General features: G+C 33.9%; 3 protein-coding genes and 1 non-coding gene across 6 annotated transcripts; all 4 read right to left on the reverse strand.

Annotated features, from left to right (window-relative positions):
• Nucleotides 1-21,468: 21,468 nt before the first annotated feature.
• Nucleotides 21,469-23,636, reverse strand: LOC110786688 (cytochrome P450 78A6). The gene is made up of 2 exons (XM_021991257.2): nt 22,642-23,636; nt 21,469-22,274 (listed from the first exon to the last, which is right to left on the reverse strand). Exons 1-2 carry the CDS (start codon nt 23,587-23,589, stop codon nt 21,648-21,650), a joined length of 1,575 nt encoding a protein of 524 aa, XP_021846949.1. The 5' UTR covers nt 23,590-23,636; the 3' UTR covers nt 21,469-21,647.
• Nucleotides 23,637-35,853: 12,217 nt separating this feature from the next.
• LOC110785087 (uncharacterized membrane protein At1g16860) lies at nt 35,854-39,070 on the reverse strand. 3 transcript variants are annotated; one of them, XM_056837712.1, is made up of 5 exons: nt 38,597-39,054; nt 38,287-38,439; nt 36,539-36,747; nt 36,256-36,444; nt 35,854-36,170 (listed from the first exon to the last, which is right to left on the reverse strand). In XM_056837712.1, the coding sequence occupies exons 1-4, from the start codon at nt 39,002-39,004 to the stop codon at nt 36,279-36,281; spliced, it is 936 nt and encodes a 311-aa protein (XP_056693690.1). In that variant the 5' UTR covers nt 39,005-39,054; the 3' UTR covers nt 35,854-36,170; nt 36,256-36,278. The 3 variants fall into 3 exon arrangements, with proteins under 3 accessions (XP_056693690.1, XP_021845228.2, XP_056693691.1); XM_021989536.2 differs by having other exon boundaries at nt 35,854-36,444; nt 38,597-39,042; XM_056837713.1 differs by lacking the exon at nt 35,854-36,170 and having other exon boundaries at nt 36,271-36,409; nt 38,597-39,070.
• Nucleotides 39,071-40,162: 1,092 nt separating this feature from the next.
• TRNAL-UAG (transfer RNA leucine (anticodon UAG)) lies at nt 40,163-40,242 on the reverse strand. The gene has a single exon. It is a non-coding gene; the product is annotated as a tRNA-Leu (tRNA).
• A 3,343-nt stretch (nt 40,243-43,585) lies between these two features.
• On the reverse strand, nt 43,586-45,247 carry LOC110786696 (homeobox-leucine zipper protein ATHB-12). Its single transcript, XM_021991269.2, has 2 exons — nt 44,744-45,247; nt 43,586-44,302 (listed from the first exon to the last, which is right to left on the reverse strand). Exons 1-2 carry the CDS (start codon nt 45,098-45,100, stop codon nt 43,943-43,945), a joined length of 717 nt encoding a protein of 238 aa, XP_021846961.2. The 5' UTR covers nt 45,101-45,247; the 3' UTR covers nt 43,586-43,942.
• Between the last annotated feature and the right edge of the window lie 15,701 nt (nt 45,248-60,948).

A 60,948-nucleotide genomic window follows, 5' to 3' on the forward strand; every position in this document is an offset into this window, starting at 1 on the left:
TGTCCTTTTTCCAGCACCAAGTATCTTGGAATTAGAGGGGTCCTGGAAAATGTATCCAGTTTTGGTAAATGTCACTAGGATTCCAGTATGTTCAATCAATCTCCCAACAGACAGTAAATTATGCCTAAAACCTTTCACTAGTAGCACATTATGTAAGACCAAATCATCACTGAGGACAGTATCACCAATTTTCTCAACTGTCATCTGAGTTCCATCAGGCAAACCAACTTTGATAGGCTGAATAAGAACTCTTATGTTGGTCAAAATATTTTCATCAAAGGTCATATGATCACAAGCACCAGAATCAACAATCCATAAATGATCATGACTTAATTCAGTTGTAGTGCAGTTAAAAGAATGAGAAATAGTACCTGCATAGTTAGCATAAGAGCAACTTGCTGTAGAAGTATTTGCATTCTGAGATTGTTGTCCTTTCATCACCTTCATGACTTCTTGACAAATGGCATTAAGCATTGCACTGTTAACCAAACCATTGTCTGCAGCTGTATTATCAAGAGGATCATCACCAGCATCAGTTGCAGAATTTACATTAGCAGCAAATCTAGTGTTGCTTGAGTTACTTCCTTTAGAAGCCTTGATAGAATTGTACCAATCAGGATAACCAATTATCTTGAAACATTGTTCTGCAGTATGACCTTTCCCTTTGCAATGAGTACAAAACCTATTCAACTTCTCTTTCTTAAGCTCTTTCCAATCTTTCTTTCCATGATTTCCATCATTCTTCTGGACCTGATTGCCTTTGTAAAACTGTGCAGCCATGACACTGCAATTTAGAATGTTATGCTCAACAACACATTACTCACTTCCTTCTGTTTTTCAATCTGCTGAGTAATTGAAAACACTCTATTCAAATTAGGCATAGGATCCATAGCTAACACATTAGTGATGGTACTGTCAAAACCTCCATTCAAACCAAGCAAGAACTTCATCATTTTGTCCTCTTCTTCGAACTCAGCCACTTTCTTTAAAAATTGACAACTACATGTCAACATAACACCACAAGTACAAGTAGGAAAGGCTCTTAGAGTCTGCATCTCATCCCACAACTTCTTCAGTTTACTGTAATATGACACTATAGTCATATTTTCTTGAGTCAAATTCTCTATCTCCTTCTTTAATTGATAAATCAATGGACCATTAGACTGTCCAAATCTTTCAGCCAATTCAAGCCATAGGTCAGCAGCATTATCAATGTAGCCAAAATCATCAGCTAAATCATGACTCATAGAGCTTAAAATCCAGCTTACTACCATAAAATCAGCTCGTTTCCACTTCAAGTAATCCTTATGATTAACAGTAGGTTTAAGCAATTCACCATTAATGAAACCTTCCTTATTCTTAGCTATTAGAGCTCTTTTAACATTCCTACTCCATCGAACAAAATTCGCACCAGTAAAAGGAACATCAACTAAACTAGAAGTAGGATTGTCTGAGTTTGCTATGAAATAAGGATCAAAATTATTGTTGTTACCTTCAGAATTTGATTGAGAACCTTCACTTTCAGTGTTTCCAATCGCCATTGCAGAAGATAGTTTTAGTAAGAATCAATTTCTTCAGATTTTGTGCAAGAAATTTCGCAACAATCGCAAGAAATTTCGCAGCAAAAAATTCCAGCAAGAACTTCAGTGATCAAACACTATTAATTCTGAGAAGATCGAAGAATAAATCTCAAATTGAGAAACCTCAATCTCTTTATCAGAGATTATTGCTCTGATACCATGAATAATTTGAGCAAAATATCAGAGGGAGAAGAAGAGAATTGTATTCAGAATATTGTGAATGAAAACAGAATTCATCACTTGAGAAGCAAGTAGACTAGGGAATATATACAAAGACCCTAACCAACTAATAACAGAAATCAGTTATAGAAAAATAGATAAAATAATAATATAAATTATATATTTCCTATATTTTTTCTATAAGTCAGATTAATTCATTGATTAAAAAAAAAAAAAAAAAGTCGTCATTGAAATGATCGACATCATAACATGCATATATGGCTTCACAATCTCTATAATGCTAAATTACCTTTATAAATGAAATAATTGAGTTATCAATCCTTGAAGCCACAACTTCTCAATTCATATGAAGTTTTCTGAACCACTATTCACCTATTGTTAAAGAGAATCAAATTCATACGCATTCGGTGATCCATGTATTATCAACATGCAACAACGAGATTTGTGTGATGGAGATTCATAACAGATGACACACTTTCAAAACATAAACAATATGGCATGCATGGTATTTAACCGAGTTATACTTAACTAAATACAACTAGTTTTTTACCGTTCTACACACGAGCTATATTTTAGGAAACTCAATTAAAGAGATGGTAAATTGGCATACCAAAATGATAAATGTATAAATGTATAATTCTTCACTAAAACATTTCACTAATAATTTTGATAGTACCTATAGGAAAATAGTTAAATTCTTCATAATGAAATTTTTTAGCAAAATAAGTCAGGTAGGAATGTCGGTCTTAAAAAATGGTAAACATGCAGGTTTAATACATAGTCATATTCATTAACGCGAGAATTATAACCATCTGAAACGTTTCTCATTCTTGATTCACCATAACCGCCAGTGTATTAATCAATGTCTCTAATTAAATTGTTCTAAACGGTTAAACTAAAATTGGAAACAGAAGGATGAAATGTTGAGGCAATTTATTATGGCTTAAATGGAGAATTGATTATTTATTCTTGGCCACGTGTCTTCTAAGTGGTGATGATTATGTGTCCGCCACGTGTCTTCAAAACGGTATTGCTTACGTGTTCTTAAATGCAGTTAGTTTTTTTTAAAAAAAATACTAGGTATTGAATAGTAACTAGCTTTTAAGTTCGTTTAATGAACGGGAAATTATATAATGATTGTTAAGCCATCTTTTAAAGTACTAATTCTATTGAGGGGTTGTGATTCTATTGGTAATATATGATTTATATAGGATTGAAATTTAAAAGTTGAAAAAATATATAAAATAGATGGTTAATTAATTTTGAGTGTTGAAGAGGGAGATGAAGTGAAAAAGGTTAAATGAATACATAAACTAAATGGTGAATTGGTATTGAATGAGGAAGATGAAGTGAGGGAAGTATAAAAACTGTAAATTGGTTCGTATAACAACCAACAAATTGACAAATTGAAAAAAAAAAAAAATTGTGGATGATAGTTGGGGTGACACGTGTCATCTAATCGTTTGTGGTTTTTCTTTTTAAATACTACGGAGTACTAGGTATATAGGTACAGATTATGTTTTCTAAAACAAATACCTCCATATTTAAGGCTACACATACCCCGGGGGTATGTGGGCCCTTACATACCCTATTATTTGATTGGTTTATTATTGGTCCAACCCCAAATAAAATCTATCTTCCTCCAAATTGAAATTTCTTTAAGTTGATTTGAACCAATAAAAAACCAGGGTATGTGGGTCCTGCATACCCCGGGGTATGTGTATCATCTCCCAAATTTAAACAAAATAAATATATTGCACATCCCGTATTATTTCAGACTTGACTTTTTTTTCAAACTAGACAACACATAAATATTACAATTTTAGATAAAATAAGCTAGTTCACATATATTCTTACAAAATATAAGTTCATATAATTTTAGATAACATAATTTCAAAAAATATCGGTTTAATCAAGCAGAACCTACAATTTAACATGAATATTGTGGACTGGCGAATTAGTCCCATTAAGTCGTGCATTGGGTTCAAGATAGCGGGTTTTGATAACACAAAATTGATCTGTTATCTGGCCCGTCCTGAACCGGGTCTACATATGAGATAAAAAAAAATGGTACAACTCGACCTAACTCAGCCCGTCATTTAATCAAGTCTAATATTATCCAAGAAAAAATCGACTAGACCCATTATGAGTCCTTGATTAGACCTTGTAAAATTGATCCACTCTGAATGACCGAGCTTGAATTCCAACCTTACCGAAACTGGATGACCCAAAACTGATCCTAACAATCGATCCGACTTGTACTCGAAACTGGGTGATATGAAATGGACATGGTTCAAAGTGACGCTATCTGAATGGCCCTAACGGAAACCAAAATGAGTTGAAATAAATTAATTTTAGATAATATCCAATTAATGAGTTAACTTTTAATAGACCCGAAATTAATTACACCATAATGTATCGTACTTGACCCAATTCTCCTCTTTCTCGATACAGACCCGATCCAAAAGTTTTCTAACCCAAATTCGTCTAACCCGACCCAAATGTACCGTACTCAACTCCGTTTACCACCTCTATAATTCCTAGGTGAAGGTACGGGAAGGTGGCCGTGGGCCGGACCGGCCCGAGGCCTAACCCGCCACGACAAGAACACGAAGTCGTGGGTCGTAGGTCGGGCTTGTGCAGCATTTTTGGGGGGAAAGCATGACAAAGCTCGATCCGACACGACAAAACACGCTAAATTTAGTAAAAAATAAGCTTAGGCTCGACGGTCCGACCCGACTGGACACAATAGCCCGTGAAATAAACCCTTATTTTATACTTTTCGATCCGACCCGACACGATAAGGAGTGGGCCCATTTAGGCCTATATCATATTATTCTACACGAAGCCCGACCCAACCCAGCCCAAGCCATCTTCAACGGGACCAAGAGGGATTTTGTTGTTGGGACAGAGAGGGTAAGGGTGCACATGAAGGATGTGGCTTTCATGCGCTAACTCTTTTGCAGCCGCAAATGGCCTTGTACTTTGGGATTTGAAGGCCCCGATATAACAGTATTTGTCAGATTTTTTTTGGGCAAAACAAATCTTGTACTCGTAAAAAATCGAAAAGGATGATCAGAATTCAGAAAATCAGGTGACTAGAGCCACGTGTAACAATCCTGCAGCATTTTTGGTCTCTGATGTGTGACAAGTCAGTTTGACCCGAAGCTCCTGACCCGCTTCTCTCATTTATTTGGCTCCTACCCATAAACGCGGTTTCACATCCCTCCAAACTAAAGTTGGGTAGAGCTCGGGCCGACAGCCGGGCTCTCTAAATTTGGCATGAAAAGTATGAGCCCGTTGTAAACCGAGTATTCCACGAGAGGCACGTTGATGGATGCATATGGGCATCATTTAATGAATTTGGTACGAACTTAAAAAGATCGAGTATGACAGATCAACCTACACACCATCCTGCAAGCTTATTTTAAACAACAAACCTGTAAATTAGTAAATGATCAGTTTGACACGACACGATCAACCTACAACAATATGTTAGACGGATTGTGTAATGTGCATGAGCCTTTTCTATAAAAGGTAAACGCATGTAAATGTGTAATAAATGAGACAGATTGTGCTTGAACCTTTTCTATAGAAGATAAACACATGCCCATTTTTAGACGTAGTCCATTAGGGCACGAAGCACACATGACACATGTCTACATAGTCACATATACCTGCTCTTGCTCATCTCGACTCTAAATATTGTTAACTACACTAACTTGGTAAGTTTATCGATCAATTTAATTTTTTCTCTTTTGTTTTTTTTTTGATAAGTTGGGTTTTATTATTATTTCAAAGCCCAATGGCTACGATTACAACTGTGAGCAATTCGTACTGCTTAGGAGTTGCTCTATCAATACAGGGGCATCAATATGAGATTTTACAACCATGCAATGAAGTCATCGTGCCTCGTGAGCCCTCTTTTCGCCATTAAATCTGCCACCATATTCGTCTCGCGGCCTTTGTGAACAATATCCACCCCTGACCCTTCGTCATAGAGTGTCTGATGTAATTGATGATGAAATTAAGGTTCCACGGGCCACTGCTATCTCCGTTGCACCAACGAACAGCATTTGCCGAGTCTGACTCAATAATGAGCTTGCCATGGTGACTCCTTTCGAAGTCCAGGGATATTTTTAATGCTCTATATATGGCATAAGTCTCAGCGTGGTTAATCTCCATGAAGGGGATTGGGCATGAAAAGAGGCATTTGAACACTCCATCATGATTTCGCAAGACTCCACCCACTGCAGACTTGGACTCGGATATTTTCATGGAGGCATCTACATTCCATTTGTAGGAGGATGAAGGGGGTGGAGCCCATATTTGCATGGGCAGTGCAGTAGGTTTATGGAGGTGTTTTGCCTTACCAGGATCCCATTTGAGGCACAATGGTTGTCGTATGATGTCAATGGAGCTGTAAGGGAAGTCGTCATTCCACCCTTTGATCCACCAGCTAATTCGTGACAGCACAAGGTTTTGGAGTTGAGAGATGGAACAAGAGACGTTCTCAAAGCATCGACCATTCCGCTCCCTCCATATGGTCCATAGTATGATGAAGAAGCTTGCTTTCCACACCTTCTTGAAGAAAGCCCCATGGTTAGGGTGAAACCATTGCTCGAATACTTCGTGGGTGGTTGATGGCATGCACCAACAAAGCTGCCATAGTTCGAGCCACCATGACCAGATTTTTTGAGACAGTGTGCAGTGGATAAAAATGTGATCACTTGTTTCTGGAGCTAAGTTGCACAGTACGCAATTTGTTGATGAAGCATCTATTATACCGAGTCGCAACAATTTATCCTTGGTGTTTAACTTCCCTTGGAGGGCGATCCAGATGAAGATCTCCACTCGGTATGGAACTAGGCCTCTCCATACCCCAGCGTAGGTTTGTTTTGGGCCACTTAAGTCACATTTTGCAAGTTCGTAGCTGAATGATTTTACTGAGAAGTCACCCTTCTTGTTAGGTATCCAAGAAAAGGAGTCAGGGTCCCCAGGTGAGAGACTGACAATATGTAGAAGCTGCTGAAGATTACAAAGCTCATGGTTGTCCTGAGGTCTGAGATTTCTTGCCCAATTTAATGTCCACTTCCATTCCAGGCCATCCCAAAAACACATGGAGGCCACCTTCGCACTTTTGGTTGTGCTTATTAGGAAAAGCCTTGGGAAGAGGGCTTTGAGGGGGGCGTTACCAAGCCACACGTCGTGCCAAAAGAGTGTCTCCTGTCCATCTCCGACTTTTTTACAGATCAGCGATTTCAGCATCGCTCTCGACTGTGGGTGGTTCAGTAGTGAGTGGCATATGTGTCTCCAAGTCCCCCCCTGTTTTGGGATCTGCAGGTCGAGGATAGAAAATAGAGGTCCATATCCGTATTTTTCCTGTATCAGTTTGCGCCAAAACGTGTGAGGCTCATTTAGTAGCCTCCATATCCATTTGGCCAATAAAGCCAAGTTTTTGTGCTGAATGTTTCCAAGGTTAAGCCCGCCCAAACTTCTTGGGGCTTCGACAATGTTCCAGGCAATAAGGGAAAGCTTTTTTCTGCCATGATCGCTGCCCCAAAGGAATTGTCGTTGAATCTTTCGTATCTTTTCGATCACCCCCATGGGGGCTGGATATAATGACATATAATACAAGGGTAAGCTAGATAGGCATGCTTTTATCAGGGTTGCACGCCCACCTATAGATAGCAGACCTCCCTTCCATGAGGCGAGTTTCTTCCCCATTCGGTCCAAGATAGGATCCCACATATTGATGCGGTTCATGTTGCCCCCTATTGGAAGGCCCAAGTATTTGAACGGCAAGTATTCGACTTTGCAAAGTAATGAGTTCGCTGCTTCTTGAAGCCACTGGTTTTCCACATTAACTCCAAAAATCGAGCTTTTATGGAAGTTAATTTGCAAGCCGGATGATAGTTGAAACAATATGAGAGTCTTCTTTATGTTCATCAGTGATTGGATATTTGGGGGACAAAAAATTAAGGTGTCGTCCGCATACTGAAGATGCGACACCTTCGAACCATTCCTACACATTCCAATGCCCTCCCATAAATTTAGTGATATGGCCTTCTGTATTAGCAGATTAAGCGGTTTCACAGCAAGGTTGAAAAGGAAGGGTGAGAGAGGATCGCCTTGGCGAAGTCCCTTTTGGAGTTTGAAAGTGTCTGTGGGTGAGCCGTTGACAAGGATAGATGCCGATGCCGTCATAACACAAGACCTGATCCACGCGCACCATTGAGGGGGAAATTTCATTCTTTCTAATACCCAATCTAGGTATGTCCACGAGATGCTGTCAAATGCTTTATGGAAGTCAAGTTTCAGTAGAGTTGCTTTGGTTTTGTTTCTTTTACATGAATCAATTACTTCAGTGGCGATCAAGGCTCCTTCGAGAATTTGTCTACCCTTAATAAAGGAGGATTGTTGAGGGCCAATGAGGATGTTGATGACTTTCTGTAGACGGCGAGCCAGCAGCTTTGAAATTATCTTATACATACTCCCGACCATGCTAATGGGCCGATAATCTTTGAGGCTATTTGGATTATTAGTTTTCGGGATAAGGGCTATGAAGGCGGAATTACACCCTCGCGGAAGTCTGGCAGTCTTCCAGAATTCGTAGACTTGCTCGTACACATCTGCTTTTATCACGTCCCACGAACTTTTAATGAATGCGAAGTTAAACCCGTCAGGGCCCGGAGCCTTTGATGAATCGCAGGAAGCTACTGCCTGGTCAATCTCTTCCTGTGTGAATTTTTCAGTAAGAGTTGAGGCTTGTGTGTGGTTTAAAGTTCTGAAGTGGAGGCCATGGAAGAGTGGCCTTTGGTTGTGATCTTCCTTAAATATATTTTTGAAGAAGTTCACTGCCTCCTGCTTTATTTCTGATGGATTTTCAATGGTGTCTCCCCCAACTGCAATGCTCTCAATTCTGTTTTTTCTTTTTCTCATTGTGGCGATTGTATGAAAATATCTCGTATTTCTATCGCCTTCTTTGACCCATCTTGCTCGAGAGTTTTGAGCCCAATACGACTCCTTCCTTCTTAGCCAGCACCACAACTCCATTTGGGCCGTTTTCCTATCAAGAACTTCAGTGTTGGTAAGGTCTCTCTCATTAGCATCATTGTCGATTTTTTGAATTTTGTCCTCAAGTATTCTGATTTGTTCATCAATTTTGCCAAATTCTTCTTTATTCCAGGTGCGAAGGTTGTTTTTGACTAGTTTCAGTTTCTCCATCATTGGGAGAGTGGGTGAGATCCCCCATGATTCTTTAATAATCTTCGAGCATCCAGGGTGAGACAACCAGCAGTTGAGGAATCTAAATGGTCTTGGCCCCCAATTTTTTTCACTTGACTGAACGAGCATTGGGCAGTGGTCAGAGATCGATCTCTTGAGTAAAGAGACCTTTGTTGCTGGGAATTTTGTGAGCCATATGGGAGTCATGAAGAGACGGTCCAGCTTGCTCTTTGAGTGCCCTCGGAACCAGGTATATTTCCCATTTGATGGAGGAATTTCTATAACCTGCAAATCCTGTAGGAACATGTTAAATTGTTGAGACCCAGTGATTGACATATGATGACTCCCCCTATCGTTTTGTTCTAAGACTTCATTGAAGTCCCCAATCAAAAGACATGGCAGATTAGATGAGAGCTGAAAATCTCGGATACTTTGCCACACCGCTTCCCTGTCTGAAACGGAGCAAGGATTATATATGTTGATGAGGGTGCATTTGAGTTGAATGTCGCTGATGTTGCCGGATATTGCAATCCAGTGTTTCTCACAGGTTGTTGACTCAGCCTTAAAAACATCAGAGTTCCACAGGGAGATTAATCCCCCCGAATTTCCGTGAGAAGGGCTAGAAACCCATTGGACACCCGAATTCTTCCAGAAGGAGTTTATAATCCGTGGGTTGAAAGTTTCAATCTTTGTTTCCTGAACGAAAACAAAGTGAGGGGAGTGTTGGTTTATTAAGCTCCGGATTGTGCTTCTCTTAATCCTGCCACTGATTCCGCGTATATTCCAAGACAAAATTATCATGGTTCATGTTGTGGTGAGAGATGAGAATATGAAGGTGCTTATTGTTGGCCTGAGTTCCAATCTTCCTGTTGCCTTTTTAAAATCGTGTTGATTCGATCTCGCAGAACTGATGTTGGCCCATCGAATGTGAGGCCCAACTGATTTGCAAGTGTTAGCAATTTTTTTTTTTTTTTTTTTTTTTTTTTTTTTTTTTTTTTACCATTAGACCTTTTCTTCCAGCAAGCTAAGGCTACAATTGATCTTCATATGAAGTCTTTTTGTTGGTGATAAAAATAGTTAAATAAAAAGAGGAAATAGTAGGTTTATAGGTGACAATTTTTTTTCAAAAATATTTATTAGGTTTACGTTTGAGCCACTTTCAAACATTTTGTAGTTTATGGGGCTCGACTACGTGATCTCCATGATGAGTTTCCCACCAATTTCACCAACTTGTGTTAGTTACGAAATACGAAGTAGTCAATTGACATTATACATACTACGTACTACCCCCGTTTCAGAAAGTTCTTTACAATTAATATTTGCACGGTCTCCAATGCAATATTTAACTACTAATATAACCAATTTCGTACGTGGAAAAATTATAAAAAGTTGATATTATGAAAATACATACCGAGATCAATCTAACAAGATCTTACATGTAACGTTTTAATGTATATAATAGTGGGAATTTACAGTCAAAGTTTTCATATTTTGGACACATATTCCAAAGCGTAAAGAACTTTCAGAAACGGAGGAAGTATATAAGAGTACAACGATTGTGAATTTCTACTCCCTCCATCTAACAAAATGTTGGTAGATCAAAACTCGATTATACGTAGAATACTGATCTCGTATGTAGCCAATAAAGCATTGGAGAGAGTCATCTTAAATTCTAACAACACTCCAAATCTCAAATAGTAATCTCGAATGGTACAGCCCCCCACCTAAATTGTTACACTGTATCTCAAAGCAATGCCATACACTCGTACTAACTTCCAAACTCACTCAAACAGCAAGTCACCGACACACTATATTGTACTTCCTTCGTTCGCTTTTACTTATAACATTTTAACTTGTTAATGCATAATTTTAATCATATAATTTTTCAAAAACTAAGAAAAACTACAAGAGAAAATATGATATTTTAAAAATATACTCTGTATATTATTGACGCAAATTTAACATCCCATAATACTACATAAAGAGGAAATAAGAATTGTAATTAGGTAAATAAGCGACATTAAGGAAAAATGAAGGGCAAAGAAAAACATAAAGATATATAGTGTGAGGAAGAAGACGAATCTGGTTGAAAGACAGAGAAAAAAGGAAAAGTGACGTAGAAAAGGGGTAGGGAGACAAGTATAGTGGTACTAAGATTGAGTTTGACGGCTGAAATATTATCTGTTCACCCCGTCCGTTTGATCATGAAAATGCAAATGGGCCGACAATCAAATAAATATCTCTTTTTAATTCAATTCAGTGCATTGTTTAGAGCCTTAGAGGTACGTCCTGTGTTCTTTGCTCTTGAATTGTCTCTTCACTTCACTGTTCAATTGTTCATCTTCACTCATTATTACTCCCTTTGTCCCTTAATACTCGCATCGTTTTAACTTTTTGCACTATTCACATAATTTACTTTAACGCTATTTTATTTCTAGTATATAAAAACAAATGTTAGTATATAATATATTTTTGGAATCATCTTAATATATATTTCAAAATATTAAATTTTTTACAAGTTTTTATAATATGTAATTAAAGATATTGGTGGTCAAAGTTGTGCATTGGCAAGCTTGTCCAGTCAAAACAGTGCGAGTATTAAGGGACGGAAGGAGTATTATTATTATGAGTAAAATAATTCAACAACTTTATTTTATTTTAATTTGATTTTATGATGCATGCATGTTTCTGTCATCAAATCAAATTGGCTTTAATTCCGGTTGCGGCTCACCGCATTTATGTTTTGATCATGTTGTACGGTGTGCCTGGACACTAACCAAGTTTTGCGACTCCACATCACATGTGAATTTCTTTTACTTTGAAGTTTGAAGCTTGTGCACAACTGTTCTTAATGTATATCGCCCATCTACAATGGAAACCAATTGAAATTCCCATTTCTGAGAGATATATCACTGAATTACTAAATACGAAATATGCCACTGGACGGCCCGGCTCGAACGCGAAATAGTATATATATGAAGATGTGGCATAGGCTATGCTTATGCAGTACTTTCGTTCCTAAATAAGTTTCTTGTTTGGAGAAAAATACGTTTATTTAGAAAACTGATAAGTGTGAAAGAAAAAAAAAACGATTGAGAGTGTTTTTACATAGAAAGGGAAAAGTAGCACCCGGTTCACCCTTAGGGCTAATCCGGATTCGGGGCGAGTTCTGGGTGAATAGGTTCCATTCCCCTCCCAATTATTGTTGCGGGGGATCGAACACGGGTTCTTCCTTCTAAGTTCAACCCCAATCACCACTAAACCAACAAACAGTTGGTAAAAGGGGAAAAGTAGATTATTGTTTATTACTCCCTCCGTATTTATTTAAGGGATACACTTGCTTTTTCGATCCGGCCGTATTTATTTAAGAGATACACTTGCTATTTTTAGTAACTTACCAACTCCACCATCTAATTAAATAATTTATCTACACCCCACCCCCACCCCCCATCCCCTAAAATGACATGTTCCCCACTTGTTTTACTTATTAAAATATCTATCCAACCCCACTTGTTTTATTACTTATTTCATTCAATTATTTTTCTTAATACCCGTGTCCGATCAAGTGTATCTCTTAAATAAATACGGAGAGAGTATAACGTACAAATAAAAGTGGATATGAAGATGTAAAAATGGAAAAAATTAAGAATGTGTAAAAGAAAAATCAATATTTATAGAAAACTGGGAAAAGTGTATTTACGGCAAAGGACATCCGGATTTAGGCCCTTTGTGGAGTAGTTATCTATCACTTTAACTAATTAACTTCCTCGTTCTTTCTTTCTTTCTCCTCCACAGTCAAACTTCCTTGAAAAACTATAACTTTTATTAACCATATAACCGACTAAAAAGCTCAATTTTTTTACTTTTTTTTTTTTACCATTTGCTCACGAAGTACAGTCGCGTAGACAAACCAAAAACATGAATTTACTATTCACAAATCACAATATACAACTAGTTATACATCATTATTGATTTACACTCACATATTCACACAGTAACACCCACCCTTCCACTCACCTATATTTGTTCTTTCTGTTCCAAATCATACGCCCTTTAAATTTATTATATGGTTGGCTAACATGTAAAACAACTAATTAGGGTAGGGTGATAATCAGTAAAAAAAAAAGCGAAGACTAGTGACGAGATCAACAAGGAATTTGAATAATTCAAGCTCTATTTGACCAACTATCTTTGATTGAACAATTCAGAGAAATCACAAAAACAAAAACTTCTATTGTCAAACAAGGTTTTGACGTTGTTTGATCGAGATTTGACAAGATTGTTTGATTCTTTTAATTCAAAAGGATCATCGATCTGATTCTTTTGGTTGAAAACCAATAAGTATTCAACTCTATTAATTTACTTTATCAACTATTCCTAAATATTTTGCCATTATTTTGCCTTTCTTTCATAAACTCATTCTAGCAAAATCACAACACAATTTCATGTCATTGTACGTTTTTTTTTTTTATTGAATCATGAAGGTATCCACCGTCGATAGTGGTGATTAATCCCCTCGTACCACATGCTCCAATTAGCTAGGGTAAATGATTCGACCCAAATGGTTTAATCCAGCTACCTAAGCCCGAATCACACCCAAAATAAGATGACCCGAACTGAAATGACCCGATTAAAATCAAATACTTTTGGTTTGTATTCACTTTTATCAAAAATCTGACATTGGGAAAATGAGAAATATTTAATGTCCAATGAATTTAATTGGTTAAAATAATATTTAGGCACAAATTTTGATAGAATATTAATACATTATGTGATAATATAAAAGGAAATGTAAAGAACAAAATAAAACACCCAAAATAGAATACGTAAAAAACAAAAAGAGACGGAGGAAGTAGATTTTTTTCGGACAAGGACGTGTTATAGATATTGCGCATAATTAGAATGAATTTTGAACTCCGAACTTATTGTTATTTTCCACGTTCTTTTAAATATTAAATAGCTACTTTTGTTGGTGCAATTTCAATTGATGTTAAACATTAAGCCGGCTAGGGAAAATGAGGAAATGATAATTTTTCCACCAAATTAATTATTCTAGAAGGTAGGTCGTTAATAGGTTTAAAGGGTGTATGATATTGCAACCGGACCTGCCTGAACTTTTATTTCCTTTTCTTACTTTTCGTATGTGTTTCTTGTTGTTAGCCTATGTCAAAAAAAGTTAATTAATTTAATATTTATTGACTACTTAATTTGGTTGTCCAAAGATGGACTCTCGTAGGGGGACACCACATTTGCAGGGACTTGCAAGTTTCTTTGTTACATGAAGATTGATGACTATATATGATTCTGTGTGGTTGGAAAAAAATTTAAAAAATATCATGACTAGGGCAATTGAGTCAAACTGACCCTTCCTACCTACATGTACATGTCCTCCCTTGTCAATTAATGAAAGACAAATTATGTCTCTCACCCTCTCATACATAATCCCAACAAAATCAAGGTGGACCTGCTTCATTTTCCCTCACCATTTTTTCAGTGTAGAAAGAATCGATGGATGAGTAAAAGGTCAAGGTATCCTAAATCGATTATACTACAAGAATTTGTATCTTTAACGACAACCTAATTACGACGGGTCAAAAATCTCGTCGCAAAAGCCTTTTGCGACGGGGAAAACAACCAAACAATGACGGGAATAACCGTCGCAAATATCTTTTACGACGGATTTACGGCGGGATTTCTATTAACGACGACCCCCTTTTATGACGGGTTCGCGACAGGAAATCCCTTCGTTAATCAACGATTATTGGCCTTTCGCGACGGGATTTCCCGTCGTCAATAGTACAATTTCTTGTAGTGTTAGGAACTTGTTAAAAACCGGCGATAATAAAATTGGCGGTTTTTAATTTCTAAGCCAAACTATAAAACATTCAAAGATCAATCTATTTTTTTTTAAATAAAAATGGGTAATAATTTATGATAATTTTTAAATGTCAGGGTAGTTGAATTGATGGCTGTAATAGATTCCGATTCCAATTCTTACACTATAAGTAATTATATTGTTTACGACGGGAAATCTCGTCGCGAAAGGTCAATAATCGTTGATTAACGATGGGATTTCATGTCGCGAACCCATCATAAAAGTGGGCCGTCGTTAATAGAAAATCCCGTCGTTAATCCGTCATAAAAAGACATTTACGACGGTTGTTCCCGTCTTTGTTTGGTTGTTAGCCCCGTCGTAAAAGGCTTTTGCGACGGGATTTTTGACCCGTCGTGATTAGGTTGTCGTTAAAGATACAAATTCTTATAGTGTTAAAATTTTAACAGGTAACCTGTTGTGTTCAACCTGAAAAGAACCGCAAATAGCATTGTCATTTGTCACGGACAATATTTATTGTTATATTAGTCGACATCCATATTTTGTGACTTAATTAATTAAAATGATTACTACGCATATTATATGGAGTGTGTTATGCGCCTATGTCTTTGTCAATCTTGACTAATGGGCGGGTTCGATAGTAATTGTTGATTGGATAGTAGGCCCGAATATTATCCCATGATCCAAATACTCCGTATTCTTGATGGTGAACCCTATTACAGATGATGTAATGAATTAGGGTGAAATAGCAGAAGTCAAATAGCAGCAGAAAAATGAAGTCAAATACTTAATTTGTAAATCTACATGAATTAGGGAAAGTACATTGACTAAATCGGAGGAAGATATGCAATTAGTCTTGAGAATCTTTGTGAAAGCCCCGTTAATTCATAACATTAACAACCGAGTCTTCTCTTAACAAAAACTTGTTCACAAATTGACTTTTGTATTTGTGTCTCACATTTCAGTTTTTTCTTAAATAATTATTATGAACTCAAATTCAATTAGCCGGCTCATGATACACATAACAAAATGTTTGACATTTCAGAAAATCTTTGTCAAGATATCAATAATGCTAATTATGTCTCACGTAGTTTCTCAAATTTTATCATTAATTATAAGTCTTGTTTACACCTCCACGAATCAATTTTATCCCAGAGAAATAATAACACTAATAATAATAATTAAAAAGAGGGCTTTGGATTTAACAAATTGTATTTGTGAAATTCATCATAGAGACGAGACGAGACAACACTCTAAAATAAGTGAAAAGGGCTTACATACATAAGTACAGGTTGTACAACACACCATGTTTGGACTTCCATTTTAAATTTTGGCACGATTTAGTAAGTCGAACCTAGATAGCTCCAAGAAAGACAGACTCGACACAAGATACGGTTTTACACAACCGCCCGACTATCTACTTTCTCCTTCTTTTAATACCTGTACCGTTTTTCTTTTCGGGCCGTCTCTTGATATTTGCACTGGTCCTATAAATGAATTTTTTTACTAATATTATATTATTCTTCACACTTACCTACTAACCCACTCCCTACAAAAAATCATTTAAAAATTTACACACCCACTACTCCTTTACACATTTCTCACTAACTATATTAAAAAATACTCTACTATCAACTACCACCTATTTAATTAATAAGTCAATTCAAGTACCTTAATCTCTGCACCAATTATATCAGTGCGAATATTAAAGCACGGAGGGAGTATATCGTTACTTGGTAAACATTTGAGAAAATAACAACGACATGGGATTGAATATATCGTGTGGATCTGCATGATATAGCTGCTTTTACACGTGTTATGAAAGCTACGAAGGGAATTCTTGATGAAGCGCATTAAGCTTTTAACAACCAATTAACCAAAACACCTGACACGTCGGCGAATACATTGTCTTAATTAATTTTTTTTTTTTTTTTTTTTTTTACGGGTCTTAATTAAGTTAAGTTACTTTGATCAATGCAAGTGGCAACTATATCCGCTTCGATCTTACTCTCTCAATTTCTTTTTTTTCTTTATGTTGACATTTTGTACGATTGTTAACGTCTAATTAATATATATTTAGATTTCTCATTTTTTTTAAATTTAAACAAGAAAAATTACGTTTATTTATAATGTTTTAACTTTTATAAAAAATCTGATACTTGAAAAATGAGAAAAAATTAATGTGTCAATAGAAAACTGTGAGAGATTAAATGACTCAATGAATTTAATTGGTTAAAATAATTATTGGATACAAATTTTGATAGAATTTAATATTAAAGCATTTATGAGATAATATAAAAGGAAATGTAAAGAACATTTTGAAAAGTCCAAAAAGGAAAATGTAAAGAACAAAAAGAAACGACCTGTTACGGGTCAAGAAAATTAAATAATTATTTTTCCTAATTAAAAAAGCAAATAATTTGATAAATAAGCTAATAACAATTCGTAAAGGCTAAGTTAATTTTGGGATACTAGGAGTTCAAAAACAAACAAATCACATAACCAATCCTATATAGATAATACTTCTAAAATAGCCGCTTAGTCCCCTCTCTCCCTTTTTTTTCTCTCTTTTTAGGGTTTATAAAAATTAGGGTTTTCTAGGGCGGAAATAGCCAATTTTCTTCGGAAATTTGGTTATTTCCGCCCCTTCTCTTTCAATTTCGTTGTGTTTTTGCGTTAGGTCTCAATAAAACTACATAGTTTCGGTGTGGTAAGTATCCCTATGGTGGGTTTGATTGTTTCGGTGTAGTAAGTACCCCTATGGTGGGTTTGTTTTTAGTTAAGTTTTGTGTGTTTAGTTTAGTTCAGGTTGTTTCTTTGGTAAAGATTTATGCGGGATCGAAGAGGATGTCAATCTTTCGACTACATTCAGACGAATCAGACGGAAATCATATTTGTCACGGCTACAACAGATCTATAGACCCCCTCGTTAATGAAGGCTGTAAATCACAGCGATATAAAAGAGGGTATACAAAATGTTTGATATACTACGATCTTAGCTATGGTGAAAGGAAGTTTTTATTTGATTCGATTGTTATGTATTTGTTAGATTTATATCTTTAGGTAGATGTCGTATAACTTTTTATCAATGAATTAATTTGTTTATCAAAAAAAAAAAAGTTAATTTTGGGACGGTAAAAAAAAACTAAATTAAAATAATTATTTTAGTAAATAAGTTACTACTTCCGTTTCATAAATTTTTTTACATTTAATATTTTTGCACAAATATTTAGAAAAAAATGGAAAAATTGGTTGAATACAACAAAATATAGATAAAGTAAGATAAATGTGTACAAAAGTGGGTAGATGTAAGAAAATAAATTAATAAAGTAAGAAAAAGTAAGTGAAAAATATAAATATTTTAGGGTAAGAAAAGTAAAGTAGTAAATTTTTATGTTCAACGATAGAAAAAGCAAAGTGTAAAGAACATTATAAAAAACTAAAACCGAAAGTGTCAAGATTATTTTGGAATGGAGATAATAAATATTAAAAGTTAACTTACATAAAATTGTCTTTTAGTGCTTTTATTTTAGTTTTCTTTTTTATTTAATATACTTAATTAACAGAAAATCTAACATCGTTACCAGAATACCAGCTTATAGCGGTTTCCATCCAAAATGAGGGACCAAACTAACACTTTTGAAACTATAAGGACCACTAAAATTGTTGTTTTACGTTGTCTAAAGCCCGCATTTTTTTAATAAAGTTCCGGTCGGGCATGGCCTAAAAATCGGGCCAAAATATTTTACCCAAAACCCAACATTTTCGTGTCGGGCTGGCCCAGCGAACCGGGCCCATGTTGATCAGCTCTAGACTTTGTCTAATTTGGTCATTGAGGACACATCGGTAAAATTGCTTAACTTGTTCGACAAATAAACTCCCTGCGTTATACTCCGTACATATGGTTGGCTAACCGTAAGCACCAGATTACTTTGATCATGTTTGGATCAAAGTAATATAATAACAGTTGAAAGGACAATCAAAGTTTAGAGAAGAGCATATGCCAAATATATATCCCACCTAGAAACCTAATTAAGTAATTTGATTAAAAAAATAGAATATGGTTAGTTATGGAATATATCTGTTTAAGAGACAATCCTAGATTAACATTGTTGGAATGTGCTCTTTATTTTATTCATTTATTTGTGTCATTGGCTTCTAACCAAATCTTTTCCCTGTTTTGATGCTAATCACTCATTTATATTATCTAATTAGGAATCTATGGTGAAAAGCGTGCAAGGTGTACCCTTACATAGTGTTTGTCTTGCTTAATTTTGGATTCAGTCAAATTTTTTCTGTTTGAAATTTGGATTATATCTGGTTCTTCTAAGCTTAAGAAGATCTTCTTTGAGATTTACAAGCATAATTAAAGGATATGTCAAGCAGGTACGTGCAACTCCAATTAATAGGACAATCGATTATGTTATTATTAAAAATTGACAAAAAAATATATATATAATGGGTGTTATATTCAATTTATTTTGACCTATATGAACTTATATGAGGTAATCTCTTATGAATTTTAAGTAAAGTAATCTCCTTCATAAGCTATCTTAACAAATATTCTCAAATAAATCACTTAAGGGGAATACAGCTGGCATACTGCCACATGAATACGTCCTTTACTTGTAGGCAGGGCCGGCTCCGAGAATTTGGTGGCCCTGTGCTAAGCTTATTAAGAAGCTCATATGAGGCCCCTAAACAAATTTTGAGCGCAATTATTAACTATAAACATATTATTTATTAATTTGTTTTGGTAAATAAGATTTTTTTTTTACTGCACCATCAACAAATTAACAAAACTTAATTTTTTGTGTGTACTCACTGCAGTCAGGCAGCATGTACACCACTATACCATCAACAAATTAAAAGCACAAGCACGCAGCAGAGCAAGCATCACTGCAGTAGTAGAGCACAGCAACAACACACCATCAACAAATATACAATGCAACATTAACGAACAAATTAATCTAAGTTCAAAACAAACAAATTAAAATAAAAACTAATCTCTTTCAAACGGTGAACAAAAACGTGAAAAATGAAATTTCGGAGACAAAAATATCTAACAATTTTACCCCAAATTAGATGAACAAATAAAATCCCCACTGCATCGTATTTTTTTAATCAAATAAAATATCTAACTTCTTTCATACTTCAAACTTCAAACTTCAAACTACGGTCTTTGGTGTATTTGTGGTAGTGGAGTACTAGTCCACAGATGCATGCCTGTTTAGGGATATTAAATCGTATATGTCCCAAAATATTAATATGAGAATCCAAAATCAATAAATTTCTATAGCACATTTATTCATATATAGGGACCTTTATTGTTCATATAATGATTATAATAAATTAAATATCAAATTTCTTAGATATAATAACTATTTTTTGAATTAAAGTAACTCTATGTGTTTAAAAGTAAATTGTGACTTAAAATCACATTATTCAAGCACAACATGTATGAAGAACACCAATTTGATTTCATAATAATCATAATGAACAAGCCAAAATAAATCAAGAAAAAAAATTAACTTTTTTTTAGGCATGGTTCACAATAAATTTAGTGTGACCAGGTCCATTTAAATTAATGACTAATACTTACGCTGGATATATTTTCACACCGAACTAATTATATATTCGAAATTGACTCGACTTGACTCAACTTAAACACGATGTAGGCAACTTGTTTGCAACATACCTTCGACTTCGTGTCTTCCCGCGCATAATTTTCACTTCAATTCCCATTAATTTATCAAGTTAAGTAATTAACATTGAGAAATGACGAATTCACGATATTCTTTTCGAACACATTAATTTGAGCAAAATATGGTTTATACACCCGGGTGAACAATGCTCACCGTGCACCCTGTTTTACAAAGAATATATAGTTCAAATACAAAGAACATATTGTTCATACCCAAAGAAAATATAGCCAATGAACATATAGTTCAAATCCATAGAACATGTAGTTTAAATATTTCACTAGTACATATACATTGAAATCGTTCTTAATGTTCATTAGATTTTCAATAAATGTTCAACATGGTGCACAATGAGCACTGTGCACCCGGGTGTATAATCCAAAGTGCGTAATTTGAGCAAATAGCTAGGCCCAATTTAGGATCAAATATTCTAGCCCTTCTTTGTTTTTTAATGATAAGAGAAACCGGTTTTTACAAGAAGCAATGAAGCCCATGACCTATAAGTCCAACAAAAATAAAGATAGCGGAGAGAAATTTGTTTAGATAACAACAAACTAAGTATGTAACTTTACATAATATTTTTAGTGAGTGATCTTTTGTGTATGTAATACTCCCTCCGTCCCGGAATACTTGACCTGTTTTTCTTATCAGGCCGTTTCTTAATACTTGACCTGTTTCTAAAAATAGAAATATTCTAACAATATTATATTATTTCTCACTCCACCCCTATTAACCCACCTACCCCCTACTTCATACAAAAAATAATTAAAAATTCAACGCCTGCTATCCCCAACCCCACCCCTTTACACATTTCCTACTAACTACATTAAAATAATACCTCACTATATCAACTACTACCTATTAAATTAAATAAGTCAATTCAAGTCCCTTAAACTCTGTGCCGGTCAAATCGGGTCGAGTATTCCGGTACGGAGGGAGTACAATCTTAGAAAAAAGTTATTTCATTGAATATTTCACTTTTCTAAACCACATAACAACACAACACAAATCAAAACTAAATACTACAAATTTACATTGAGGTTCAGCAAACCCTAATAAGTAATCACTCGGGACCAATATAATTTTTTTTTTAAGGTCTTGTTGTATACACAAGATTCGAGGGAACTATGCTTTTGTTGTTCTTCGTGGCCTCACTTCCACCGAAAGAGGATGTGCCATTTCACATGAGAGTTTTAACTCCTCGGACAAATCCACCTCACCACCCAATGACGTCACCCACTCAAACTCATGTACCAATGATGCCACCCAAAAGCTGACTGTGGTTAACCCTAACACCTTCCCTGGGCACGACCGCCTGCCTGATCCGAAAGGAGCTAATCGGAGGTCCGAACCGAGCACCGAGAACTCAGCATTGGGCCCTGACCCCAAAAACCTATTGGGCTCAAATTTAAGTGGGTCAGCCCACACATCCGAATCCCTTGCTATGGCCCACATGTTAACGGCAGCTGTGGTCCCCGCAGGCACGTGACATCCATCAACCAAAGAATCCTGAATAGAAAGGCGAGACCATGAGAGAAGTGGGCCCGGTGGGTGGACCCTGAGTACTTCTTTGATCACAGCCGTCAAGTAGACCAATGATGAAAGATCAGATTCAGTAACCGCACGTGACCTCCCTACTACGTTGTCCAGCTCATCATGAAGCCTTGATTGAATATGAGGATGAATCACTAATCTTGCAAGAATCCATTCTATCAACACCGCTATGGAATCGGTTCCTCTGAATATCATTTCCTACACACATTTTTATTTTAATCAATTATAAAGATTTTAAAATCGGTTATATTTTATACTATGTAACGCACTTATTTAAACTACTCCATATATCATACGAAGTGTTAATTTTTTTGTGTGACTATCCTTATCATTACTCATTAGTGACGTTATTAATGTTGTTATTACTTACATGGTCTAATATGAATTTGCATCATTGTGCTTAGAGAACTAATGACGCTATTTTGACATTTTAAACATGTTCGATTGTCACGTTACGTCAACCTCTTACAATTTTTAAAATGTCATAGTTTTACAAAATTTTGATAGTTTGAAGCTGGAACAGATATGATATGAGTCACTTTTATACCATTACAAAAATACTTACCCAAAGAACGGCGATCATGTCAGAATCTGAAAGCTTATCCGGGTGTTGAAGTGACAACAAAACGTCAACAAAGTCTCGGGTCACTTGGGCCGGGTTGGACCGATGCTCTTCAATAACTCGGCCCACAAAGTGGTTGACTTTAGGGACAAGTTCTGAGCACCTAAACCGGATTCTTTGAAAGTCAAAGTCAGCGAGCCAAGAAAGATGATCACCAAAGTTAAAAATCCCAAGCAAATCATAGCCTTCCTCAACCATAGCCTTCAATTCTACATTCTTCATATTTCTCTCTCCAAACACTGAGCCCATCATGTTACCCAATGAGGCCCATCTTAGCGTTTCTCTCACTTGAAACGCACCGTTTTGGTCCCTTAGGTTTTCTACCATTTGGCAAACTATGTCATTTCTTTGGGATTCATAGGCTTTGATTTGTTTTGGGCTAAACATATGGGTCCCGGAAATTCGGCGGAGGGTCCGCCAATAGGACCCATATGGGGCAAACCCAATTGATCGGTTGAACATTAAACCATAGGCGGATTCTTGATCAGGCCGGTCTACAAAGACCGGACTGTTCAAGATCTCCTTGGCTACATCAACGTTACATGTTACAATCATACGAGTGTCACCTACGCTAAAGGCCATGAGTTTCTCACAATTGTATAGTTTTGCCATTGCGGCAATCTTATGATGGGCTAGGCCCATCTTAAGGCCTACACTTCCAAATATGGGCCAGCCACGTGGACCATGGATGGGCTTTTTAGCCCAATGAGAGAAGTGAGTCCAAGAATACTTGCCCCAGGCGGGACCACCTTGGTGGGCCCAATAAAACAAGCTCATGGCTAGCCATGTTAAGACAAAGAGAAAAATGGAGGTAATAATGTTGGTGATGGTTAAATGGTTTGACTTGGAGGCTAAGGCAAAGAGCCAAAGTGAGTCTACTTGTGAGCTCATTTTGGTAGAGAATGTGTATGATTGTGTTGGGAGATAGAATGAAGGAAGTGTGGGTGTTGCTTAAATAGGGGAGCTTATCACTAAAGAAAAGGCATAGAATATGAATCAAATGAAAGTGATTGTTTAGAAGAAATAAAAAGATTTAGTCAATTCTTTTGTTTGATATGGGGAAGTTGTTCTTGATATCTTGTATCCAAAGTTGTGTAAATGTCTTTGGGATTTACTGGAAATTTCAAGTAGGGTTCACCAAGAAAGAGTCAACAAAGCATCTTTTTGTCAAAAGAATATGAAAGGTATACTCCGTATGTTAATTTATGTTCTAGTCACATAATTTACACTTATTTTTTTTAATTTTATTTTAATTGTTACTTATTATAATTTATTTCAATTACAGTTCGTACTTGGATAACTTTTATTTTTCATAAAATTATCTTATATGAACTTTATTTTTCTGAAAAATGGAAATAAGATGAACAGAATAAGTATAATAAAAACATTATTGAACACGTGTTACACATATAGGGAACACAATTATACAAAAACTCACCGTTATCATAGTTACCTTTTTATTATTATTATTATTATTAGTATAGATCGTTTTTTCACAAGGTTTCTTCTTCTTCTTCTTCTTCTTCTTATTATTATTATTATTTTTTTTTTCCAAAACTTTTTATAGTATTATTTAGTAAAGAAGCGATTACACAAAGTTGGATGGGAGCCTAGCCACTAATTGGGCTCCGACACCCTTCTTCAAAGCAAAACATAAAAGATGAAAAAGAAAAGAACGAATGTTAGCAGCAGCCGTGTTACTCTGAGCAACCCGTGAGACCCTAGACATGAACTCGAGGGCATCACTCCCTAGTCCTCCAAAGGTGGAGAAAGCAAAAGCGATAAAACAATGAAAAACAATGAAGAAAATCGTTAAGAAAAGGGTATACCATCAACTTGAATGGCTCATGTTGTTTGTTACCGTGTGGCGAATTGGCTTGCAAATAAAGGGGTGGAAGTAAATAGTGTGGAACAATCGAACAATGGAAGAAGTCACCAACGGATCTAATTAACAAAAATTCCAGAATTATACCGTAAAAGTGGTTTGAAACATTTTATTTTAAGATAAAATTAATTCATTAATAAAAAGACATGTACATTAATAAAAAGACATGTAACATTTAATTACGGATAAAATTATTTCATTAATAAAAAGACATGTAACATTTAATTACTCCATAATTTTCTGTTTATTTGTTGGTCTTTATTAGTTGGGTTGCAACAAGTAAAAAGAATTTAGATTCATGTAATTAATAAGATGACCTTTTCTCTTATTGTGACAAACTTATTGTGTAATTGATTTGTACATCGATTTATTCACAAAGGCTTATTCCATTTATTAATTTAATTATTGACAAAGGTTGATTTTTGTCAATTAAAATGATTTGAAAGGAACTTGTTATAAAACGATAACTTAAGCAATTGTTTTTTTTAGCTTAGTTGTACATTGTCATGAAACGTGTCTAACATACACATTGCCACAAGTATGATAAGGACCACATATGCAAGATTAATTTTTTTAGGGGAAATATATGTACGGAGTAGTACTCAATAATATCAAATTAACGTTTTATAAACTCGTATTCCCAAAATGATAAATCCTTGTATATGAGATCATAAGTGAAAAACATCTCCAAAGAAAACTTACTTGCTAAAACACTAAACGTCTAAACAAATTTCCCTAGCTAGTTCCCTAAGTATGATTTGTGTTGTCCATTATATCTTTAATTTGAGCATATACGAACTACAAAGTATTTTCTATTATATGTTTTTATAATTATCGGGCATTACTACATCTACCCACTAAGTGGATAACCTACCACTAATATATAGTACATTAAAATTAAATTATGTAAAGATTTAAATTCCACTATTATTACTTTCTATCAGTGGTGTGTGGATAAAGTTTTTCCATAAATATCGCGAAACTATATAAAAATATATTATTAAGAAAGAATCTATGTCAATTGAGTCTTGACCCATAGATTTAGGAATTTAGATTGCTTGACAAGACCAAGTCAATAGTGATGGAATAACTTTTGTGTTAGTAACTAACACATAAAAAAGAGGCAATAATTCTTGTTGTTGAGTAGAAAAATTAGTGTAAGCAACCATGTAAATACATCATGGAAGACCTCATTCAATACAAGTTATATGGAGAGTCTAACACTCTTTCATTTGATAATTCAGTCAAATTTATGTGCAGACGCTTGAATAGCAATTTGTACTAACCAAGACAAAGATATTTTGGGTTTTTTAATTCATGACTGTTAAACGTGGACACGAAACTACGGTATAAACACCTAAATTTGAGCTTCTTAGTTTAATTGTCCTTCATTAACCAGACAAATTAGCAATCTATCATAATCTATTCTAAATTCCATGTATCTGATATAAATGAACTCTTCAAATCTATGCCAACAAACAAAACCTCAAAAGAAGAGCCTATGTTTTTTTTTTTTAGGTAAGAAGAAGAGATCCTACTGAATCATCACCTATTACAGGTTAGTCAACGAAACTAAACAGGTCTTCGCTTGAGCCACTCGATCCAAAACATTTCGTAACTGATGTGGCTCGACTTTATGATCTCTAAGTCACAACGAGATTTCCCACCAACTTATGTTGGTAGAGCCAATGAACTTTGTTGACAGCAAGCATGCTAGTAATATCAATAAGGAAGCTTCCTAGTACTAATCATCAAAAAAGGAGAATCAACATGTAAATTTGTGCACATGACAGTTTTGTCATCTTGTGTGTGATGTCCTATGAGGTGTACTAGGTTAGAAGATTTGATCAATGATTGTAAGGAATGAGCCGCACTATTTAAGAAGTGTTGCAAGCAACATTGAAGGCAGATTGAATGAAATGAAATCACTGCTTATTCTTCCCTACAATTCTGCTGTCTTTTTGAGCCATAGCTTTGATACCATGAAGACAAGCTTACTGTGAATGAGTAAAGAGAAGAAGAAAGACAGCAGAATTGTAGGGAAGAATAAGCAGTTATTTCATTTCATTCAATCTGCCTTCAATGTTGCTTGCAGCACTTCTTAAATAGTGCGGCTCATTCCTTACAATCATTGATCAAATATTCTAACCTAGTACACCTCATAGGACAGCACACACAAGATGACAAAACTGTCATGTGCACAAATTTACATGTTGATTCTCCTTTTTTGATGATTAGTACTAGGAAGCTTCCTTATTGATATTACTAGCATGCTTGCTGTCAACAAACTTAATATACACAATTAATGAGACACATCGGTATACAAGTCTACAAGAACTAACACATAAAAATAGTGGGAAAACCTTTGGATAGGAGAAAGTGGCATGGAGTACCACCTTAAAACCATATGATAATAAGGGAAGTAGCCCCGTAGCCTCATGAAGTAGTTAACTCTTTATTCTTTTATTAATGTGGGCAACTCACAATTTAATGTTTCGTGGGTCAGATTTTAAGAAAATCCCATACAACTCTGTCAACCAACACTCCTTAGTAATAAACGAGTTATTTTTAAAGAGTTTTTTTTATATGTCTTAGTTGATACCGGAGTCTTCTGCCCTATAATCCAAGTAAAACTTATGTTTCACTCTTCCAAATTGGTTAATATCTATTTTAGATAAGAAAATAAAAGTGTTTGATTAATTATAAATATCAACCAATTAAAATATGTAGCACACAAATGATACACAAATTGTGGAATATATAAAGGATTTTGACTAGTCTTAGTTGTAACCTATATACTTGCAATTTATTCTAATTTTGACTTATTTTTTTGTTAACTTATGCTATTTGGACTTATTAAAATTTGTGATAACATTTTAATTATAAATTGCTCTAATACTTATTTTCTTGAACTAATTTTATCTTAACTTATTTTTCTTGAAATAATTGAAAATAAGGTGAAAATAACAAGATTTTGGTAATTTGGTGACGAATGTTGGCACAATAAATCAAAACATACGAAACCCAAACAACTTCTCATCCAATTAAACAGTATAGCATACGATGTATTTCGTATAATTAAGTTGATGCTGACTTCTCGGTTGTGATAATACAACATTTTATAATCTAGCATTGGTCATTATGTTGACACGTTGTGATATTTAAGAAACAATCATAATCATTTAGGCCCCGCCTGTTTAATTTGGATTAACTACTCCAACTTAAGTATAACTAGTTTGTAAAAGAACTTGAAATATGATGACGTTTGAGGCAAGTCAGGCAATGGGATGCAAAAAAAATGCATCATTGATTTAAATGGGCTAAAAAAAATGAATATAATGATAGCTTTAACTAATACCAACCTCATTAGAAAAAATATTTTTCCAAAAAACAATGGGGTGGACATGAATTAGAAGTTCATAACATAATTTTAACTTCCACCCACCTATAGAAAAATAAAAAAAAATCTTCAAAATGAAAAAATTTAGCCAAATAAGTCAGCGAGGAATATCGGTCTATAAAAAATTGTACACATGTAGGTTTAATAAATAGTCAAATTCATTAACCAGAGAATTATAACCATCTGAAACGTTTCGCATTCTTGATTCACCATAACCTCCCATAAACGTTTCTCATTCTTGATTCACCATAATTGTAGATGATTAGATGACAACCATCATCTTTGATCCATAAATTTATTTATTTTTCAATTTTTCTTTTGTTTTTTTGTAGTACGAAGTAATTTTTTTTTACAGCTTCAACACATCTTCGACTTCATCTTCTTCATTTAACATCAATTCACCATTTAATTTACATATTCATTCAACCACTTCCACTCTATCTTTCTCCTTAACACTCAATATTAATTCACCATCTAATTTATACAGAGTACATTTTTTTATCTTTCAAATTTCACCTCTATATAAATCATATATTCCCACTAAAATAACAATCACTCAATAACATTAGCACTCTAAAGGATGACTTAACAAAAAACTATAAAATCGTCTGTTTATTAAACGGACTCAAAAGCTAGTTAATTTTAATACTTCGTACAATGTATCCGATCTGTATAAGATTTGCTTCGAAGCAATTATTTAACGATTTTATGGAAATGCTCCTTTTAACATCTAAGTGAGACCGCATGCAAATTAGCCGTTCTACTAGAAATGCATATTCCACGTTTTGACTTTTACACAATCTTTTATTATTGAAAAAAATTGTCATAAATTTTTGTTTGTCAAAAGACTAACTCAACCAAAAGTTTAAACTGGTGGTTGAAGTTTTAAAATTAGTTTTATACTATTTCTTCCGTTCCGCAATAGATGAATCGTTTATCTTTTGGACACTATTCATTAACTAACTTTGACAATTATTATTTCATATTATGTAAAAACAAACATAATCAAGTGAGATCTTGTTAAATTCGTGTTAATGTGCGGATTCCAAATATCAATTTTTTTTTATAATTTTTACTTACACGCAATTAGAGATATTAATGCCCAAAGAAGCATATTAGGATACGTGAAAAAAGAAATGATGTATCTATTGCGAAACGGAGGAAGTATAGAATCTATGAAACTCCTTCAAAACTTTGGAGTATTTGTTCCATATTCGGCCATGTCGGAAAGCCAAATATGTGTGGTCTAACACTCTAACAGTGACTACACATAAGACATAATACACTGGTCTACGTCGAGAACTTAGTTGACTTTTTTCAATTTGAAACAGAATAAAAAATGCATGTCAACTAGATCACTCGTAGAGTCAAACACCCCGATATATATGCTCAAAAGGTCGGTCAAATTTCTGCTAAATATCTTCTTAGTAGAGTTATGAGCAAGCTTAAAATGTATTAACATTAACATGTATTTATACATTTAATTATCAAAAAAAAAACATGTATTTATACAAGTCTAAGAATACTATGAAAACAATAAATTTCTAAATAAGAAGCTACGCTAGAATAATACTACGTGTATAAATTATATACGGGTTGTGGTTGATTATAATGAATCACTTACTATCTTTTAAGACGGCAATTAATTAAGGAGATGATAAATCCTAGAGATCAATTTTTTTACATTCAGCTTGCTCAAAAGAGTGGAGCATAAGAAAACAATAGTGATTAGTGATCATGTATGACATTCCTAACTCTATATAATTATATTGTATGAATACGACAGTTAGACCTGGTTAATGAACAGTGTAATCTGATAGGATTATATGGTTAAGTCAATAAATAATAAGATAGTTGCATTGAAGTCCGAAAAGAGAGTAGATTCTTTGGAAAAAATGTCTAACCCATTTGTTGTTGCAAGTTCAAGAATGAATCTGAGGTAATACGTAATCAAAGAGTTTGGGAGCCTAGCTAACCCACTTGCTCTAAAAATCGGATTCGGATGCCCGCAAATGGAAGTTCTTTAGAGAATTCCAATAAAGAAGATATTGAAGATAAAATATCTTCTTGAGCTCTAGAATTATTAGAGCCTTGGATTAGGGAAGATGTAATTAAAGATCTCTCACTTTATAAATTTCTTTTTTTATTTTGTTTTGATTTTTCAAGTATTAAAAATTATAGTTGGTAGGTCACAATCGAATTTTAATTTGCAAAAAATATTGATAGGAATATGTTCAGTTGTAAGTTGCATTGTAAGGTCTGTTTTTTTTTTAAGGGAATTATAAGGTCTGTTTTGTGTACCTTATTTTCACTTATTTTAAACAAAATAAGTTTAGATAAGATAAATTCAGGAAAATAAGAGTGACTCAAGTACAAATTATAACTAAGATTATGTTCACATCATTTTCACTTCTTTCAAAAAAAATAAGTTTAAATAAGATAAGTTCAGTAAAACAAGGATTACCAAGTACAATTTATATATAACTAAAATATAAATGAAATTGTTTTAATAAGTTCATATAAGTCTAGATAAGATAAGTTCATGAAAAATAAGTGAAAATCACGTGAATAAAACGCATTCTAATATAGATAAAATAAGTTCATGATATTAGGGTTATCCAATTACAAATTATAACTAAGATAAATTTAGTTAACTTTAGGAAAAATATGTAAAACCTGGTGAATAGAACGCACCTTAGGTTGTGAATCGGGAATCGAAGGTAATGGCATGTGGGTTTCACTTTTGCATGGCACTATGATTTATTGGTGGATTTGTTTGAAGTACAAATTTGATAGGTCCATATTGAATCCTAGCTTAAAAATTGCTTCATTTCTTTATTGACTGGAAAGGTAGAAGGGGCAATGCTATATACAATAAATCTGAATTAGACAAGATTCTGCTTATGCAAGCAAGCAGATTTAGATTGATACATTTGCGTATAAACTTATAATTTACATAATAGATACGAATTGAATGTTTAGTTTAGAAACTAAGGCATCGGATTCATAATCATCTCTAAATTTTTGTTAATGCTAAATGTCACTTCACCTTATGAAATTAAATATGCAAGCAAGTCCCCTGTGCTTTGGCCTTAGATCATGGCTGCTGATTTGTTTCGGTTCGTGTCCGTACGTGACAATGAAAGTTGATTTTCGTACGCCTTCATGTTACGATAGCTAGTGTGGAAAATAATGTTCTTACAATACTGTCTTCGTTTTGTTTTGTTTTAATAAGAGTTACACTTGTTATAATCTGCCATTTTTTTTGATGCCAACTGGCTTAGCTGGTAAAGTTTTGAGGGGTGATACTAAAAACCCGAGATCAAATCTCGTCTATATCATTTATCGCCCTGCCTTTTGTGACTCTTTGTACATGTTAGATAATGCCTTGAATCGGTCAAGCCCCTTACTGCAACGCCCCAACACGGGGATCTCGCTGCCCGAACAGCGAGTCGGGGTCCAGGGGTGACGCCCCTGGTTTAGGGGATTGCGGACACAACGTGGTCCCCGATGGGGGTTCGGGGGCAACAACCCCGAACTTTACGGTATCTGTTATTCTGGACTAGGGTTATCTGTTTTGGGCCTATTTCTGGGCTTTTTCGCATCTGTCTAGAGAGTACTATATAAACTCTCTAGGTCATAACCTAGTTGTATTCTGTAATATGTACTCCTCAAGATCAATAAAACTTCCCCCTCTGCCTGGGGACGTAGCTAACACATTGTTGTGATCGAACCACATTAAATTATTTGCGTTTTTTATTACGTTATTTATTCTTTCTTTGCCTCCGTTACAACAGTACACCAAAAAAAATTGTGGTTTATTTTATAAGAGTTACCCTTCTGTTTTTGGTAATATTTTACATTTTAATACTTCGTAATATATTTCTCCCTCTGATGATCCTTATTCTCTGCTTAAACCAACCCACCAAGCGAAAGGACGGGCCCGGTTGTGGCCCGTGCGGCCTGCTGTGGGTTGAACTCAAAATACACACGACAACCTCAATTAACTCAAAAAATCCGACCACCTTTCACATCGCTGGAAAAAGTAACATATCTAAGTTGTGTAAAAGAAAATGGAGGAAGTTGGTGACATGAAGTAGCAAACCTATCTGATCTAGCTCGTTGTGAAGCCTGATTGCATCATGGCTTCATAGCATGGCAAATCAAACCTCAACACATATGACATATATAAATTACAAGCTTGCTTAAATAAAGAATCATATATATCCATGCAAGATTAAATTATGGATCGATCAGAACTCAGAAGGCAAATCATGATGTAGCTGATATGATTCCTTACTTTATGCTGAGCTAATATAGACCCATCTTTTCTTGACTTAACAATAATAAACTCATGATACACAAATCATACTTTTTTAGTACAAATAATAAAAACCTTATAATACCGTAATACGGAGGAAAAGACAAAAAGAGCCTAAATATTTTAAGCCAAATTTCCTCAGTACGTGGGAGGATCTTCCACCGGCACTATTGAATTGGAGGTTAGGCCCCTAATAAGTTTTATAAAGTTATTAATTATGTAAGCTACAATATGCATATAAAATGTTGTTGTCAAAATTGATTTAATGCATTTACATTCGGTAAGATGTTGAATTTTTATACCATGGCCCCTTATAATTTTTTGGCTCAGCTCCATCACCGCTTTGGGAGTAGGATGGTAAAAAATGACATGAATCCAGAAACCGGTTGATACCAACTAACATCCGAACCGAATATATATACCAAGAAATAGGGATAGATGTTTAACCAAAATCCTAATTTACCGCTGAATCCAAGATCCGAACCCGAACCACTAGCAACTAAAGGAGACCCCCAAACCAATTTCTATTAGATTACTTTTAACCGAACTAAAATCGCATTTGATTCGTTACTAGCCCAAAAACCGACTTTTTCCAATAACAACTTTAATCAACCCGACCCGACGAAATCCGATATCCCATTTGACTTGACTCGTGTCAGCCCAAATTCGAATTAAACCGAGTTGTTGTTGACCAGGCCCGAATTATATCTAAAATGCGAGATAATTCGACCGAAATTAACTTAATCATCGAAAGCCACCCGAGATGAAACAAACCTGATCTGTCCTGAACAAGATTCAATTTACTCGTTAGTAATCTGACTCAAGTAAACCAAATTGAACTATTAATAATCTAAATCCTATCCGATATACGAAAAGTTATTCTTTGTTCTTTTCTATTAAATAATTTGGAGATACAGTAATAGAAGTTAAAAAAAAAATATTTAATTGGTATGAAGCTAGTCTAAAAATAAGAAGGTAATCCAAATTTATCATGAACTCGAGAGTAACTAGATCCATAAAACACAAGAATACAAGCGTAATACTATCTAAACTTGAACCACAAACTCAATTTGCAAACTCAATCCGCAATTGACCAGAATTCGAGATACGTGTGATTTGAACTTGACTCGATAACGAGACTTATCGATTTAAACTTGATTTGTACCCGCAGTAATCCGGTCAAACTTGTACCCGAGTCCGACATACACCAGTACCAAAATTGACTGAACAAAATCAAACCGGTATAATTTCGTTTTGAACGCAAAGCAGGTCAAATCGAATCCGAGATTGACATGACATAAATCAGCAGAACTGAAACCGACTTGAGCTCGAAACAATATATGACCCTGTTTCATCCAAATTAAAAATTATCCGAACCAAACCGAATAAAAACATTGAATCCGACTTTATCTAATTTTGACATGACTTGAACCATTTATGTTCGATCTAATAACCCAATTTGATAACTCTAGTATTGACTACCTCAACTCATGTTTACAACGACTATGTTCGTACGTCCGCTAAAGTGGTTGCATTACAAATTCAATTACACTATCTAACTTGACGACCTAACTATTAATTTCGAATGAAAGGAGGGGGATGAGGATAGGCATGAATGAGCTCATTCATATGCTTGTCTTTCAAAAATATTCATCCTTGCACTACATGTCAATATATAATTGACCTCGCCCATTATCAAAGAATATACTTTGCAACTACAAGGACTAAGAAGTATTCTTGTTCAAAGTAATAAGTTTAACAAAATTAAAAAGGATCTTTGAAGAGCATATTTAAGATGTTAGGTTTTCATTTTTCAATCTTAAAACAAATTAGCAAACAATGATTTGACCTTAATTGGATATCCCAAGTACATCAACGAGGATCTCTTTACCTCTGTAAATTACTAAAATTTAAATGAGACACATGAAAATGCGTGTTGAAATGCATACATTTGGTCGCCCAAAAATAGAGAAACAATGACTAGTTCATAAGCCTCAAAGGGTTAATTAGTTTCATGAAAGTCTTTACTTGGAATTTAAGCAATCAAGATCGATCACCTCCATGAGAGTTATTGTAGGAACTATGACTAATAAGAATAATAATTAGAACAAGCTTATCTGTAACAATGTCGTGGTGTGACACCAATCACTGCCCTGAAGTCGAATTTGCCCCGCTAAGTACACGCGGACTCGTAGCAACCGACCCCCAGGGATACACGACTCCAATCCTTCGGTGTACGACGAAGAACTAGATTGAGAACACCCTTAAGAAATGCCCAGAACAATGGTGGTTTTGTGTTTTCATTTCGCAGAAGAGGAAGATATAAATTTTCTGTGTGTCTTTTCTGGAAGGGAAGGTAGTGATTTATAGCCAAAACGGTATAGCTAAAAACGAAAACACAATCAATTAGTCTTTGATCGATTTCGTAACTGAAGCAAAATTCGGAATAATATCTTTGACGGAAATCAAATCGTCAAAGAAATCAATTAACCGTTACGTCAATCTTGCAAAGATTACACGACCAAAATAATAACGGTTAGGAAAATGAAAACCACCCTCACCCGCGAACGCGCCACGACACTCGCCCGAGCCCGGCCGGACGCGCGCGTGTGGTTACTAGTCCCACCTCTCTAGTCTTCTAACAAATCATTAAAGGGTAGTGGTATATTTAAAGAAGGTCGCATGTGGGTTTTTTTTATCAATGTGGGACAATTGAGTTTTCCTTCTTTTGAAACATTACTTTGGAGGAACAAACTCCAACAGTTATTACCCGATTTAACAATTGAAACACCGTAGAATTGTAGAAAATACTCCCTCCGTCCTGTGCAATAGGCCGCGTTTTTTATTGAAGCCATCCCCAAAAATAACAAGTTAATTTCGAATTCTAAACCCAATCAATAAACTCCAACATTTTCAATTGCTACTCCATCACTAAGGCTCCGTTTGGTAGAGCTTAAAACGTTTTCATGGAAAACAATTTTTCCGTTTTTCATCATTTACGTTGTTTGGTTGGGTAAGGGATGAAAAACAATTTTCCATTACTCCCTCACAGGTGGAAACCTTTTTCCATTTGAAAGGGAGGAAAACCACATTTCCTTCTTTCCTCCTTACTTCCCTCTCGTTTCTTCCCCTCAATTTTAACCATCTTCTCCGCAACAATACACAAACCCCCCATAGTCGTCTTCTTCTTCGTCTCCCATTTTCTCTCTCATCGACTCACAAATTTCTACATTCTTTCTCTGCTCTCTAACCCTAATAATCGACGGTAACAAGATTCTTCCTTCTTTCTTTACCAAACAAAAGAAAACTAGTTTGGAATTGTGTTTTCCTTTGAAAAATGATTTCCACAGAAAATCGTTTTACAATATTACGCCTTACTAAACGGAGCCTAAGAACTACTCCCTCCCTTCTTTCCTAAATACTTGTAACAGTTAGACTTTTAAACTATTTTTACATTAACTTTGACCAAAATTTCTTACTAATATATACTTTTCAAATATCATTTTTTTGTTTTGTTTTTTACTAATATGTATTTCATACGAAGTATAATTATGGTCAAAAGTGTATGGAGTATTAAGTAAGTGTACCAGTCAAACTATTACAAGTATTCATGAAAAAAAAGGATCAACAACTAAATCTTATGGCAAAAGAGTAATGAAAATGAAAATGAAAATGAACAACTTAACAGTCTCTTCATAATTAGGATTCTGTTCATTTCACATTCAAAATAATGGTGGTGAAAACCGTAACCGCAACCACTTTAATCCTATCTGCAGAATATGCCGCATCATCAATTCAGCATGATACTACTGAACTTTGCAAGTTTTAATGGTAATGCATCCCTGTTGACTTCTTCAACAGAAACCCTGAACCATGTTTACAAAATGGAAGTCAAAATCCTTGCAATGTTACTACTGTTGGGTTAAGCACTTGATCATGAATGCTGATTACTTTTATCAGCAGTGTCAGTGGTATCAGAGGAGGCCGAGAAGAAGGCCGTCGAAATTGACAGGTAAGAGTAGTCTTTGCCACAGACAACCTGTAGAGATGAGTTCTGGTGGCTGAACAACCATTGCAATATCATCACCACCTCTATGCAGCATGCCTAGGACAGTAACACAGTCACCTTCTTTTATATAGCTGATAAAAACCAGGCACAATTCCTTAATCACTTGAGTTAACACATACTGTACTCAAAAGGGGAAATTAAACAAGAGGAGAATGTAGGAGTTACCCTTCTTCAAGGCGTATCACCCGAGAATTGGTTGCAAGGTTTCTGTCTGTTAGCCATTTTGTCAAGTCGGGGGATAGAATTCTGTTTTTACTTGTGTATACAAGCTTGCTCTCAACGATAAGGGGAATGAGTCTACATCCATATCCACCTTTTACCAAAGTTCGGATACCTGAGTTTTCGTCAGATATGTAGAAATCTGTACAGACTCTCTGCAGAAAAAACAAGGAACCATCCAAAATGTTCATTAAGAAAGACAATATCTGAAAGTATAGAGTAGTTTACTAGATCATAGTTGCTACGTTAAATTGGACTAGGGTACTCGGGTTGCTCATGGGCATGTGCCTTAGTGTCAGACTGAAGTAGGTTGTACATCCTTGGTTTTGGTCCAAATTATAATCTGATATATATACCCATTGGACATGGTAGCCCAATGGGTATAGGATTTGGGTCATGTTCGATCATAAGGTTCTTATTGAATAGGGCTATTATTGGACATGGTCAATGTAGGGCCAAACTTATAACACAATAGTTTTGAAAACTAAAATACGGAGTACTTATTATACGGAGTATAAAAAATCATATGGATAGCTTCGTATTCACTTGTATTCGAATACGACTTTTTTTCCTTGTTGACTATCGGTCCGTTATTGACCCGTGACCAACTTTGACCCTTTCATTACCCGACTTGATTTTGACATGCACTGACTCTGGCCCGACCCGCCCAATAACCATGTCTAATACCCATGTTAGATCGTCTAGGATTTAACATTGGTGCTTGATGTGAAATGAAGAATCCGAGTAAACTGAAACTAGCAAGAAGCAAGAGTGGATGTGAGAAAGAAGAATGAGTGTAGTTCGAGCAATGGGAGAAACCATAAGAGGGGCAACACATATTCTAGACTCTAGAGGGAAATGCCCTGTACAGATTTTTACAAATTAGGTAAGGTTGTTAGTTTGTTAAGACTTCCCAACCAGATTACTGAACACTGAAGAGGTAATTAGTAAAATTTTAGTATATCAGACCAAAGAGGCAAGATCCTTTCAACTAACCAAAAAACAGGAGAATCATAAACTCTAATGATAGTACTCTGTATTCAAATAAATTACTCGTCTACCAGACTACCATCACTATGTATATTTGGTACCAATGATGTATTGGCCTAGTGGTTAAGACTGAGGGCCTGTGTACAATAGGTCTCAGGTTCGAATCCCCCGCACCCATTTGTAATTTATATTGCTCTTGTGGCTCATTCACACCCAAAAAAAAATATATGTATATTTGGTGGTTCAACTATATGGATACGTTTTCCCAATTTATACATTTGACATTCCCAAGGATGCTGAAAAATGTTACCTAATTGCCAACAAGAGCTTGGATTTGGGAACACATTCCACTAACTAATGTTGTTAAAACAAAACCAATTTACCGATATGATCAACCTCAAGTACCATTTTTTAATCCTCTAAACCAGTATAGGGATACGGACACTTGACAACACAATGTGGATCAAGAACAGGAGAAATCATATAATACCCGAGTCTAACCATTACTACTTGTATCAATGTATGTATTATGCACACCAACACACAAATTCGAGTAGCATAGGTTATAGACTTATAGTCACATACGAAGTACTAATCAGTCATTTGACAAGAAGTAATTACATGTGTAACATAACATGATTAATTAAGCAATTACATGAAATTGAAATGTAGAACATCTAAACTAATGTAAAACAGTGACATACCTCAGAATCGGCTAATCTCCAAAGAAATGGTTGTTTAACATTCAAAGCCTTGAATCCAAATCCTATATATTCATACAAAAGAGTAGACGTGTAAACGCATCTACCAACCTTCTCATAAGATGTTTCTAATGAAACATCACCGCATGAAACTGGCTGACATGAACACAACACAATTATGAAAATCTAGCACATTGTAATAAACCCAGATATCCAATTCACTATGCCAAACATTTAATAACAAACCCAGAAATCCAATTCAATTCAATTGAATAAAAGAATACCCAGAAAGTAAATAAGTGAAATACAATACCCCAGTAATTTTGACGAGCTGGCCATGACGGGCGAAGCGGAGGTTGGAGACAGGAAAGGAGCGGAGGAAGCGGAGGAGGGAGGTGTTGCGGCGGAAGCAGATAGTATTCCAGATAAGAAAGGAGGCAACAATGGAGGAGAGAGAAAGAGAAGCGAGGAAGAAGAGGGCATTGTGAACTTCAATAAGGATGAAGAGTGAAACTCCAACACCGATTATAAAGAGAAATACTAGAATGTAAATTGATGTTCTTGGGATTGAAATGTAGTAATGTGTTGCTGCATCTGAGGATGAACAAGAAGAGGAGGAGATGCCATTCATCACTTTCTCTGTTTCTTGCTTTTTTGAGTTTTCTGGGTTTTCTGAAACTGCTAGTGTTGTTGTTGCTGCTGTTTCACCTGTGTTTTCCATAGTGAGTTTGAGACTTGAATGGGCTGTGTTGTCAAAAATATTTTGGACCACTGAAAACGACGTCACTTTCTCTGCTTTCAGTCCTTCAACGGATGGTTGGTCGGCCCTTAAAAAGAGTCAAGACCATTACAAAGGTGGGTTGAACCAGCTAGTTTATGAATTGGTACCCGAAAGAGAATACGGGTCATGGGTCCTATACACTAAGGAACTAAGCTCGGTTTGATTTAACTTATTTTATCTGATTTTATTTACATTTGTTTATGAAAAATTAACAATAATGAATATTAAGCAAGTAAACAAATATAAAAGAGACATAAAAATTACGGCGAAAAATCGAATATCAGGACAAAAACCCACCAAACCACTAGAAGTAATATGATGGTGATGATGAACTACAAGGAGATCTATTTCAAGCTTTTCATCCACCATGAAAACTTCACCTAAAAACACTCTCCCACTTACGCCCTAAGTGCATGAGCTATTCAATGTGGCTATTTTTTGGCTCCTAAAAACTATCTCCCAATTAGTAAAAAGAAAATCAACTTTTTCACCAAAATGTGAAATGATTTTAGCACATGGAAGATTGATAGTAGGACTATAGTATAGGTGCATGATTTTAGAAGGTGAAAGATTGACAATCTTATGGGTTACACTTATTATTTGCGACTATATTTTAGTAGGAGTTACAAGTTTATTTATGTTAAAGTTTACACCCAACTCCCCTTTTTTATAGGTTATTTTCTCTCATTTTTTTTTCAATAAAAAGTTATGTATGCAGAAAAAAAAATTGAGAATATATGACAATATTAGATGATTTTGGTAATATTCTAGTCAAATCGTTAAGATCAATAATAGAAAAAAATATCTACTCAATATATAGTCATATTAACATATTTAACATATCGAATATTTTGATTAAATTATCATATTAAGCATATGAAATATGTAGTAGGACAATTAGCTTATTAGACGATTAAATGATCGAGTGTGCTCAAGATTTACTCTATTAATCACATGCATTAGCTTTAGGGGATAATACCCATCCAAAAAAAGAACTTTAGGGGATAATTATTCAGTTAAATATTTTGGTAGGACTATGTCTATAGGAGCATGATTTGTGCTCAGCCAAAACAAGCTCGTAGTATGGAAAAAAATTATTGACAGCTGTGGGATTTGAACCCACGCCCTTTCGGACCAGAGCCTAAATCTGGCGCCTTAGACCACTCGGCCAAACTGTCTTATGATATAATACATTGCTTGTTTTAATTACGTAACTATTAAAGCATAAAGCCCATTAGCAAATAACTAGTCTGTTTTAGACCCTCGGTCTTTAAAGCCCATTAACAAAATCATAAGTATGTTTTTGTTTTGTAAATGTCGAAGTAAATATACTTATTATTTTCTTGGATGTAAATGAACTACTTCGTATAAGACCATAAGAGTATTACAAATTAAAATTATGGATGATGATTCGTATATATGACCTATCGTACATATGTTCTCATTCTTTATTATTAGATCATAATTTCATTGATAGTGTAGTATACGAGTGTGATTTGTAGTTTGGTATATGACATGAAAAATTGGAAATTATCATCAAATTGACATTAATTAGGACTATAGGAGTGTGGTATTTCTACCATGACCCTGACTAATTAAGATTGACCTAGTGAAAAAGAGAATGCTTTTCAATCTTAAGGATGGATTAATTCCCCAATAGGACACTTTGGAGTTGAAATCTCCTTACCCTTCTCCAACACAATGTCTACGTTGGAGCAAATAGACCTGATATGTGTCTCGTCTAATTAAGACCCATCATTTTACCTACCTAAAAAATAAGTTACAGTTGTACTCCGTCAATTTTTTTTATAATTGATGTAGACAATTTACCCCCATCCCATAATTCACATACTTAGTGTATGTAAGTATTTTGGTAATTTATAATAAGAAAAAGATACACTTGAGATGTTTTTAAAAATCATCTCAATTAACAACTTCTAAATATTAATTTATGTAATTTTTATATATCGATAAGTAAAGCTATTTATAACCAAACATGTTATCAGATTGTGTAGATTAAATAAAAACGGGGGTAATAATGAGTACGGAGTAGTTCTCAATTCTCCCACTATCTTGTACGAGTAATAAAACTTGTGGGGAGCCTAATTTTCTTAGCAATGTCATTTCATGTCCTTCCTATTCTGGACCTTTTAGAACTTGTACTACCAACTAGAGTTACTTACTCACCTACTTTTCCATGGTTTATGCTGCATTCTACTACGTATTCACCTAACTTTCACGAGTCTGGATCATTTGGAGTTTTAATAAAACTCTATAAGCTAGAGTGTGTATCATACATTTTAAAATCAATGGCTTATATTAGTGGGAAGGGGAAATCAGGAGGTCGATATTGATGAGAAAAAGTAGGGGGGATTTTGGGAAGATAATATACGAGCCATTAATTTTTCATTCAATAGTTGATATTGCTCAAACTCTACATTGTAGAGTTATTTTAGAACCAATTTTCACTGACAGTTGTGCGATTTGAAACCAACTTTCACTTATATTTTGTGAAACTTAAGTTATCCGAATTTATCAAAATTTATTTTAATTATAGGTTATACTTTTGTAATAATTCTTATTTTTCCTGAACTTATATAAACTTATGTTTTTTAAAATAAGTGGAAATAAAGTGAATATAACAAACTTACTTATCTTTTAACATCAAGGCTTAGCAAAATTTTGGCTAGTTACATAAAACCATAAAATTTAATAGATTTCATACTATTTAAAGCAATATTCATGTGTACATTTCAAATGCAAAATTTTATCAAAAGTTGAAGAGATTATGCATATGTGACTGATGTAGATAAACAAGATTGAAAGCATGGGCCTTGTTCATGCAATTCATCGTTACTTTTGCTTTTGAAGAAATCTGTCCTCTTTGAACTTTAATTTCCTGAAAAAAAGACTTGATTTTCTCAATTCATTATCTCTTCTTCTTTTTTTCTTTCTTTGTCGGTATGTTGGTGGGTAGTCAATCGATGATTAGTGATGATTTGAGGGACGGCAGTTGTCCTTCATATCGTATGACGACCATCTCTACAATCCAACGTTATGTTACAATCCGTGACATTAGGGGTGAAAGTTCGGTTTTTGGTTTGGATTAAGGCCCAAACCGAATCCAAACCGTACTAATTCGATTTTCAGTTTTTGAAATCGAATTCAACCCGAACTAATTCGGTTTTCATTTTTTAAACCGAATCCAAACCAAATAACCTTTTAATCCAAACCAAACCAAACCGTATTTTAATTTTTCAATCCAATCCAAACCATAAAACCGAATTTTCATGGGCCTTCCATTTGGGCCTGTTTTTGGGCCTATATTATACTTGTTTTTAGCCAATTTTCGGGCCCTTATTATACTTTTTAGCCAAGTTCGGTTTATTCGGTTTCAGACTTTTCAATCCAATCCAAACCATAAAACCAATTTTTTAAAAAATCTCAGTCCAAACCGAACGAATAGAAAAAAAAACCGAACTGAATTTCTTATTCGGTTCGGTTTTCGGTTTTTTCTACCAAACTTTCACCCCTACGTGAAAGGCTTAGATTTGTATGTAGCCATAATAAACGCGGTGAATCTTCGCATAAAAATATAAAGAGTTCTTCGTATGTATATAGGACAGACTTAAAAACTAGTAGGAGCCTTTCGATATCACGGTCAGTTTTCAGTTTTTCGTTTTTGATTTGTAAGTTATTTGATTTAGTTTGAATTTTAAACTAAAAAATAGCCACACTTATAATAATCATGTTGATTTTGAAACTAGCAACAAAAAAATGGAAACTATGTATTTTGGTTTTCATATTTTGGTTTTAGTTTTGTAAAACATAGAGAACTGAAAACCAAAAACGATACCAAACAACCTCGAAACTAGTTTTGAAAAATATGTTTTACGGAGTAATTTTTAAAACCAAATGAAAACTTAAACTTGTTAAGCTAATACTTCATACTACCTCGGTTTCGAAATCACCTTTACATTTTCCATTTTAGTCTGTTTCATATTGTTTTTTACACTTTGCTTTATTCTATTTTGGAAATGAAAATTTACTTTTTTACCCCTCTTACCCCACAACATTTTCAAATTTTCACTCATTTTCTCTTACTTTGTTCAATTTCTTATTTTATAGTCACCCACTTTTTTACACAATCTTCCTACTTTGTATTAATATTTGTGCAAATAGTAATTAACCGTAAAAATCATTTTGAAACGGAGGTAGTATGCTATAGATCATAACTAAAGCTATTAAGTTGTCTAAGCACATGTTCCTATGTGAACAAGCAAATGTCAGGTTTAATTTGTCATTGCGTGTAACCTGTGTCGTCAGAGTTACCAAATTCCTTAATCACCCCCGCGAATCGCAAATCCAAAAGACGAATTATAACACCAAAACGTTACATTTTGGTTTAAATTAGCAAATTAGACAGCGAATAGCGAACGCATAGCCAATTTAATAACAGTGCCCGCGCAGTCCAAGTTGCAAAATGTTTTACATGATGATTAATCTACCATGTTCCGACACTTACCTCTCTAATCCCCCCACTGTTTTATTCATGACTCATAGTCGTGCCTCTATCTTGTATCAATATGTACATTAACATAGTGCGCGCGCAGGTACTTAAGAGTGAGCCTAATGATCCTAGCTAGCTAGCGCGCCGCCGTAACACTGCTGCGTGCGTGCGCGCACAATCCCACTCCTAATATCCTAGATAGCTAATTCGCGCTTACAATGAAAAATAACACCCTCTATCTAGCAAGGGTATCGACTATAGAAATCAAGGCCGGTTCAGATGTACGCAACCTTTAATCCCGCGACCGAGCAAATTGATTCGATAATTTTCCTAATTAAAAGTCACACTTTAGCTTATTGAGCACTTGATTAAGACCAAAAGTCCCACCATTGGCAACTATCAACAGCTTGATCAAACAAACCATCAGGTCGAAGATCATCCCAACCTTCACCTGATGTTAAAGAACTATCAACTACTACTGGTTGTACCAATTTTAATAATTCCGTCTCTTCTTCCATCCCGAAATAATTCGTGTTTTCGCTCGATCCTTCGTCTGATATCATGCTACAACCTCCATATTCCGATCCTTCTAATGATAAAGCCGGTTTTACTTCATATTCATCTCTCTTTTTTACACTCTTTGATTTCTCGTCTTCATCCTCTGCTGCTCTTTCAATGCTGTTTGTATTACTACTCTTCTTCTCTGCTTCATCTTTTAACTTCTCTATCTGCAAAATATTACAATTATACAACATAATTAAATTTCCAACTAATAATGTTAACCGAAATTTAATCCTACTTTTAACAATGTGTAAATCTCTATTAATCTTAAGCAATACAGATTACTGAATACAACTAAATTATGACATAAAGTGTTTATATAGTACTCTTTAGATAGATGCGCAGAAACAAAATCCCCATTCTACAGCGTTGCAATGAGGGAATTTAACCCATTCAAGACATATTATAGACCTGATCATCTACAGCTCAACCTGACCCGAAAAACTGCGGGTTTGGATAGCATAAAATATGCATTTCAGACCAAAATCCGAGCCTAGCCCACAAAGCCTGTACCAAGTTTATAAGTTTGGGCATGATTTTTTGTGTCAAAGTCCGGCCCTTCTATTCTTCTAACATGAATTATGCTATGTGTTGGTGAAATTACATACCTGAACAAGTAGGGATTGCTTCTCTTTCTTAAGGTCCTCAAACCGTTTAGCAAGGGAGTTGTAACTCGACTTCAAAGTGGTGTATTCTTTCTCAAGTTGCTTAGACTTGAACCGAGCTCGCTTGTTTTGGAACCAGATTGCAACCTGTCGAGGTTGCAACCCGAGTTCTCGAGCCACTTGGACCTTCTTCTTTGGTTCGAGTTTAGTCTCATTCTCGAAAATTGATTCAAGTGACTTCACTTGTTCATCAGTGAACCTTCTCTTGTTCATCATTTTCGACTTTTTTGAATTTGGGAGGGAGTTTATGCAACTAAATACATCTGAGGGTGAGTAGTATTCCCCTTCATCAAACATCATTTTTACAAAAATCTACAAAAAATTTACAATTCTAGAGGGGAAAAAAAATACGATCTTTGGAATATTTTTGGGAGCTTGGTTAATTTTATAAGATGGTACAAACAAGTTTTTATATTACATGACCTTTATTTGAGGGAAGTCCTTCATTTTAGGTCCTTAAAATATCATTTTTATAATTGGAGAAAAGCCAATAAGGTATGGTAACGTGTTCTACTTTTCTTCTAGTGCCTTGTAAAAGTTGTCCATATTCTTCCATCTCTCTAACTCTTTTTTTTTTCTTTTTTTCCTTTACATAATTTACTCTAACTCACGTTTAAAAGAAGTTACTAAATTATTATTATTAGTATGAAATTGTTGCAAATATGATGTTGCATGAACTATGGGACAGATTTCAATCTCATAAAATGTTATCTCCTTGTAGTAATTAAAAGAAAGAAAAAAAAGAGGTTAAAATTTATCATCGATTAAGATAGATGTTCATAGTAACAAGTTAGCGGTTATCGTCATGGGTTATCAATTGTTGAAAGGTCAGTCTTGATCAGGTGATAAGAGTGTTGGAGACGTGAACCATGCAAAGTCACAAAATTAGAGTATGCATAACTTTGTATTCTTATAGTTGGACCATGTGTTACTTTACATGGTTCTACTAGCTTGATAACTTTGCAAGTTGGGACAGCCTTGTTTTGTCCAATTAATTAGAAATCCATCATTATACACCTTGAATTTAAAGACTACTTATCAACTTCCTTAGAGCAAATTTCCTATAAGACTGTCATACGTATAAGACCGTTAATGTCAACATTAAAAAGTATAATTATATAATGACGATGTGTAAATATATGGTAAGAATTTGATCTTATGCATAAGACTGTCATATATAAATTCAGTTTTTGTAATTTTGGCATAAGATCAGCTCATAAGATTCCCGATTGGGCTTGCATTAAGGTTTGTGGCTAGCATTGGACTAACTGCTCCTTATAGTAATAACTAAGGCTAATAAAGCACAAGTTGAGACCATCTATATATTGAGTAGTAGTACTAGTTCTCTCTACTTTAGTAACAACTAACCACCATAATTTAATAATAATACATCTTTTTCAACATGATAAGTTATAATATATAGTCAAAACTTGTTTTGACGTTTGATTCTTCATATTATTGAAATACATGTAAATACTAGTTTTACATCTAAATTTGTGGTGTTCATACCATACCTAATAAACCTCCCTAGTGTTATTTTAAGAACTATCAACATTATATACGAATGAAGTAACAATCAACATATAAAATATATCCCTTGAAACATTTTTATAAGATTATTTGTTACGATAATTTCTCATAAACATTGGATTTTCACATTAGACAGCCTATCTGTAATTTTTCTTTATTAATTATACAACTCATTTTATATATTGATAATTAAAAAAATGTTTCGATTAGTTCAATACACTACAAAACATTGTACCATTAACGACGGGAAATCCCGTCGTTAAAGGCCAATAATCGTTGATTAATAACGGGATTTCCTGTCGCGAACCCTTCATAAAAGAAGGCCGTCGTTAATGGAAAATCCCGCCGTAAACCCGTCAATCCGTCATAAAAGACATTTACGACGGTTGTTCCTTTCTTTGTTTGGTTGATTTTTGACCCGTCGTAATTAAGTTGTCGTTAAATATACAAATTGTTGTAGTGACATTGTATATGAATGAAGTACTCCAACAACCAAATATATAAAATATATCCATTGAAACATTTTGATAAGACTAATTGTTATGATGCTTTCTCATAAAAATTGGATTTTCACATTAGACCATCTATCTAAAATTTATTGTTTACCAAGCAACTCATTTTTATACTCCTTATGTTGATAATAAAAGTAAATGTATACTTCAATTCTAGGGAGTATTATTAACGTAACTTATGATTATGAGTAAATATTTATATTTATATATGATCCAAAACAAATTAATGAGAATTAAGAGAGACGAAGCAGATCTAGCAGTGATGATCCAGCAAGCCTAGGGACATGTGTCTGTCAACCTGTCAGGCATCACCCAACAATTCAGTGACACATGTGCAACTCAATGCATTGCATCTCCTACTCTTGTCGTTTTCATTTTTTTCATTTTATTAATTAAAAATATAACGGGTCCCACAAGTGACGTGGCGCAAAACCTATGGATCCAATAACATTTCACTGTAGAACTCGTAGACTCCTACCACACGTGTCAATACAAAGAGTAAAGATGTTAAACATAATAAAAATTAGCCCATGTGGGGACCACCTCATGAATTGTACGCATGTCTCATTAAACCTTCTTTGTCAATAACTTAAGATCTTTTTCCGGCGTGCCACGTGGTGTACGATCTGTGGTGCTGTACTCTTGTCAATAGTTTACTCTGTTTTTTATTTTATTTATTTAAAAAATGTAGAGTGAAAATGGAGATTTGGAGGTGATTAAAGAAATAGATTTGGTGTTAAAAAGGATTAAATTAGGGTTAGCCAATCTGAAGAAGGAGATTTGGAGCAAGACTTTATGGATTAAATAAAAAGTTTAAGGAATCTTTAGATGAACATGTGTCAGGTTTATGTTTTGATGGGAATTAAAGTAATAATCACGTCTATTTCACCCTGGGAGCCATGGAAGGACGTCGTCACGTAACAATTCGTCTTTCTCTTCTTGTACGATTATGGCAGTTGGACGGTTTAGATTAAAGTTTCAATTATGTCTTTATTAATTCATGCTTAAATATCATTATTAGTAGGACTACAAAGAGTAGATTTTAACTCGTCAATGTTTTCATCAATTGACGGCGCCTTAAATTTTCTTTGCTTTGAAATCAAAACCAAGGATAATTCTAAATTCTAAATTCTAAATTCTAAAACCTAAATAAGAGGTGAACAAATAATTTACATATCCTCTCAAATTTTTTACGCTTAAATTTGTGAAACCGATTTTTTTTGTTTAAATATTAATCTAAAAAAATCTAAATCTAGAATGTACTATACAAAAATCTAGTAGCAAAGTGTGTAGAAAAATCTAGCTAAAATAATGTCTAGAATTTACTTTAGAAGAATCTAGATAAATGACAAGTATAGAAAAATCTAGGCACTAATATACAACCACTATAAAAATGTTGTATGTGCATAAGTTAAGATGTGGGCTAATCAAGAGAGCTTCCACAAAATATGAGGGGTAGAAACAAGTGTTCTACCAAAGCAAATATTGTTGTACAATTCTTATTAATGTAATCAATGATAACAATTCAATTTTGTTATATAATTGAGGTCCATCAAAACTTTCGCATACGTCCTCAAATTTTTATCATTATTCAATTGTAAATTTAAATTCCTTTACTGTTTAGTTGCGTCCCTTTTGACAATGTGCTTTTATTATTATTATTAATAATATGTTCTAAACGTATGTGCTTTTAAACAATAAAAATATGTTTAAATCTATTAAACTATAAAATGTGCTTTTTGAGGTAATTAAAAAAAAGTTATCATTGCAACGGGGCGTACCTTATCCGATTGAAATGCAGTCACTAATTCAAAACTAATTAATATACGGAGTACGAAAAAAACAAATTTGAACTAAATAGTTATGAAATTGTGATCATATCTTCAAACAACATGAAGTACTCTGTATGTTTTGTTTTATACAGGATGATTAATATGATTGAATCTTCATTATGAACACTGATAGTTTACCAACCTAGTTATGAATTGAGTGCATGGTGTGCCTTATTTAATTTATTTATTAAAAAAAATTCGTTAATAATTCTTGAAATAGAGGTATGAACATCTAGATCACTTTTTTCTTCTCATTGTTGGGTTGATGTTTTGGTCCTGTTTTAGTCACTTTATTACAATCAGTTTAGATAAGTATAGAAAAATTAGGAATACATTATAGTACAATTTATGATAAACAAGTGAAATCAGATAAATACAACATATTTTTATCCACAATCTCCACACATGTGAGGTTGTGAGTGTTACGCAATACTACTGATTGATCGATTGCAGATTGATATATACTCCGTACAACTTTCAGTAGGTACATACAAAGTAATACATGCATTCACTGATAAATGAATAAGGTGTAGTCCATACCACCATACATATTAATGGTGGTTGAAAATAATGTATTACGGATCGACTACTACCCGTTTCTTTATACTCCGTATTCACAATTTACACGTACTTTCATATAATATTTAATCAACAAATATATTCAATTTCATATAGATAAATTATAAAATGTTAATATTTTAAAAATAATTAGATACCTTGCATGCGGGATGAATGTAACTTTTAGGAATGGAGGTCATAGTGCGGAAAATTTATAGAGTGCAAAGGGGTGGCAATAAAAAAAACATATATCGAGGTTACATTTGGTACGTTTGAAAAATAGATAAGCTTATCTTGATATAAAGAGTTGAGAGTAAAAGTGATCTGATCTATCGAGCATGTAGCTACCAAGTGAAGACAAGGTTAATGAAAGTAACATATTAACTTCAAAGGACATATGTCCATGAAACTCCCCTTCGACATATAACATCGATCTTAACTATTACGTCATATCTCAGTTAATTTCGGGTTAAGAAAAAACAAATGAAATTCATGTTTTGAACTGAAAACAATTAATACATGTACTGTAGTCTGTTTGTCTATTTCACTATTTGCACCCCAAAAAATGTTAATAATTAGTACTCCCTCCGTCTCTTAATACTCGCACCGTTTTGACTGGACACGCTTGCCAATGCACGACTTTGACCACCAATATTTTTAACTACATATTATAAAAACTTATAAAAATATTAATATTTTGAAAATATATATTAAGATGAAGCTAACAATATATTAAAAGGAAGACTTTTCAATGGCTACAACAAAATAGTAGCCACCAAAATTATATTAAATCTCAACCGTTTAAAACGAGAATTTAATCTTATCCGTTTATTTGTTTGACCACAATATTTCAAGAATTTAAAAGAAAAAGAAATTAAATATAAAAAACGGTTTTATTAATAAAAAAAACTGGAGCATAATTCGTTCTTTTCTCATGGACAATCATCAGATATACAAGTATACAACCCACCAAACAATCATCAGCTTCTTGATTGAAACAATCCGGATATAAATACGGAGTATTTGTTTTTGTACTCTGAAAACTATAGACTCCCTACTCTGCACACTGTTGAAATTATTTTTTGAGTTATACTGTATATTGTTTTGCTTATTCTTCTTTCTACTACTCCGTCTGTTCTTATTTTATTTATTATTGAACGAATCCCATGGGGTTCTACTCAGCATAGTATCCAATTTTGTTAAACGATATATAAAAAAACCGTATGCACAAGTTAACACTTGCGGATAGAGGAAAAAGAAAGACATAGATCGATGATAATCTCGTAGACGAATAGAGGAGAGGAAAAGAAAAGAAAATAATTTTTTCATTTTAAACTATATTTTAATTAATTAGTTTCTTTTGTAAAGAAAAATAAATCATTTTAAAAGTCTAAGTCAATAGAAAATAAATGGTGTAGATTTGACACATCTAAATAAAAGGTCAAGATTAAAAGTTTATAGTGGCTACAAAATTGATGTAGCCATTGCAAAATCATCCATATTATATACTAATATTTGTTTTCATATACTATAAATGAAATAGGGTCAAAGTGAATTATGTGAATAGTGCAAAAAGTAAAAAAGGTGCGAGTATTAAGGGACAGGGGGAGTACCAAAAACTGACCTTGATCGATGATAAATACGAATTGAAGTACAAAATATTGGAAAGAGTCCAGGACTAGCTGATGAATGTCGGACTTTCCTTCCTGTTACAAACTTGTAACAAGGTTTATAGAGTATGTAAACATGGAAATGGAATCAATGTGGTTTTCATTCTTGAGGAAATAGAAACTATAACAAAAATTAAAGGTTTACATACTGCGACCACTAGAACCAGTATCCAGGCCCGGTCCTGACAATTTGGGGGCCCAGGGCGAAACATAAGTAAAGAGCCCCTTATGTACAGTAAACTTTTAATGTATAAAGATTTTTTATACTTTAAAAAATAGATTGTATAACATTTGGGTGGTTGGGCCTTGAATATATTATTTTTCCTTTCTAAATAATACGCAAAAAAATCATTAAAAGAAAGAGGAAGTGGTTAACAAAGAGAAACACAGACAACCAAACTAAAACAATACTCCATAATTATTTTTTCTAAGTTGTTTGTATCCGGAATATAAAATACTGTTACAAAAATTCAATAAAACATAGAATTATAGAAATAAGGCATGTAAATTAATTGAAAAACATGTTAAAAATAGGTTAAAATTTCAATCGGCAAGATTCGAACCTGGATTCCCCCCACTTCATCCACGCTACAATCTTCACCCACTTAACCAACTGAGCCACTGCTACTTTTAATTACTATTGCAATTTTTATTGTTATTATATTAACACAAACTGGTAATTTTGGGCCCTCCCCAACAGGGGGCCCAGGGCGGCCGCCCCTCGTTTCACCCCTCAGGGCCGGGGCTGCCAGTATCGTGAATGTGAACAACAAGTTATTCGGATCAATTTTGATTAACCATGATATAAATTACTAAGCATTTACTGTTCGTTTAGTAGCCGGTCATAAATGGTGTCAATTGGAATTAATTTGTATGTAGATTTGTAAGAAATTCAATATTCATTTCCATGGTAATACGGTTCAATTAAAATTATCTCTTTTTCTTCATAAACTTCCATTACCATTTGGGGAGTGGTATTAGGTGGGAATGTCAATTTAGGAAGAAAAAAATACTAGTTTGAGTCTTTGAGTTAAAGTTTCATTACCATGGACATTGTGACGTTATTTTTCTTGTCAAATAACACTTAGATTTATTCTCATTCCCACCATTTATTACCGGCTATCAAACGGGCCGTTAGTGAAACATGAGGCTTATAAGATGGAATTGCTAAATCTCTATTTAGTTTATTGGCAGCTCTTGTGAGGAATAGATGAGGTATGTAATTTTCCTTCTCTTCTTTCCTAAAAACCAATTTGGACTTTTAGAAAAAGTGTTTCTCCTCCTTGAGAACACCTTGTTTGGCCTAAAAATTGTTTCTCAACTTGAGAAACAGTTGTAGAAGCTTGGCCAAACAGGGTCTTAGTTTTCTCTCACAACTGAAATATGAAATGGGCTTAGACAATCCAATGTGAAGAGGATAAGAGTTCGGTCTACTTATATATCCAATGAAGGATCCATAGTAAAATCAATTGGCAAAAGTGAGAGTAACTCTTCAAACTTACAAGTTGGTATTTTCTCTCACTGTCTCCTCTTTCTTCAATGTGGGATAATTCATATGTGGATAATAACATTGGATTTCAACCGTCTCCAATTTAATGGACAATCAATTCAGGCCATAGATTAGGTCTGTTACTCGTGACATACAACAGTTCTTGGATAGTTGGATACCTGTTAAAGACCCGGTAACAAAAAAAGGTCAAGTACGGATCGGAGTACTAGTTTCCAATAGTCTATATATGTTGTCTCCTCATTGATTCGATCATTAGTACTTCGTATTTAGTATTTCCTCTCATAATAGATAATACATTAATACCCCAAACACAAGGTATGTCACACCAATCAGTCAATCACAGTGATAATAGATACTTCCTCCATTTTTTTTAATTGCACCATATGGGATTTCACGCTTGTCAATGCACTATTTTAACCACTAATATCTCTCATTATACTCCGTCCGTATTTATTTAAGAGATACACTTGATCGGGCACGTGTATTAAGAAGAAGAATTGAATGAATTAAAATAATAAAGCAAATGGGTTGGATAGATATTTTAATAAGTAAACAAGTGGGGACCATGTCATTTTGGGGGGTGGGAGCTGGGGTGGGTATGTATTATTTAATTAGATGGTGGGGTTGATAAGTTACTAAAAATGGCAAGTGTATCTCTTAAATAAATACGGCCGGAAAAGGCAAGTGTATCTATTAAATAAATACAGAGGGAGTACATTTTAAAAAATTATAAAAATTTGATAATTTGAAAGTGTATTTCGAGACGAATCTAACAAGATCCCACATGAATATATTTTTCCTTACATATAAATCACAAAAATTAACTATATAAGAATATGTGAATAGTGCTAAATCCAAGATGGTGCAATTATTAAAAAATGGAGGAATGTGAGGAGTGGGCCTATTGTGGGCTTTTAAGTGACAAGTTGTAGTTTACAGAAGCCCAAACGGAGAAAGAAATTTGGAAATTGGACCGTTTGACGTAACGATTCAAATACATGGACACCATGGCACATTATTTCAGCAATTTGGCAGCAGAATATCATGTTACTGGATATTCTTATATTGGGTTGAACCCATCTGGTGAAATGGCTAAATTTCAACAGCCCAATTCATGTGAATGGTCTAGCTCATTGACCTAAGGCCTATAATGGTTTCAAATTTATGCATAACTCTTAGGTTAAAGATAATAACCTTAAGAAACTTTAAGCAAGTATTGAACTTGTTTTTTTTTTTTTTTTTTTTGACAAAGGAAACTTGTTGTTTAGGGTTCGTTGGTATCGTTTTTTGTTTCCTATTTTCTGTTTTTTTACAAAACTAAAAACCAATATGAAAGTCACAAAGTTATTTGTTATAATTCAATTTAAATCATATGACTTAAAAAACCAAAAACTGGAAACTGACAGTGATACCGAACGATTAATTGTTGTCAGTAAAGTGACCGGTGACAGTTATGCTTGCGATGCTCGATAAGTTCGGTTAACGCCAACGCCCTAATGTAGACGATGTGATTAACCTCTAAGTCTCTAACTACAGTTTGGTTGTTAAGGTATTTTCCACTGTTTCTGATATCTTATCCCCTATAATTAAGTCGCAAACAAATTAGGCAAATAAACATTTTGATACTTAATGGTGTTAATTAGGAATGTTTGTAGAGTTGATAGAGCCACAGTGATCAATATAAGAAGGAAAATTTGATATTGACAGTCCCAACTATGGTCACTTCACTTTTAAAGGTCCCAACTTTTGATTATTCTAGAGTGGTCTCAACTTTAAGGTGTGTTTTCCCAGAATGGTCCTTTAGTTTATTAAACTGTTAATTAAGTTGATTTAAGCATATCATACTATTCTATTTACTTCATTTAATTAAAAAATATGGTTATTGCACGAGAGATATGAGTCTTAATTAAGTTATTTAGCACTTAATTTTAACTAAGGGACCATTTTTGGAAAGGACTCTCTATAGTTGGGACCACTATGAGATAATCAAAAGTTGAGACCTTTTAAAGTAAATCGGCCATAGTTGGGACTGATAATATCAATTTTTCCATATAAGAATTGTCAGATTCCAACTACACTAATTAAGGCTAGTGAAACAAACCAAATGCTATTTTGTACTATTTGACTACTTTCACAAATTACAATGCTCTTTTGCACGTTTTCTGGGTTCTAAAAAGTGGAATTTGCATTGACCTTTTTTCTTATCAAACCCCAATGAGATAATACAATCAACTATTTGAGTGTTTGAAACTTGAATTTTCCAGAAATTAACAAAAATCCAATGTTAACTTTAGGGTGGCTTTTTACATGGGCTTTACCTAATTAAGGATTAAGTTTTATCTGGGTCAAATACTCCAAAACTTAAACAGTAAAACTATAGTAGAAAGTGGTAAAACTACTACTATTACCACTTTTAAATCTTCCCCTAAATTGACTTTGTAGTTTACACAGTCTCTAAAAGTTAGTCAGACTTTTGTTTCTACTTTTTTGCTTTCATTTTTTCCATTTTTTCAAGTAGACCCTCTTGCCTGTTATTTTCTCATCTTTCTTTTAACCTTTTTTTTGGGACATGTTCCTTTAATTTACTGGAAAAATCACATAACAAAACATGTGATCATCAACCCCATCATTGACCTTTCAGATTTGCCACCCCCCACACACTCAAAAGAGAAAAAAAAGAAAAGAAAAAAGGAGTTGATTTCGGAATTTATAAGTTTTTTGTAGGGTTGATGATAGTAGAAATTGTGTTTAATGTACATATGCAAGTTGCAAACATAATGCAAACCGAATCGGGTCCAGAATTAAGGTTCGGATTTTGACTCAATTAAAGGAGTCTGTGATAGAGATAGAAATATCTTAAGATTTAATCTCTTAGGATATTTGATGTACACTACGTATTAGACATCTATTCGTATTAGTGTTCTTATTTGATCAATGGATCACACTCCAATTCAAGGAGTTTTCTCACGATCTAGCAGTTGAGATCTTTTGTCCATAATACATGCAATACTTGTGTGTCATATTTTCATATTAGCTGATATTAACGTTTTAAATATGAAAATAAAAGTGATTGACTAATTACAAATATCAATCAGTAAATTACTAAAAAGTGGTACACAAATTGGGGATATAAAGGATTTTGATTCAAACTAAAGCTCTTAATGAAGACCTCTAAAAATAAAACAAATAGTACGTATTGTGTTAACATGTGGGTGTAAAATGTGCACATGCATTAATAGAATGGATCCTTACGAAAAGAGATAGATAGAAAGCAAGTGAGAAAATATGACTATTTTTTAGGAAAGGATGGAGTAGCTAGTTACGTAGTACATTACAAAAATAATTTTCACACATCAAATCACGAATAACTGATTTTGCTACACCAACGTACCGTAAAAGAAACGTTTTATACTTTTATGTGTTCTACTGACATAAAAGTGTGCCAAAAAATAAATGGAGTGCTCATCAAAATCAGTTTTCGTTAAACTAGTATCATGCATGTTATAGAGCTGCATGTTAGTATTCTGATTAATTAAAGTAGAAATGAAATGCAAAAGAGACAAGAAGAGTATTGACAACTTAATAAATTAACGTCGTAGTTAGTGAAATGTTAAAGTAAGTAAGAGGTAATGATGACAATTAGGAGATGATTAAGACATAAAACAGGTTACTTTATATGGAGCAAAGTGCCCAGTCCAGTACGTTAGTTAGACAATTTGTGCTGGAATGGGAATTTGACATTTACGTATTGTTTCTTTCCGCCATTCTTCCTTTCTATGGAGTACTACAAATAATACACTATTTTCGAGGTAAACTGTATTTAATTTATTTTAAAGAAAAAATAAAATTGAACAATAAAATGAAATAATTACTGTGAGCGTTGAAATGTGGAGCCATGAATCGTCCTCTCCGTTTGTCACTTTGATGTACACTCCACATTCACTCTTAGCTTACATTTGTTTTTTGTATCTCTATCTTTTGAAAGAAACAATCGACAAAGAATGTAGCCGTTGCTTGATCAAGACATTTTTGCGATAAACTAATTATTACGGAGTAAATTATAATAATAGGCGATGATAAATGTCGCAAGTTGCGACAATATTTAGTTGTCGCAATCTTATGTGTCAGATTCTAAATGACACATATAGGCGCCACGTAGTCAGGCGTCATCAAAATATTTTTACTATCAGTTCAATATATTTTTATTATGAAAATATGTATAGAAGGAAACAAATATTTATTATATTTATAATAAATTAGAATATTAAGATTTTCCTGCCTTTTTTGTAACATGTATAATATATTATATAAGTTGAATATTTTAGTTTCCAATTACGTTCATGACACATAAGCATGTCATGTCATCATTATGACACTGATTTTTTCTGAAATAAGTGGAAATAAGGTGAATAAAACAGGGCATAAGTTGTATCATTATATTAACAATAACGAATTAAAGAATTCAAAATGTCAATCTAATTGGTTTTGGTTCAAAGCATTTCAAATTTCATCTTATTTATTTCTCTAGATCTTTTTGTCCGAGGCATGCATGTTGGAATGAGAAGATTTTTTTTTTTTTTTTTTTTGACAACAAGAATGAGATAGATACTGTTTACTCTTCAAATTTGTACATACATAATTACACCATTGAGTGCATGATTTTGTCATATATATGAGCTGCATATGTGAATACCTAGATAAGTTCTAACATAAATAGCTTGATAATGCAATATTACATGGTGGACCAACAAAAAAATTAAATAGAAACTCAAGTTCGAAAAAGACATTAGATTTATATGGAGTAGTAACAAAAGTCAAAAAGTAGAAACTTTGAGCAAGGTAAAACGATATAAGGTGAGAAATGGGGCTACCAGGAGAATTATAAAGGAAAAGTTAAAGGATAAAAAATGATGAATGGCAAATTAGCAACATCCAAATTCCAAATAAAAATACGGATTACTCGTACAGTAATCAAAATGGACATATCAGAAAAATCATGTGGCATAAAAGAAGCCATTCATAGATCGAACATAATTGACTCTAAAAGCTACTTTCACCTAAAAAGCTTCTCTTTTCATATTGACTTTTACAACTCCAAACAATTTTTTGTCTCCTTCAATTCTCCAGTCAATTTACTGCTCCATTTCCGGTTCAATATTTCCATGTTAAATCAACAGTTTCTATTATCAAGAAAAAATATAAATTCAACAGTTTTTCTAACTTTAATTCTATTGTAGTCTTAACCTTTACTCCCTCTATCCCGGAATACTCGCAACGTTTTGACTGGAAACGCTTGCCATGCACAACTTTGACCATCAATATCTTTAACTACATATTATAAAAACTTATAAAATATTAATATTTTGAAAATATATATTACGATGAAGCCAATAATATATTATATACTAACATTTGTTTTCATATACTATAAATAAAATAGGGTCAAAGTGAATTATGTGAATAGTGCAAAAAGTCAAACCGTTCCAAGTATTCCGGGACGGAGGGAGTAATTAATACGTAGTACTTGGTATGTTATACGGAATATATAACTATACAAGGTGGAATATACAAAGTACAGAGTAATAATTTTTCTAAAACTTTTTTAATTAAAGAAAAATTAAACAATATCCAATAAGAAGAAGCAAATTCATATCCATAGCGTAATCTATCTATTGTATGTACTCCGTAATTTTTATTAATATGTAAAAGAAGAAATAATTGATCAATGTTCAAATAATAGAATATAAATAATGTATAAAGTTAATATAATGTAATTATTTCGAAAGGAGAAAGTTTCTGCAATTACATTCTAGGTTTTCTTTGACAACGTTGAAGGGTTAAGTTACTACTCCGTAATTATGAACATATTCGTTGTAAGAAGTTAACACTTCCAACTTGTACAATTCAGTGATCGATTAAGTGAATTGCGTATGTACTTACGGTTACTTAACTATGTATACGTAGTAAGTATGAATTGACGTAGTAATATGACAATTCGATCTAACAAAAGAAAAATAATAATTTGTGCATGCAATATCGTTTTCAGTTGATTTTACTACGGAGTACCATTTACGTAGCAAGTCATGTATACATCGTTTGGGCAGAGGCATTGAAACTATCGTGGTCCCTAATTCCCTATGGCAAGCAAGATGCCTTCTATTCATATTTCACCTACTACTAACTTTCTAACCTAAGATGCTTATAAACTTGGAAAATACAAATCTAAAATAAAATAAAACCTTGAATGGATATATATGAGTTTTTACAATTAGAATAAATTTTAAAAATTACTAGTTATTAGAAAATACTCCCTCCGTTTCAGATTACTTGTTACCTTTTCTTTTTCGTCCGTCCCAAATTAGTTGTAATACTTTTAAATTAGGAATGACCCACAATTATTATATTGTTTCTAATTCTCTCTTCCCACTAAATTTTTTCTTTTCCCCACCCACCATCTCCCATTCAATTAAAAAAATACCTCACTAACTACTATCACATCTACTTTTTCAATAAAGTAATATTAAAGCATTCATATATATATATTTATACTACTCCCTTCATTTCTTTTTGTTCTTTACATTTTCTTTTTTGGATTTTTGAAAATGTTCTTTACATTTCATTTTATATTATCTCATAATGCTTTAATATTCTATCAAAATTTGTATCAAATGATTATTTTAACCAATTAAATTCATCTGGTCATTTAATTTCTTACACTTTTATATTGTGACATTAAATTTTTCTCATTTTTCAAATAATATCAGAATTTTGATAAGAGTGAAAACATTATAAATAAACGTAATTATCCTTTTTTAAATGAGAAAAAAAAATTAGAGAAATCTCAGCGCATATTTATTAATCGTTAATAAACGTGCAAAAGGTAAAACATAAAGAACAAAAACAAACGGAGAGAATAGTAACAACGCGGATTCAAATCATATTATCGTATCAAGTTAAAAATTGTTAGCTACTCTGTAGTCCGTACTATGTAGATAGACCCCCACGAGACCATATAGGTAAGGACGATAGGGCGAGTATGAATGGAAAAAGAAACAAGAAGGGGGTGGTGGATTGTGGACCCAGAGACGCTAATATGTCGGTCATGGGTTGCATGGGTCTCTCGAATTCATCGCCGGTGTTAAAAACTGCGCGGCCAACGAGGGTTCTCCTCTCCTCCTCGTCCTACTTTTCCTCCACCTAAATAAAAGGCTAAAAGTGTCATTCCTTAAATTATTGTTAAAATTATTGGAATTTGATGATCCTAAATTAGGATTTAATAATTGATGGATTCAGAGTAAACATTCCAATTTTAAATGCATGTTATTATTATCGGGCAGATCAATTACCCAACTACTCCTCTGACTCACTTGCACCCTACCTCTTTACTATCATTCCTCCATGTTTTTTTTTTGTTTTTTTTTTTCATTTTTTAATTTACTCCCTCAGTTTCTTACCGTTTGAAATTAGGCAATTATTTACAATTTAAAAAAATCTACTACGGAGTAATAATTTTTCAATACATAGAAAGAACATAGTTATGAATGGTCTTATTAATTCGATTCTGTGTGCTTTAAAAATATCAATGTTTTACTAATAAGAAATTAAAGATATCGATGATAAAAAAAAAAAAAAGTATGTGCATTAACAAATGCGCACAGTTAAAACAGAAAGATCAATAAAAAAACCTAGTGGAGTGACATTAATGGGATGATAGTAAAATTCCAAAGTCTTTAATGGTCTTTGCATCTTTCATTTACTGCTGTAACACTCCCTCTGCTCTGTGTACTTGTACTGTGCCTCTTTTTGAATTTCATAGGGTAAAACAATTTGCCTTAATTTCAAGTTTTTTTATACGGTAATTAATTTTCAATGAATTTAGAGCTGATATTGGAGGTGCCATTGTGGTACTGTGTAATGGTACACTGGTATTACACTATTACCATTTATTCCGGTGAAACCATCAAATTCAGAGAGTACAAGAAAAATGAACAAGTAGCTTGTATTCAGTGACAGACCTTGAACAGTTTTACGAGTATGACCGGGTAGAAAAAATAATTAAGCAATATACTATGTAATTATACAATTATACACAAATTTTAGGGAGACGTAACTAAAAATGCACTAACAATTTTTCGGCCGGGGTGACTAATTTGCTAGGGCAAGCAAACATTGATGGTGTTTTTGGACACGATTTTTTTAAGTATGTATCTCATATCTCACAATGTATTATTTATGACTAATTGAGGTTGGCATGAGCGGTTAAGGGTCTCTTGCTCCTTAACCAAGTTCTCGGGTTCGAGCCGTGAGAATGGAAAAAATCTCAACTGGGAGGGATACTGCCCATCGAGGTACCCATTCAAACTCTCGCGAGAGATTAGACCACTCACAGAAGGCGGTGGGAACTCCTCGTAGTAGAACCCAAAAAAAACAATGTATGTATACACCTGTGTGTACATACCAGCGATAATAATCTTTTTAAAACTTTTCACCACCAACCAAATGACCAATAAGAAAAATTAAAATATTCACTTACATA

The sequence above is a fragment of the Spinacia oleracea genome, chromosome 2 (assembly GCF_020520425.1).
Source record: "Spinacia oleracea cultivar Varoflay chromosome 2, BTI_SOV_V1, whole genome shotgun sequence".
Lineage (NCBI taxonomy): Eukaryota > Viridiplantae > Streptophyta > Magnoliopsida > Caryophyllales > Amaranthaceae > Spinacia > Spinacia oleracea.

Excerpts from the sequence above, each read along its gene's own strand:
- LOC110786688 (XM_021991257.2), bottom strand. The coding sequence starts at position 23,589 with ATGAGCTCACAAGTAGACTCACTTTGGCTCTTTGCCTTAGCCTCCAAG. Across the intron at positions 22,275-22,641 it reads ACATGATCGCCGTTCTTTGG|GAAATGATATTCAGAGGAAC; the intron begins GTAAGTATTTTT and ends AAATGTGTGTAG.
- LOC110785087 (XM_056837712.1), bottom strand. The coding sequence starts at position 39,004 with ATGGAAAACACAGGTGAAACAGCAGCAACAACAACACTAGCAGTTTCA. Across the intron at positions 38,440-38,596 it reads AGCTCGTCAAAATTACTGGG|CCAGTTTCATGCGGTGATGT; the intron begins GTATTGTATTTC and ends TGTTCATGTCAG. Across the intron at positions 36,748-38,286 it reads GGAGATTAGCCGATTCTGAG|AGAGTCTGTACAGATTTCTA; the intron begins GTATGTCACTGT and ends TTTTTTCTGCAG.
- LOC110786696 (XM_021991269.2), bottom strand. The coding sequence starts at position 45,100 with ATGATGTTTGATGAAGGGGAATACTACTCACCCTCAGATGTATTTAGT. Across the intron at positions 44,303-44,743 it reads AGCAATCCCTACTTGTTCAG|ATAGAGAAGTTAAAAGATGA; the intron begins GTATGTAATTTC and ends AATATTTTGCAG.